Below are 71,222 nucleotides of genomic sequence, written 5' to 3'. Positions count from 1 at the left end.
TTTTCAGCCTAGGGAAGTTTCTAGTACCAAAACCAGGATCCCAATAGGAAAGAATAAGACCCTGAGACTTGGGATGGTGATATTAGGTAGATGCCCTTTGAGGTCCTTGGATCATCAGATTATTCTGGACCATTTGGACCTGCAGAAGTGACTCACACTTTTTACTGGAAGATAGAGGCCCACTCTTGCTTGAAAACCATACAAAAGTCTTACACTAGACAAATTCATTGTAAGAAAATGCTGGCTCCCCTCAGGATATGTTGCACCTCCCCCTTTGGCCACTAGACCCATAACAAAAATCAAATCGTAGCATGGCCCAATTGGGGAAGTACTTGACTTACTAAGGAGAGGGATGGATTAGATACTAAAGGAGCTGCAAGACTTGGACAACTGTGTCATCAGGAGCAAGGAAAGTAAATCAGAGAGAAGATTCTGAAGATCCTGGATCAAAGGGAAGGGACTAAAAATAGAAAGCTGGATGTAGAAGTTTGTCAATATAGGGCATTCTTATGGGACACAGGATTTAACACCCTAGCAAGTTTATTCTTAAGAGGTTGATATGAAATGATACCGGGGTGGTTTTTTGAAAGTTGGAAAAAAGTAAGAGCTTCTATTAATAAAATTGAGATGTCAGAACTCATATGGAAAATTGTGAGTAAAGAGTTCACAGTTCTCAGAGAAATGGATGTGGGAGAATCAATCTATAACAAAAGATTGGAAAATCCACCGCCAGACTCTATTCCTTGGGAAGTTCTGGATAATACTCATTTTCACCAAAGCAATAATGAATGTGCTGGTGATGAGGAATCTCAGTAGTGTTCATTCTCTGTAGATGGAGGCCGACAGCAGATGCTCTTATATACTGGATATACTGGTTCCCTAACAGCAATAGGAATGATAGGATCCTGAATCAGCAGAAGCTATTTGGCATCACTTAATAATCAGAAGCAAAGTAGTTATAATTATTATAATAATCAGGAAGGTTGAAATTATGGCCAAAGGGCCTTGACCTTCAGGGATCTGTGGAGATGGCTAATAGAAAATAATGTTTCCATGGAGAAGATATACAGTTGCAAATGCATCACATTTGCTAAAATGATTGGTCAATATATTTAAGGATATCAACAAACTCCAAGTAGGAGAAACTCAAAGACATCCACACTTAGGTACATGATGATCAAACTGTCAAAAGCTAAAGACCAGATAAAACAACAACAACAACAACAACAACAACAACTTAAGACAGAATCTTGAAAGTGGCAAGAGAAAAGCAACTCATTAAAGATAAAGGATCCTCAATAATTTTAACAGCTGATGTCTCCTCAAAACCATGGAGGCCAGAAGACAGTGGAATGATATACTCAAAATGCAGAAAGAAATGGGCTGTCAGTCAAAGATTCTACATCCAGCAAAAGTATCCTTCAAAAATGAAGGATGAATTGAGACAATTCTAGATAATAAAAACTGAGAGAATTTATTGTTAGCATAACTGTCCTACAGAAAATACTAAGAGAAGTCCTACAGACTGAAATGAAAGAATACTAGTAAGAGTTCATATGAAGAAATAAAGAATAGCGGTAAAGGTAATGACTTAGGTAAACATAAAAGACACATACAAAACTGAAAGCTTTCCTCCAAAAAAAAAACAAGAGAAGGATGTGTGATCTTATCATGCCTATTCAACAACACCTAGCTAGTACTTGTGGTTATATTTAGGGCAATTAGGCAAGAACAAAGACATCTAGATTAGAAAGGAAGAAATAAAACTTTGTTTGAAAATGATGTAATCTTGTGTAGAGAAAATCCTAAGGAACCCACAGTAACTTACCAAAATTAATAAATTAGTTCAGCCACATCACAAGATACAAGATGAATATACTAAAATCAATTCTATTTCCATACACTAGCAATAAACAATACAAAAAGATATTAAGAAAACGGTTGAGTTTACAATAGCATAAAGAAGAACAAAATACTTAGAAATAAATGTAATCAAGGAAGTGCCAGGCTTCTACACAGAAAACTTCAAGACATTGTTGAAAGAAATTAAAGAAAGCCTAAATAATAGATATTCCATGCTTATGGTTAGAAGATTTAATGTTGTTAACATGGTGGTGCTCTCAAATTGATAAAAGATTCATTGCAATCCTTACAAAAATTCCAGCTTCCTTTTTTGAAGAAATCGACAAACGGATCCTAAAATTCAAACAGAATTACCAAAGACCCAAAGTAGATGAAAAATATTGAAAAAGAAGAACAATATACATAAACATAAATTCAATCAGTGGAATAGAATTGAAAGCTGGGAAGCAAATTCTGAAATTTATGGCCAATTTATTTTTGATAAGAGTGTCAAGATAATTCAGTTGGGAAAGAACAGTCATTTCAACAGATTGTGCTGGGACAACTGGATATGCATATGCAAAAGAATGAGATTACCTCACAACATACACAGAAATTAACTCAAGGCTGGGCATGGTGGCTCACACTTGTAATCCTAGCACTTTGGGAGGTCAAGGTGGGTAGATCGCTTGAGGCCAGGAGTTCTAGACAAGCCTGAGTAATGTGGAGAAACCCTGTCTCTATGAAAACTACAATTGCTGGGCACGATGGTGCACGCCTGTAGTCTCAGTTATTTGGGGGAATGAGGTGGGAGGATCACTCGAGCCTGGGAAATCGAAGCTGCAGTGAGCCGTGTTCATACCACTGCTCTCCAGCTGGGTGACAAAGTGAGACCCTGTCTCAAAAAAAAAAAAAAAAAAAAAAAAAGAAAAAATCCATCATTTATTAAGCATTGAATAATATTAGTCAAACAGGATGTTAAACTGGAAATTTTGATTGGGATTTTGAGATGTAATATTTAGGAAATATAACCCATATCACATTCCAAAGTGATCTGCTGGTCTGAGATGCAACATTTCAAAGGAAAAGCAAATAAATAAATAAGTAATGGTTAAGCTACTCTTAAAACCTACACTCACATCAAAGTTGTATAAAATGGCAGAGTTGTTGGAAATTACAGGGAGAGAGAATTAACTTTGGAGAGAAGATATCTTTGTTGTTTTTTTTTAAATTTATTTTCTTTTTTTAGGCTTGTCGAGTGAAGCAGTGGGAGTAGAGAAGGAACAAAGAAATTTGTAACTGGTTGTGATAAATTGGTTGAAAACACCACTGCACTTTGACCAGCCAAGAGAGAAGATATTTTTGGAGAGAGGTGTGCTATGCGTTCTCCCCAAGAGCAAGGGCTGAGGGTGCTGCTCTTTGAATCTTAAGACCACCAGCAGACTAACAGAAGATGTTGGAATTGGCCTGCATGCCCAGGTTATAAAGTGTGATACAGCCAGGCGCGGTGGCTCAGCCTGTAATCCCAGCACTTTGGGAAGCTGAGGCAGGTAGGTTACTTGAGGCCAAGAGTTTGAGACCAGCCTGGCCAACATGGTGAAACCCCATCTTTACTAAAAATACAAGAATTAGCTGGGCATGGTGGCATGTGCCTATAGTCCCAGTTACTCATGAGGCTGAGACAGGAGAATCACTTGAACCTGGGAGGTGGAGGTCACAGTGAGCTGAGATTGTGCCACTGCACTCCAGCTTGGGCGACAGAGCGAGTTTCCGTCTCAAAAAAAAAAAAGTGTGATATGATCACTTTACACCAAACTAGTCTGTGACAAGTGGATAAAAACAGTATTTCTTTGCTATTTTACTATTTCTTTGATTCCTACCTGGACTAAACATTTACAGGCTTTGCATGACCTTTTCTATGAATGGTCTTTTCATGTCTTTGCTAAGTTTACATATCAGTGCACTTAGAATTATCTTATAATTTATATAAGCTTTCAATGTAATTTTAGTAAGATGATTTTTTGATATATGCTATTTTGTGCTGTTTTTTTCCTTTGCTTTAGAGAGAGGTGCCCAGAAGTTTTCTCTTTGGACCTTAGTTTCTCTTAGGATGCTCTGCAGGCTGCTCCATTCTGGGAATCATGAGAATCATAGGAAGGTTGCAAGGTTTCCCAGAGGCACTTAGGACAGCCCCCTTCAGTCAAGAAGCTTCACTGGCTGGAGAATGTTCTCAACACCCCCTCTTTGAATCCCTGGAGAGCACCAGATAATTAGGACATCTCAGTTGCTGCAGGGACCACAGTCCTGCAGAGCCAATTGCTGGCAGCAGATATTTTGGACAAGAAGGTACCAGAGTCCTGGAGAGGATCTGAGGAAAGGAAGGCCATCTGGGAATAGGATTTTGAGTGGTGGACATCTGTTTCAGTCCTAGGTTATGAGGATGTTTTGCACCCAGGAAGTGGTTGTTCTCATGAATGGCGAGGACTGTTGTGACTAAGCCTCATGCCTTAGTGAGGGGCAGTATCTGGAATCGAAGTAACATGATTTGGCTGTGTCCCCACCCAAATCTCATCATGAATTCCCACATGTTGTGGGAGGGACCTGGTGGGAAGTAATTGAATCATGGGGGCAGGTCTTTCCTGTGCTGTTCTCGTGATAGTGAGTAAGTCTCATGAGATCTGATGGTTTCATAAGGGGGGTTTTTCCAGCACAAGCTCTCTCTTTGCCTGCTGCCATCCATGTGAGACATGACTTGCTGCTCCTCCTTGCCTTCCCCATGATTGTGAGGCTTCCTCAGCCATGTGGAACTGTAAGTCTTCTTTTTTTTTTTTTTTTTTTGAGACAGAGTCTCGCTTTGTTGCCCAGGCTGGAGTGCAGTGACGCAATCTCTGCTCACTGCAAGCTCCGCCTCCCGGGTTCATGCCATTGTCCTTCCTCAGCCTCCGAGTAGCTGGGACTACAGGTGTGCACTACCACGCCCGGCTAATTTTTTGTATTTTTAGTAGATAGGGGGTTTCACCGTGTTAGCCAGGATGGTCTTGATCTCCTGACCTCGTGATCTGCCCGCCTTGGCCTCCCAAAGTGCTGGGATTACAGGCGTGAGCCACCGCGCCCGGCCTCACTGAACATCTTTCTTACTAAATTGCCCAGTCTCAGGTATGTCTTCATTAGCAGCATGAAAACGGACTAATACATGAGGTTACCTCTGACATCTCCTCTGTGAAGAGTCCAGCATTGACCCTGATGGTTGTCACCTTGAACACAGGAGACCAGTCCCTCCCTGCACACTCCCTCAGCCCTGTGAGTTACTCTCCTCACTGTGCTGCTTCTCCTTCTTGACGGTATCTCTGGAGAGAATCCTGGCTCTAGTGATGGCGCTAGGAATGACCATGGGGACAGGTGTATGGTTCTTCCTGGGCCTGATGGAGAGGGGTCTGGGTTCTCTGGATTCCTGAAGGGATGTGGAGTAGATTCTCATCATGCTGTGGCGGGGAGCCTGTGCTATTCTCCCAGCCAAGAGGAGAGGACATCCTGAGATCACCGCAAATTCTGGGATGGAGGCTGCCTGAGGAAATGAAGCAAACACACACAAATACACAAAGACATACAAACATACCCACACACTTACACATACGTGCACACGCACATCCTTCTGTGGGTAAACTTGTGCTTTGGGTACTTTGGGCAGGAGAGCAGGGGGGTTTTACTCTATCTGTCATTGCCTGCACACCCCAATGCTGGAAACACACTGAAGTCATTTCTCCCCCTTCAGATGATCTGAAAATCCCTGTTTCAGTTCATTTCGAAAATACCCCTCACCCTCAACAACAGAGGGTTATTCTGCAGAACTCATTCTTTAACGGCAGGCCCGCTGCTGCTCCAGCTGCAATTCTTTTCCCCTTCATGAAGGCTGCCAGGAATGAAAAGGGGAGGAAAAAGAAGTGGGTGGTGGCAGGAGGCTGGGCCAGGGAAGAGTGGGACCCCGCAGGCTCCAGCCTGAGGACTCCTCTCTCCGCCTCTCTCCCCTGTTGTGAATGCTTCTGCTGAAAGCCGCTGGGTGAGTGCAGGGACAGAGAGCCGCTGGGCTGGCTCAGCACCTGGTGGTGGTGGTGGTGGGCGGGAGCTGCTCTGGGTTCTTGAGAGGCATCTCCAACTCTGACGTGCACACGATCATACCCGGGAATATTATCAAAATCCAGATATGACTTAGGAGGCCTGGCATATGGCCCTAGATTCTGCATGCCTGGTGATGCCAGTGTTGCTGCTCTGTGGCCACACTGGATAAAAGCATCTAGAAGGGTTTCTAGGCCAGATGGGGTGGGCATTCCCTCCCTCATACCTTGGCTCTTCAACATGGATTCTGCCACCAACAGAATCCTGGACATTTTCTCCCAAGAGATGATAAGAAAAATTCATACCAAAATCATGATGGAATTTCAAAAATCTGTTCGGATATTAGAAAATTTCTCCAAACTCTGGCCTTTCCTTCCTCTCCCAACTCTTGAGCTCACAGGTGTTGCTTCGCTGACTAAAATCCTGACAGAGCTCCGATTCTGCTACCTCCCAGACAACTTTCTTTGCAAGCTGTTTCTCTACTCTTAGAAACAGGGGTGTCCCTTCAGCCGAGCTTTTCCAACAATGCTGAGCTGGGGAGCTTCGGTACATCTTCCCCTCCTTCTCAGCCTCAGCTCTCTAGGCCCTGAAGTTTGACCTGGGGGCCCTGTCCACTGTGGGGCAAAGCTGCAGACTTGTTGGTGAGAGGAGGATGTAGGTCTTAGAAAAAGAGAAAGGTGAGCTGGGGACACCTGGACCAGATCGGAGAGACCACAGAGTCCCAGAAAAGCAGGGGGTAAGGAGGTAGAAGGCTATCATATAGGGAGGTCCCTTTGATATGCAGACTTTGAACCCTCCAGGAGGCCCTGAAAGCATGGGACATAAGCATTGTTTTGGCGATAACAGCTGCAGGTGAAGGCAGGTGAATGACAAGGAAGGGTGCTTAGGGTTAGATATGAGAGCTCCAAACCTAGGGGCCCTAGGCAAGACCTTTTGTTCTACCCTTGCCCCCTCTCCTTTCCAAAACCCCAAAGCTCTGTGGTGAGCTCTGGAGACTTCAGCTTGTTTCTGAGAGACTCCGAGAGGATTTAGGTGTCTCTTCATGGGCCTGGGGTGGGCACAGGAGAGACAGAAAGAAAGGAGACACTAGATAGGGCCTCTGGAAATGATTTGAATCCCTGACCCTTGAAATATGTCAGAGTCACCCTGTGTTAAATTCCAGGTCTGCTGGAAATGTGCTAGAAATGTGTTTAGAGGGTACTGGACCTGCACTTCGAAATACAACAAGGCTGACAGCAAGACTTGAGAATTTACCTAATGATCATCTAGTCTGTTAACTCTCAAGAGAGGAAGGACAGAAACCCTCAGAGCCCTGAGGATGCTTTCCCTAAATCCAGGGACCCCCTAGACTTACAAGGCAGGGCAGGGCTGCAGGTATCCTCACAGATGGGGCCGACTGAGGGAGGACACGTGACCAACCTAGATGAACTCAAACTGTGACTCTTTTTGTTTTTTTTGAGACCGAGTCTTGCTCTGTCGCCCAGGCTGGAGTACAGTGGCTGGATCTCAGCTCACTACAAGCTCCGCCTCCTGGGTTCACGCCATTCTCCTGCCGCAGCCTCCCGAGTAGCTGGGACTATAGGCGCCTGCCATCACGCTCGGATTTTAATTTTAATAAAAAAATTAAAAATAATTTTTTTTGTATTTTTAGTAGAGACGGGGTTTCACCATGTTAGCCAGGACGTTCTCGATCTCCTGACCTTGTGATCCGCCCACCTCGGCCTCCCAAAGTGCTGGGATTACAGGCGTGAGCCACCACGCCCCGCCCAAACTGTGACTCTTAATGGCTCAAAATATAGTGTCTTGCAGTTGGTGGATGACGACATATTTCTCTGGTCAATTGAGACCCTTAGAATCATCCCTGGGATGCATCTCAACCCATCCTTCTTTCTGACTGAGACCACAGGGCAAGTCCAAATTACAGGGAAGATAATTTGGGGAACAAATCCTTGAAGAAGCAGGAAAGGTGAGACCCAAGGACACAAATTTGGAAGGGACGGTAGAGTTGGGTAACTGTAGGTCCACTTCTTTCTCTGCGATGTTAGACAAGGAAGTAAATATTAAGACAAGAGAAAGTAGTATCTGTGGAGTTTCACATCACTGTCTCTATTTTCTCTTTGGAGTAAGAGGTTTTCGTGGTGCCTTAGTCTGTTTGGGCGGCTATAACAAAATACTTTATAGAGTGGATAATTCATAAACAAGAGGTATTTATTTCTCAGAATTCTGGAGGCTGAGAAGTCCACGACCCAGGCACCAGCAGATTCAGTGTCTGGCAAGGGCTTGTTCCTCTTAGATAGCACCTCCTGTGTATCCTCACACAGTGGGAAGGGGTGGAGGAGCTCCCTGGAGCATCTTTTATAAGAGCACTAATCCCATTCATGAAGGTTCTTCCTTCAAGGCTTAATCACCTCTTGCTATGGTTTGATATGGTTTGTTTGTTCCCACCAAATCTCATGTTGAAATTTAATCCCTATAGTTTGATGGTGTTGGGAGGCAGGGCCTGTGGGGGGTGTTTGGGTCCTGGGGGCAGATTCCTCATGAATGACTTGGCGCCATTCTTGTGGCAGTGAGTGGGTTATTGCTCCTGTGAAACTGGATTCGTTCTCGAGGGAATGGATTAGTTCCCTCAAGAGTGGGTTGTTGTACAGCCAGGATGTCCCTTGGGTTTGGTCCCTCTTCCCCTTTGACCTTCCCTGCCATGTTTTGACACAGTATGGAAGCCCTCCACAGAAGCTAAGCAGATGTGCAGCCTGCAGAACTGTGAGCCAAATAAACCTCTTTATAAATCACCCAGCCTCAGGTACTCCTTTGTGGCAACACAAAATGGACTAAGACACCTGGTAAAGGCTCCATCTCTTAATACTGTTACACTGAGTACAGCACTTCCACCTTATCTGTGGGAGATATGTTCCAAGACATCCAGTGGATGCCCGAAATTGTGGATAGTACCACATATATATACTATGGTTTTTTCCCCATATGTATATCTCTATGATAAAGTTTAATTACAAATTAGCAGAGTAAGAGATTAACAACAATAACTACTAATAAAATAGAACAATTGTGGCCAGGCATGGTGGTTCACACCTGTAATCCCAGCACTTTGGGAGGCCGAGGCAGGTGGATCACAAGATCAGGAGATTGAGACCATCCTGGCCAACATGGTGAAACCCTGTTTCTACTAAAATACAAAAAGTTAGTCCAGCGTGGTGGTGTGCCCCTATAGTCTTAGCTAATCAGGAGGCTGAGGCAGCAGAATCACTTGAACCTGGGAGGCAGAGATTGCAGTGAGCCGAGATTGCACCACTGCACTCCAGCCTGGTGACAGAGCGAGACTTCTGTCTCAAAAAAAAAAAAAAAAAAAAAAAAAAAAACATTGTAACAAAATGCTGGCATCACTACTCTTGCTCTTTGGGTCTATTCTTAAGTAAAATAATGGTTACTTGAACAAAAGTACTAATAGTCGATCTGATAACCAAAATGGCGATTAACTCACAAACTGGCAAGGAGCGTCTACAGCGTGGATACCCTGGACAAAGGGATGATTTGTGAATCCTGGGTGGGATGGTGTGAGATTTCATCATGTTACTCAGAACAGCACACAATTTAAAACATTAATTTTGTATTTCTGGAATTTTCCATTTAATATTTTTGGACCTCGGTTGACTGTAGGTAACTGAAACTGTAGAAAGTGAAACCGCAGATAAGAGGGGGGACTACTGTACTAGGTTCTAACATATGAATCTTGATCATCATTCAGACCATACCACATGGTCTTCAGGGTGTGAGGGTAAGCAGATGAGTGAGAATTTAGGCTAAATGGGGACGGTTTGAAACAGCCACTGGGCATTGAGGAAGGCAGCTGATTAGGACAAATATAGAGATGGTGAATCTGGGCTTGTAGCCTTGTGGTATTCTGGCTGGGGAACAGAGGGATTTCTGAAACCTATCCTTGATCATGGTCACCTGTCACCATGAGGGAGCTATATGCCCAAGGAACAATGGCAAGTGGGGGTCAAAATCTGAATTTCTATCTTGTCAGTTCTGGCTCTGGCCCCAAATCCTATAGTATATACTTCTGGTAAATTCTGCTGGGTTACCTTCCAAATGTTCTCTTCTTCCTCAGCTTGTAAGGCCTAAGAGCCTCAGACTAAAGTAAGCCTCGATGCTTGGTCTGTTCATTTCATCCATCACATCTAGCCCCGTAACCTAACTACCTCTCAACTTTACCACTGTAATGGGAGGAGAGGACATCCAGACACACCTGTGATAATCCAAGGGCACGGAGACAGAGAAAAGAAGACAGCAAGAGAATGCACATTCCCTCTCAGCATCAGCACTGATTTGCTTAAGATGATGCTGTTAGTAGCACCAGGCCTGGCAGCCATCAGCTAGGGAATCAATAGCTTTCAAAGGAAAATTAACAAAACATCCCAGTCTACTCTCTTACGTTTAGCCTTTGGGAAAGTGAGAGTGGGAGGGAAGGAGGGAAAGAGAGAGATGAAGATGTATCCTGATCTCTCCAACCTGAGAGTTCCTCTCCACTCCAGCAGTACAGAAGGGGAGGGCAGAAGAGAGAGCCACACCACACACACTCACTATTATTATTTCATAGATGATTTCATTAAGTAGTAAAGAGGTGCGATCAGAGTCTTGGTATTTAATCAGTTAGATACTTGAAGAGGAATAAAAAAGCTTGCCTTCAGTGATCCTTGGATTAGAAGGATTAGAAGTGACAAGGTGGACTGGAGCTCCCCCTGCAGGACAGTGAGCAACACTGATCCCTTGTCCTCTGCTCCAAAACAGGATGGGTGGCAGGTTCCTGCGGCGGCTGCTGGCGGAGGAGAGCCGGCACTCCACCCCCGTGGGGCGCCTCCTGCTTCCCGTGCTCCTGGGATTCCGCCTTGTGCTGCTGGCTGCCAATGGGCCTGGAGTCTATGGCGATGAGCAGAGTGAATTCGTGTGTCACACCCAGCAACCGGGCTGCAAGGCTGCCTGCTTTGATGCCTTCCACCCTCTCTCCCCGCTGCGTTTCTGGGTCTTCCAGGTCATCTTGGTGGCTGTACCCAGCGCCCTCTACATGGGTTTCACTCTGTATCACGTGATCTGGCACTGGGAATTATCAGGAAAGGGGAAGGAGGAGGAGACCCTGATCCAGGGAGGGGAGGGCAACACAGATGTCCCAGGGGCTGGAAGCCTCAGGCTGCTCTGGGCTTATGTGGCTCAGCTCGGGGCTCGGCTTGTCCTGGAGGGGACAGCCCTGGGGTTGCAGTACCACCTGTATGGGTTCCAGATGCCCAGCTCCTTTGCATGTCGCCGAGAGCCTTGCCTTGGTAGTATAACCTGCAATCTGTCCCGCCCCTCTGAGAAGACCATTTTCCTGAAGACTATGTTTGGAGTCAGTGGGTTCTGTCTCTTGTTTACTTTCCTGGAACTTGTGCTTCTGGGTTTGGGGAGATGGTGGAGGACCTGGAAGCACAAATCTTCCTCTTCTAAATGCTTCCCAACTTCAGAGAGCACCAGAAGACACAAGGAAGCAACCGATAGCCTCCCAGTGGTGGAAACCAAAGAGCAGTTTCAAGAGGCAGGTGAGAAGGACACCCTCTCTTCCTGTCACTGATGTCTGTGTCCTGATGATCTCCTCCTGGGGCAGGTCCCTCACCTTTCTGGGAAGTACAACTTCTGCATGTTACAAAGTAGGTAACCAGGTTCTAGGCACATGTGTTCTGACCGCCACTCCCAAGACTTTTCTTTGTTTTCTCTTGCTCTCAAAACCTATCCCAATGTCCATCCCCATCAACTTGATGGTTCCTTCCAGTGAACAAGGACAAGAATGCTGTCCGTTGTCCCTCCTGAACTTCCATTCAGGTCTCTCCACTTAGGAAAAATCTCAGCTTCTTCTTGATTTTCTGCTTTGCGGAGTTATAAAGACACCTGGCTTGCCTGAAGGAAACCCTATGATTGAATCTTCTTCCCAACATCCAGTGAGTGGGGATTCATGTCTGTGACAAATTAGAGGCTGTTGAAGGATCTCTAAGGGCCCCATGGGCCATGCAGTCTAAAGCATTTCCTGACTGTGCCTTTTCACTGGAATTTTCTGGTGTCAGCATCACAATTTTTATGGGCTTGGTTCAAGAGTCAGCCAGCAGAAGCCTCCCTGAACTGTGTCTCTCCTCTGCCCTGCTCAATAAATATTGATGAGCATTCCTCATCAATATTTGATGTTGCTTCCTGTTGGCATTCCTGTTGCTGAAGATAATGCCCCTTCCTGTCTCGGTGGCTTCATTTACCTCTTTTCTGTTTTTCCACATTCTCTGCTCCCCTTATCATCAAAGTTTTGTAAATGAATGCCCCTCAGACCTGCAGCATATGTGATAAGCCAGAAACTCTGGGCTTCAAGCATATATAAGTCAGTGTCCTTTAATATCTAGAGATTTATTCAATTGCCCAGCCATATCCTTAAGGAAGATTACTGTGAATTCAGGGGCTTAGGCCCCCTTGATCACTGATAGCTCTGATTTCTGCTCAATTCTCATTCTTCATTTCTGCAGTTCTCGTTGCAGCTGTTAGAATTGTCTCCAGCACAGCAGCAACTCATATGCTGGACCAGGTTCCTACTTTTTAAGTTCATAACCCTCAATGCCACACAAAAAAGGCACTAGAGTTCTACTGCTGATTTGGGAGTAACAGCAAGGGAGGCTGATATCACAGTGTGATTTGGCAGATAATTGGAATCTGAATATCAGCCTTCTCGAGTCTCTTAAGTCGTTTCTGTTGGACAGTGTTCTATCCTTTTTTCTTCTTCTTCTTCTTTTTTTTTTTTTTAAACAGAATGCTGCCCCCTTTTCTTAGTTTTCTCTTGCCCTGAAATTCTCAACAAAAGCAGTTATCTTTTTTTTTTTTTTTCTCTTTCTGAATCCCAAGTTATTCCTAAGTAAGTTAGGGGTTCTCAAGGGACACTTTCGCAATAACTAGGAAAATTTTTTTTTCTTCCTGCTACACAAGCTCTTCAGAAGAATCCCTCATCCACTGTAGCCAGAGCCCAGCCAAAGTGACCAAGGAAAAGTGCAAATGGCATCATTTGGAATTCTTCCTTATACCACCCCTTTTAAAACAGCTTTATTGAGATATAATTCATACACCATATAATTTATCCACTTAAAGTGAGGCAGGAGAATAGGGTCTGGAGGCAAGGAACCTAAGGCTATTTCACACCAACTTCCTAGGACAAAAACGAAAGGAAAACCCTAACTTTCCATGCCTAAGTAACAAAAGGACCAGAGGCTACCCCCTTCCAAGGTTGTGGAAGGGTCCTTTTGCAACCCCCCTCCACAACCTTTTCTGGTGGAAGGAATCACAGCAGATGGGAAATTGCCTGTCCCCAACAAATCAGGCTGTTTGCAGATAAGTCTTCCTTTGCAACCTTGTAATTTCACCCTAGCCTCTGATTGGTTGCTTCCTGCAAAGCATGAACTGGCCCAATGGGAAACTTCTAGTGGGTATTTGGAGCCAAGAAGATCCTGTATCCGGGCCCTTGAGCCGCTGCTCGGGTTGTTCCCACAGTGTGGAGTGTACTTTGGTTTTCAATAAACCCCTGCTTCATTCTTTCTTTGCTTTGCTAGGCATTTTGTCCAATTCCTTGTTCAAAATGCCAAGAACCTGGACAACTTGCAGTTATGACCCTCTACCGGAGACAAAAGTATACAATTAAATAATCTTCAGTATATTCAGAGTTGTATATCCATCAACACTACCAATTTAATAACATTTTCATCAACTTAAAAAAACCCTACTCCCTCATGTTACTCTCAACCTCTGATTGTCACCCAAAATATGCAACCATCGTATGGTTTTGTCTCTATTGGTTTTCCTACTCTTTCATACAAATGGAATCATGCAATATGTGGTCTTTCACGTCTGGCTTCTTTCACTGAGCATAACTTGAGGTTCATTCATGTTGTGGCATGTTTCGGTATTACATTCCTTTATATGGTTGAATGTTATTCCATTGTTAGGATATACCACATTTTGTTTAAGGATAGGCCACATTTTGTTTATACACTCTTCAGTTTCTGGACATTTGGGTTGTTTCCATTTTTTGGCTCTTATGACCACCGCTGTGAACATATGTGTACCACTTTTTTTTTTTTTTTGGATGGAGTCTCACTGTGTCACCCAGACTGGAGTGCAGTGGTGTGATCTTAGCTCATTGCAACCTCCACTTCCTGGGTTCAAGCGATTCTCCTGCTTCAGCCTCTTGAGTAGCTGGGACTACAGGCGTGCACCACCACACCCAGCTGATTGTTGTATTTTTTGTAGAGACAGGGTTTTGCCATGTTGGCCAGGCTGGTCTCAAACTCCTGACCTCAGGTGATCTGCCTGCCTCAGCCTCCCAAAGTGCTGGGACAACAGTCCTGAGCCACCACACCTGGCCTCAGTTTTAGGGTTGTGTGAACATATGTTTTCAGTTCTCTTAAATACCCAGGAATAGAATGTTTGGGTCATAAGGAAACTCCACGTTTCAACTTTTGAGGAACGGACAAACTGTTTTCCACAGCAGCTGCACTATTTTTACATTCTTATCAGCAATGTGGGAACACTTTTTATTTATCTATTAAATTCTAGCCATCCTAGTGGGTGTGAAGTGGTATCTCATTGTAATTTTGATTTGCACTTGCCTAATGGCTAATGACATTGAACATTTTCCATGTGCTTAGTGGTTATTTGTATGTCTCCTTTGGAGAAATGTCTATTCAAATCCTTTCCCCATTTATAATTAGGGCTTTTTTTTTTTTTTGTATTTTTGTTGTTGCATTGTAAGAGCTCTTTATATATTGTGGGTATTAGATACTTATTGTATGTATGATTTACAAATATTTTCTCCCATTCTATGATTGTCTTTCACTTTCTTGATAGTGATGCACAAAAGCTTTAAATTTTGATGAAGTCTAACATCCATTTTTTCTTTTGTTGCTTATGATTTTTGTGTATTAAGAAACGATTGCCTAATTCATAGCCATAAAGATTTATGCCTATGTTTCCATAAGAGTTTTATAGTTTCAGCTTTTACATTTAGGTCTCTGGTTGGTTTTGAGTTACTTTTTGTGTATGGTGTAAGATAAATGTCAAACTTTATCTTTTGCATGTGGATATTCAGTTGTCTCAGCATTATTTCTTTTTTAAAAACCTTTTTATTTTAATGGGTACATAGTAGGTTATATATTTATGGGGTATACAAGGTATTTTGATACAGGTATGCAATGTGTAATAATCACATCAGGGTAAATGGGGTATCTATCACCTCAAGCCTTTTTAGCCTCTGTTATAAACAATCCAATTATACTAGCTATTTTATAATGTACAATTATTTTTGACTATAATCACCCTGTTGTGCTATCAACTACTAATTCTTATTCATTCTTTCTATTTTTTGTACCCATTAACCATCTCCACTTTTTCCCCCTACCCTTCCCACCCTTGGTAATCGTCAAAGAAGATATATAGATAATAAGAAAGCACATGAAAAGATGTTTAACATCATTTATCATTAGAAATGCGAATTATTGACGTTAGGTTTAGGGAAGAGAAATACAAGATAATACTGGAGGATTTTGTAGCAGTAGAAAGTAAGAAAGTGCTACTCCCTCTTCCCCACAAAATGACAGGAGTTTGTCAAAGGGACACAGATGTCAACTGAAAAAGCTCCCAGTGGCCAATACAGGAATAATCTCAGCAGTAAAATAAACAACGTAGTATTGGATTATAACCCAAAGTATAAAACAAGAATCAATGAGTTCATAATATAAATAATTGAATAATTAGGAGATAACTGACAAATTTCTCATGCAGAAGAATGTAGATACTCCACTGCAAGGAGGTGAAATATAACTACTCACTTTTTTTTCTTCTTTTGAGATATAGTTTTGCTCTTGTTGCCCAGGCTGGAGTGCAATGGCACGATCACTGCAATCTCTGCTTTCCAGGTTCAAGCAGTTTTCCTGCCTCAGCCTCCTGAGTAGCTGGGATTACAGGCGTGCGCCACCATGCCTGGCTAATTTTTGTGTTTTTAGTAGAGACGGGGTTTCATCACGTTGGCCAGGTTGGTCTCGAACTCCTGACCTCAGGTGATCCACCCATCTCAGCCTCCCAAAGTGCTGTGAGCCACCGTGCCCACCAGCTACTCCCTTTTTAGGCATGGGCTGCACACAGTGACTTCCCGCTAAACAGTAAAATAGGGGGAAAAGGGGAAGAATAGCTTTACAGGCGAGAAACCCGTCAAATACTACCTCAGCTGGGTGATTAAGGTTAACATCAACAGTGATAAGCAATATTGACAGCATGTATCCTGGATATGATGTGATGATGGTTTTTGTATTTTCCTGTTCTAAAATTTCCATGGGGCTATTCTTTATATTTTCTATTACTTCTCTGAGACTTTTTAACTTTCCATTTGAATAGCTGCTTTATAGTCTTGATAATTTCAACATGTGTGGCAACTTACATTCTGCATCTGTTACTTTTTTTTCCAACATGAGTTGAGATTTTCCTGGTTCTTCACATGTCAATTAATTTTGATTGTATCCCGGACATTTTGAACGTCATTAGGATGCTCTGGGTCTTGGTTAAGTTTGGTGGAGGATCTTGATATTTATGTTTTAAAAGGTAATTAACCCATTTGGGTTTAAGTCATAAGTTTTGACCAGCCTTCTGAGGTTGTGTTTCCAATGTCAGTTCAGTTTTCAAAGCCTTTGTAGTACTCTTCCGACAGGTCCCACATGGGTGCCACCTAAAGTGTAACCCAGGGTCCTTGGGTTTTTGGGTATGCATGGTGAAAAAGTTACCCACTTGTAACTGTTATATCTTGAATTTTTGTTTTAAAAAGTTCCAGGAAGAAGCTCAGCCCAGGAAAAACAAAGACCAGTTGGACCCAGAGATGCCTGAGTTGGAGATGAACTTTGGCCAACTTTCCTCATCACTATACTAAAAATCCTGCCCAAGGAGGAGCTTATTAACCATTTTCTATACATGTGACATATGTAGAAGCATGACCGACAACTGGGACTGCACTGTCTTGACTCCACCTGTACATACAGTGACTCAGCTAATCAGACTAATAAAAGCCATGTTTGCACCATTGCTCAGGGAGGCAATGCTTTGGGGAATTATTCCCAGTGTCCTCCTTACTTATTGCAAGTAATAAAATTCCCCTGGGAAATCCTCCTTGGTTGTGATCATCGGACTGTCACCTGCCAAGCAATTTAACCCATTAATTGTGTGGGTAATGAAAGGCCAGTCTGGGACATGAGAACTGGGCCCATAGTTCAGTTCTCAAAGTCTTTGGCATGCAATTTAGGACGAGATTCATCATACCAAAAAAGGGAGATAGTCTCAACAAAATTCTAAAATTACTTAAACATCAGAGGCAGTGTAGAGAAGGCGTACTTGGTGGTATGGTAGGTTTTCTGACAGGAAACAAAAGATGGAGGTAAAATGGAACCAGTCCTTTCTTTCTGAGAATACTGACTGCAGCACTGACCATAGCATGAAGCCAAGCCTATACGGTAAATAAGCTCTTCCTTGGGCAGGATTTTTAGTATAGTGATGAGGAAAGTTGACCAAAGTTCATCTCTCTGAAGTAAGAAATGTAATAAAGGAAACTTTCAGAAATAACAGATCATCTGGAGATGTTGGGCAGTGTATTTGATAAGTGATAACTACCAGGTATCAATACAATAAGCTTAGTTTGAATACAATAAGCTTAGTTTCTTTTTAAATAATTTTTCCTGCTCAGTGTTCTCTGAGATCCTTGGATTGGTTTGCTGTCTCACAAATTTTGGAAATTCTCAGCCATTATTTCTTGATTTGATATTGATGTTTTCCCATCAGTCTTGGATGCTGTGTTCTATTTCTGTCACTCTTTTTTTGTGTGTGTGTGTTTCAGGAATTTCTGTTTACCTACCTTCAAGTTTCATGTTTTCCTCAACTGTGTTGAGTCTCCTAATGGGCCTATGGAAGGCATTCTTCAACTCTATATAATTCTTTTTTTTTTTTTTTTTTTTTTTTTGAGATGGAGTCTTGCTCTGTAGCCCAGGCTGGAGTGCAGTGGTGCAATCTTGGCTCACTGCAAGCTCCACCTCTTGGGTTCATGCCATTCTCCTGCCTCAGCCTCCGGAGTAGCTGGGACTACAGGCGCCCACCACCATGGCTGGCTAATGTTTTTGTATTTTTATTTTATTTTATTTTTTATTTTTATTTTTTTTTGAGACGGAGTCTCGCTCTGTCACCCAAGCTGGAGTGCACTGGCCAGATCTCAGCTCACTGAAAACTCCGCCTCCTGGGTTCACGCCATTCTCCTGCCTCAGCCTCCCGAGTAGCTGGGACTACAGGCGCCCGCCACCTCGCCCGGCTAGTTTTTTGTATTTTTTTTTTAGTAGAGACGGGGTTTCACCATGTTAGCCAGGATGGTCTCGATCTCCTGACCTTGTGATCTGCCCGCCTCGGCCTCCCAAAGTGCTGGGATTACAGGCTTGAGCCACCGCGCCCGGCCTTTTTTGTATTTTTAGTAAAGACGGGATTTCACCGTGTTAACCAGGATGGTCTTGATCTCCTGACCTCGTGATCCGCCTGTCTCAGCCTCCCAAAGTGCTAGGATTACAGGCATGAACCACCATGCCCGGCCTTATATTTTTTTATTTTTATAGTTTCCATTTTATTTTTCCTTATAATCACCCATCTGAGCTTGCATTTTGTTTACCTTTCCCCTTAGGGCCTTCATCACATTAATCACAGTTATTTAAAATTATCTGACAGTTCTAATGTCTATGTCTTATGAGTCTTGTTTTAATGATTGTTTTATCTCTTTGAACTGTGTTTTTTTCTTGCCTTTCCGTTATGTGTCTTTTTTCTTTCTGTTAAAAGTTGGACATGTTATATATTTTTTTGCTTAAATTATTTTTTCAATTCCCTCTTCATAGTATGAAGTAAAATTTATTTTTTATGCTTGGAGATGAGTGTGTCTTTCCTTCTGCTAGGACTTTAGTGCTCTTGAGTGCATAGCGGTGGTTTGGTGGTATCAATCTAGTCAGAAATTGGGCTAGGTTTACAGTTTGTTGTTGTGGTTATCCTCAGTGCACAACAGACTTCAAATTTCTCCAGAGACAGCTTATGTGTAGGGTGTGGGCTTTGTTTTGAAAGTATGTTTTAAGGAGGGCTGCATTTATGTCAACTCGACACAGAGTGGACAGTGGTAATTTTGTAATATATCAACTTTGCTAAGTTAAACCATGTTTCCCAGAATTTCCTTTCCTTTTGTTTCTGGTTAGAATAGCCCAGAAAAGACATGGTTGTGTAAGTCTTGAAGGGCAGAACCGAAGCATCCCTCCAGTTTTATACTTGAAACGGTGGTGCAGGGACACTAGGTGCTACTGCAGCTCATGCACTTTGTAACCAATCAGCTGGTTCTCCTTGTTGGGATGGGGCAGAAGCTTTCCCCTGAGTTATCTCCAGCTTTTTTGATTCCTGAGCCGTGTGTGTGTCTAGTCCTGTGGCAAAGAGTGTCAGCTCCTCTAGCAAGGATACTCATATCTTTAAAGTTGGAGACAGTGAACAAATGACCAACTCGTGTCTTAGGTTACAATTCATTCTTGCTCTTCCCTACTTTATGTTCATCTTCCCTTCTTAACTGCTTGCCCTGCGAACATAAAGACATATAGTGATTCCACTTCTCTGATTGAACCTTGGCTGGTACACAGACTTATATTCATTTTGTGATGGAGAAAAATTGTGAATTAGGGAGACTCACTTACTAAAGAAGGAAGGTCATCTCTGGTATGGCAGGAATGAAGACATAAGGATTTTAAGGGATTTACCTGAAAATATTTAAATGACTACAGTAAGGGGAATAAATACTTTGCAGGAATGCTGAAACTTCTCATCCAATACTTAGGTAGACATACAGATACACAGATGCCATAAACACTCATGGTAAACATCAGTAACTGTTAAGAGCATTCCTTCCTGCTTGGTCCCTATTAAAGAACCAGATTCCTTCTCCATAGAGTATTCCAATTTACAAAGAAAATCATTCATTAGTTGTCTAATTTAAATGTTTTAGAAATATTCAGTGGAACTTTTAGCAATAACCCCAGAACAGATATCTCAAGAACCCCTTTTTCTAATCATTTAATCATACTACTGAGAAAAATTATTATGGAAAAGGCAGTATTTGATATTGGGACATAAGAATAATGAAAAATCTGTTAAATAAGCAAAAGCCCATTAGCCTGAGGCTGTTTTGGTACTTGAGTTCTTATATAACAAAATACAACCTGACTTAGTATGTAAACGGACTGAAGTCTAACTTACTATATTTTTTATAGCAAATAGCTGTGTTTCAGCCAATCACGGCTGACCTTCAGCCAATAACAGACAGCCAACTGATCAGACCATGCCCCAATAAGGCAAATGCCTCATCGTATCATTGCCAAATAAGGCAGACACCTAAATGTTAGCTAATCAGGTGATTTCTCTACTTTGCTTCCTACAAAAGCTAGCAGCTCATACTGCTGGGCAGAGCACTCTGAACCTCTTTTGGTTCTGAGAGCTGCCCAATTCATGAATTGTTCTTTGTGTAAATAACTTCTATTAAATTTGTCAGTGCAGAGTTGTTTTTTTTTTTTTTAAACAAATATCATTCACAATAAAAGGAAAAAAGTGGGAAGAATAAAAAGCAAGGCACCTCAGAAACACAAGATCAAAAATCCACTTAAGGAATATAGATAATTCCCTGAAACAGGCAAGCATACTATTTGTTGAAAGCCTCCATGGATGTTCTTTAGGATAGCAAAATGGTTGCTACTTTTCAAATAGGATACCAAAAAGGCAATATATCTGCATCTCTGAATCCAAATCATCCCCACGTTAGCCAAACTGCAGGCTTACCAACACAGATCCTTCAAGTCTTCCTGGCATTCCAGGCCCCTAGGCTGCAGCTCGCCCAGAACTCCTGGGACTCTAGAAGTTAAATCGGTCTAACTAGCAGACAAACACAGACCTGAACGCTCAAACTTGGAAAGAAAGGCCAAGATTAGAGGCACCTCCCCGGTTGGCTCCACCAGGGGTCACAACGTCCAGCCCTAACGCCTTGCCAAGTCCTCTCTAGCCTTCCACGGGCATTTCTGGGTCTCTATAGCTGTTTGGAGGAGCAGCTCAACGGTTCCGTCCCGCCCCGCGCCTAGGCCTGGGCCAACCCTCGCGCGCTTCCGGCGCGGATACCCAGCAGCTTCCGGTCTTGCGCGCTCAGGCCGGGCAATGTGCGAGGGTTTCTTTTGGGTCCTGAAGCCCGGAAGAGACACTGCGTAATCCCCTTTTACGTGAGGTGGTGGCGGCGGTTCGGAAGTCGTCTGGTCTTCCCGCGGCCGCTCGCAGCTTTCTGGCCTCTCCCGCGCCTCACGTCGGACTCCGGCTCCGCGGCAGGGAAGCAGCATGGAAGCTGAGGACCTCCAGGAGGAGTTGACCTGCCCCATCTGCCTGGAGTATTTCCAGGATCCGGTGTCCATCGAGTGCGGCCACAACTTTTGCCGCGGGTGCCTGCACCGCAGCTGGGCGCCGGGCGGCGGCCCGTTCCCCTGCCCCGAATGCCGGCACCCATCGGCGCCCGCCGCGCTGCGACCCAACTGGGCCCTGGCCAGGCTGACGGAGAAGACGCGGCGCCGGCGCCTGGGCCCCGTGCCCCCGGGCCTTTGCAGCCGCCACTGGGAGCCGCTGCGGCTCTTCTGCGAGGAAGACCAGCGGCCCGTGTGCCTGGTATGCAGGGAGTCCCAGGAGCACCAGACCCACGCCATGGCACCCATCGACGAGGCCTTCGAGAGCTACCGGGTGAGCTGGCTGTCTCTATGACTATGACGGGACTGCCAGTATTGCCCGATAAAGTTTACTAAATTCTCCTAAAAGAGCCACGAAGTGGCCGTCATTCCTACTGGAAGCATGAAAAGCCCCTGAAACTCAAAGAAGTTAAGCAACACGAATTTCAGAGCTGAGGTTAAAACTGGAATGAGAGGAGGGGAGGTACAAGCCTCAGCAATTATTGTGCAGAATTTTCAAGAAACTAGCCCTTGGGGAGCTCCTAATAAAGAAAAACGTACTGAGAGGGTGTGTGCCGCTGCTGTCCATTAGAAACCACATAAGTAATTTAAGATCTTTCTAGTAAGATGAAACGAGGTGACGTTAAATTTAATAATGTATTTTATTTAATCTGATTACCCCAGATATTCAAAGTTGAGATGAAAATTATCAATGAGTTTTTTTTTTTTCCCCCCGAGACGGAGTCTCGCTTTGTTGCCCACGCTGGAGCACAGTGGCCTGATCTTGGCTCATTGCCACATCTGCCTCCAAGGTTCAAGCAATTCTCCTGTCTCAGCCTCCCGAGTAGCTGGGATTACAGGCACACGCCACCTCACCCGGTTAATTTTTGTTTTTTAGTAGAGAGGGGTTTCACCATGTTGGCCAGGCTAGTCTCGAACTCCTGACCTCAAGTGACCCGCCCGGCTTGGCCTCCCATAGTGCTGGGATTATAGGTGTAAGCCACTGCGCCCGGCCTCAATGAGGTATTTTATACTCCTTTTTCATAATAGGCCTGAAATTGGTGTGTATTTTACGTTTACAACACGTCGCAGTTTGGAATATCCACGTTTCAGGTGCTTGTATGGCTAAATGGATACTGCATTGGACAGTGCCTGTCTCTGTCTGTAAATGTCATAGACAACTGATGATTTGGGAAACGCCTGGCTTGTAATGATGAGGCTGGGTTTTGTTACTAGCTTCCTTCATCAGTTGGGAAAATCATGTAACATTTGAATTTGGGGATTATCTGTCCTATCTATCTCATGGGTTAAGAAGCTTCAGTTGAAAAGCTTCACTTTACCTTACTCTGCTTCAGCCATACTGGCTTTCTTGCTTTTGTTTCAAGTCTGTTCTCTTTCTCTACCCACATCTATCCTTTAGATCCTTTTAGCTTTTAGCTCGAAGACCTTCCCTGATCATCCTTTCCAGAGTAGCCCCACCCCCTCCCATTACTGATGGTGTAGCTCCAGTGGTCTCCAGCAGAATTGATATGCAGTAAGTACATGAACACACGAATTTATTTATTTATTTTATTATTATTGTTTTTGAGACGGAGTTTCGCTCTTGTTACCCAGGCTGGAGTGCAGTGGTGCGATCTCAGCTCACTGCAGCCTCCGCCTCCCAGGTTCAAGTGATTCTCCTGCCTCAGCCTCCCGAGTAGCTGGGATTACAGGCACCCGCCACCATGCCCGGCTAATTTTGTATTTTTAGTAAAGATGGGGTTTCACTGCGTTGGTCAGGCTGGTCTCAAACTCCTGACCTCAGGTGATCCACCCACCTTGGCCTCCCGAAGTGCTGGGATTATAGGCGTGAGCCACCTTGCCTGGCCAAACACATGAATTGAATGACACAGTGAAAATGTTTGGAAACTGTAAAATACTGTACAGTTGTACCAGCTGATTATGAACAGGAAACATGCAAAGCTGGACTAGAAAGTGTACTTTCATTCCTTTACTCAGTGACCTTTATTGATGCTTACTGTTTGCCAAACATTGTTTTAGAATCTGGACATAAATGGATGAGAAAGACATGGGCCTTATAAGGAACTTAAGTGTGTAGAACGTTAATTTCAGTGTGTGAGAGTTGCTGAAGTATTTACCAAGTGTACAGAAGGTCTGAGGTCAGAGTGATCATGAGGAGTGAGGAAAGGCTCCATTGAGGAGTTAAATGTGTTAGCTCTTGAAGGATGAGCAGAGGTAGGAGAGAGGGTATTTCAGGCCAAAGAAACAGCATATTCCAAATGTGGTGGAGTGGAATAGCATGTGATGTGTGAGAGGACTGGAGGTTGCTCAGTACTTTGGAGCATGGAGCATGGGAGGGAAGATGGTGGGCCACGAGCTTGAAGAAAAAGGCAGGGCCTTATCACGAAGGATCTTGTTTGCCATAGTAAAAAGATTGAACTTTCTCTTTCAGGCAATGGGGAGTTATTAAAGGGTTTTAAGGCAGGGAATGATATGGTCAGTTTTTTGTTTTAGTCAGATAACTTTGACATCCATGAAGACTAATTAGGCTGCTGTTGTACCACTTTAAGCAGGAGGTAATAAGGACCTGAATTAGTTCAGGGCAGGGATGATGGAGAGGGAGGGATGGGGTAATTATGAGCTGGAATTGAATGACTTGGTGATCAGTTAGACTTGGTAGGTGAGAGAGAGAGAGAGAGGAGTCTTGGATGGTAGTCCAGATTTCTGCTTCAGATGGCAGGTAGATGACTGTCAGGTTAACCGAGGTAAGGTACACAGGAGGAAGCATAGTCTTAGGACAGAAGATCCCATGCTCGTTGTGGAATGTACTGAGTGTGAAATAACTGTGACAGGAAGTCCAAGGAAGAGGGACAGGAGGTGGGGTGCCTTGAAGGCTAGAGATAATATTTTAGAATCCTCAGCCTATTCTTGAAGTCATGGAAGGAGTAAGAAGATGAGATTCTCCTAGGGGGACCACATAGAGGGTAAAAAAAAAGGCACAAAGAGAAGCTTGGGAAACACCAATGGTTAGTAGCCAGCAAAAGACGTGGAGAGGACCCATCAGATAAATGGAAGGAAAAATACACTTGTGGGTGGGGGCCGAGGGAAATATAAGTGTATGGGTATGAAAGGGGAACATAACCCTTAAATCTTCCGTCTTCAGCAATAATAGCTATCAGTTGTTCGTTACTTCTTATGTACCACCCACAGTTCTAAGCATTTTTCATATTGTAATTCTTTAATCCTCATAGACATCCTATTAGGTGGATTCTGTTATCCCCTTTTTGAAGATGAGGCAACTATGCCACAGAGATGTGAGGTTACATGCCCCTAAGGTCACAGAGCTAGGAAGTGGCTACGCTTGAACTGAGGTCCTCTAACCCCTAATCCTTTACACTTTTCACTCTGCCACAACTAATCTGAGAAGACTTCTTAGAAGAGATGGGATTTCAGGATTAAATACAAGGCCCAGCAGGACAGGAGTGGATGGTTAAGGGTTACACTGGGATGGGCTGAATGTCACAAGATTGACTGGGTAGGTGTTCAGGAGCCAGGTCACTGGGCAGAATTCCCTGATACCCGCCCATCTCTCTATCGTCCTCTGCTTAGTCACTGCCCTATTCAACCACCTTTCATTCCATCCCCACCCCAAGTTAGTTAGAAAAACATACACTGCCCCTGGGTGAAGCTGCCCTATTTCCAAGCATCCCATTCTCAACATATACTCAGATGGATGGACTATTTTTTAAAAGTTGGACAGCTGGAAGTTCCCTAAATCCATGGAAAATATCCCCATCCTGTACCCGTTTTGGTGAGGGGAGAAAAAGAGAAAGAGAAATGGCTTCATAAATCTCTGGATGCAAATGGTTTGCATGGAAAAGGCCTCTAAGTGCAGCTCTTTTTTCCTTCATGCCTGACTCTAGGAGCTAATCCCTCCATTCTGTTAATTAATTTAAGATGTTTCTTGAGCACTGGTTTTGTGTCAGATGCTGTGGCACTGCACCAGAGGCAGCGCTGGGAATCCAGTGGTGAACAAGACAGGTAAAGGCTTTCCATGGAGCTCACAGTCCAGTTGGGCTGAGGGTGGGAGGTAGACGACAGGCAGACAAATAAATGAAATAATCACAGATGGTGATGGCCTGCTGGGAAAGAAAAAGAGTGCTATCCCAGGCCAGTCGCGGTGGCTCACGCCTGTAATCCCAGCACTTTGGGAGGCTGAGGTGCGAGGATCACTTGAGGTCAGGAGTTTGAGAGCAGCCGGGCCAACATGGTGAAGCCCTGTCTTTACTAAAAATACAAAAATCAGCTAGGTGCGGTGGTGGTTGCCTGTAATCCCAGCTAGTCGGGAGGCTGAGGCAGGAGAATTGCTTGAATCCAGGAGGCGGAGGTTGCAGTGAGCCGAGATCATGTCACTGCACTTCAGCCTGGGTAACAGAGCAAGACTTCGTCTCAAAAAAAACCAAAAACCAAAACAAAACAAAAAACAGAAAGGAAGTGCTATGCCAGAGGGTTTCAATCAGGTGAGCAGTCTTCTCTTAGGAGGTGACATTGCAGCTGAAACTTGCTGGATGCCATCTGAGGAACTGTGGGAAGAGGCCCTGAGGCTAGGGAGAGCTGGATATGTTTATGGGACAGGAAGAAGGTCTTTGCACCTGGAGGACCAGGAGCAAGGGAAAAGGTGGCATGAGATGTGACACGAGATGTAGGCAGTGGTCAGCTTATGTTGGGCCACAATGAAGTGTTCAAATTTTCTTGGTGAAGAGGAAAGCCAGTGAAGAATCTTGAGCAGGAGAGTGACAATATCTGATTAGTTTTTAGAAAAGTTATTCCAAGGCCAGGTGTAGTGGCTCATGCCTGTAATCCCAGCACTTTGGGAGGCAGAGGCAGGAGAGTCTGGGAGTTCAAGACCAGCCTAGGCAACTGTGAGATCCCATCTCTACAAAAAATACAAAAATTAGCTGGATGTGGTGATGCACATCTGTTAGTCCCAGCTACTCGGGAGGCCGAGGCTAGAGGATCGCTTGCACTCAGGAGTTTGAGGCTGCAGTGAGCTATAATGGTGTCACTGCGGCTGCCTTGTGCATATTGTATGAGAGAAGGACATGACTGTAAGTAGGGAGAGCAGTCGGGAGGTTATTATAGTTCAGACAAAAGATGATGGTGACTTAAGCTAGTGGTGGCAGTGGGGTTGGCACGTAGGTAGAGTTGAGGTGTATTTCCGAGGTAGACCTACCAGCTTGGATCGATTGCAAAAGTTACAGTGACTGAAATTCATAGAACTCAGGAGCTGGGATGGTATTTAAGAGACATTTAGTCCAGTTGTCTTCATTTCATAGGTAAGGAAGCTTTGATCCAGGAAATAGGTGAGGCTGACTTGCTCACAGACATACAGCTGGTTTGAAGGTCTAGAGTGAAAGTAAGATCCTTGGAAGTTTAATGTTGTTTGAGCTACATGATCACAAGTCAGTAAATGTCTTCATTCTATAAAAGTATGCTCTTTTATTATACTTGTGTTTTCATATAGGTACAATTTTCTGGTGCTAAATGAAGAGAAAATGGTTTTTAAAAAATTATTATATTTATTTACTTATTTATTTATTTATTTATTTGAGATGGAGTCTCACTCTGTTGCCCAGGCTGGAGTGCAGTGGCGCAATCTCGGCTCATTGCAACCTCCACCTCCTGGATTCAAGCGATTTTCCTGCCTCAGCTTCCTGAGTAGCTGAGATTACAGGTGTGCGCCACCATGCCCGGCTAATTTTTTTTTTGTATTTTTAATAGAGATGGGGTTTCACCATGTTGGTCAGGCTGCTCTGGAACTCCTGACCTCGTGATCTGCCCACCTTGGCCTCCCAAAGTGCTGGGATTCCAGGCGTGAGCCACCGCGCCTGGCTGAGAAAGTGATTTTTAAAATTTCTGGTATTTCTAACCCAGATTGAAATGCTTGGTGGTGCACTCCTGCCACCTCCTGGCAGTTTCTGTTGTTGCAGGGAAGGTGTTTTGTAATTTCCCGGAAGGTTGTCAAGTTAACTCTCTCGTATGAGAGAATTCATGCATACTGACTTGTTAAGTCTTTTTAAGACATAGAAAATCTCTATTTAGTAGATTATTATTTTTTCATTATCAAGCAAAAGTGAAAACTTTCAAAAAAGCTTGGTCCTATTTGAAGGAGCTAATATATATCTCATTATAAACCTCATAATCATCAAATTTGACAGTGACCACAAAGTGGCAGTTATAATTGAATAAAGAAGTGAAATTATATGAGAGAGTAGCAGGGTTATATGCCTATTAAAGCTAACCACTAGAGATAGTAAATGGATTATATAATGTTAAGAAACAACATGGTAGAAACAAAATAGCACAGATGGTATTGTGCCATTTAGCAGAACTGTGTAAATCCCTTTTATAATTTAATTTTATGTTTTCCTATTTCATTTTACCATGAAAATTTCAAGCATACATCAAAGTTGGAAGAATTTTGTAATAACACCAGTGTACCCACATCTATATTCTACCATTAACATTTGACTCTTTTATCACACTGCTGTCCTTTTTTCTGTATCTCTCTGCATACATCAATTCTTATCTCATTTTGATGCTTTTAAAATTCAATTGCAAACAAAATACTTTAGCATGTATATCATTAATCAGATTTAACATTTGTTTATTTTATTTTATTTTATTTTAATATGTAGAATCTCATTCTGTTATCCAGGCTGGAGTGCAGTGGTATGATCTCGGCTCACTGCAACCTTTGCCTCTGGGTTCAAGTGATTCTCATGCCTCAGCCTCCCAAGTAGCTGGATTACAGGCTTGTGCCACCATACCTGGCTATTTCTTTTGTATTTTAGTAGAGACAGGGTTTCACCATGTTGGCCAGGCTGATCTCAAACTCTTGGCCTCAAGCGATGCACCTGCCTCGGCCTCCCAAAATGCTGGGGTGAGCCACTGTGCCTGGTCTATGGTATTTTTTGAGGTAAAATTTAATACAGTGAAAAACACAAATCTTAGTTGTACATTTGCTGAGTTTTGACAAATGCCCTTCTCAAGATAAAGGATATTACCATCCAGAGAATTCCTTCATGCCCTTTCCCAGTTATTCTCTTCCCCTTTCCCCTACCAGGGCAACCACCGTTCTGATTTTTTTTTCAAACACAAATTAGGTTTTGCCTGTTCCAGAACTTCATATAAATGGAATTCCATTGTCTGTATTCTTGTGTAGGATCCTTTTGCTCAGCATGTTAATTTTGAGATTCATCCATTTTGTATAGGTTGGTGCAAATGCAATTGCGATTTTTGCTATTATTTATCCACCTTCCTATCAGTGAATACCTGGGCTGTTTCCAGCTTCTAGCTATTGTGAATAAAGCTGCAATGAATATTTGCAATGAATATTCTTGTACAGGTCTATTTATGGGTACATGTTTTCCTTTTTCCTGGGTCTAGGAGTAGAATTGCTGTACCCTAGGATTAATGTAGGTTTAGTTTTACGCCAAACCGTTTTCCAAAATGGTGGTAGCATTTCATTCGCCTACTGATGTTGTGTAAGAGTTCCAGTTGCTCCATATCCTTGCCAACTTTGATGTTATCAGCCTTGTCAGTTATTTAACTTGATTTTAACCATTGTCCCTTGTAAATGATTGGATGAAAAGTTATACCTATTAGTAATAGTTTTCAAGGGAACAATTTAAAAAGTTGTGCAGGTTATTTTTTAGTTCTTGTCATTTCTTGTTTTTTCTTTTAGTTTTATTTACATTTTTAAAATTTTATTTTAACATATATTCAGACTTACAGAAAGTTGTCCCAGGCCACCCTCCAGCATTTGACACTATTCCCTAGTTTTGTAGTTTAAATGATTTCTTCCTTCGGCATAGGAGAAACCATTCTCTCTTGGTTTTTCACCAACTGCTCACCTTAGCTTCTTTGCAGGATTTTTATTCTCTGCATACTGCTTAAATGTAGTTGTTGCCAGTTCTAGCCTTGATCCTCTTACTCTGTAGAATCTTACTGGCTGATTTTGCGCTCACTCGAGGCTCTGACTGCCACCTGGGCTTTAATCCCGAAATCTGCTTCTGCAGCATACATCTCCTTCCCAACTCTAATTGCTAACATACCACTTGGATGTCCCATAGGCATCTCAGACTCGATTTATTTAGGTGAAATTTATTTTCCTTCCTCCCATTTACACACTGCTGATCTTCCTATATTTTCTAATTTGATAAATAACGTACAGTCCATCCAGTTACTTAAACCAGAACCGAGGGGCTATATCTGGACCTTTTCCTCCAGCAGCCATTTGGTCATCAGTTCCTGTGGGTTTTTCTCTTGTGTATTTCTCTAACCTTTCTGCTTCCATCTCTGCACTCGCAGCTGGCATTCTATTATTGGATGCTGCCCCTCAGCCCAATTTGTCAGTGTTGATTGACTTGCTTTATTTTTTAATAACTTACTTGGGTTTTTGAATTACAAAAATGGCATATGCCACTTGTAGAAATTAAAGCAAAAATGTATGAAATTTCTAGTACCCCACCTCCAAATTTGTAAGCGATTCTTTTTCCTCGGAAATCACCAATGTTAATACTTGGGTATAAATCCTTGCAGATTTCCCTTGCCTTCACATACAAATACACACACATAGATAAACACGTATGCGCATACACACATTTATTCTTTTCAAAACAGAATTATACGATACATATTGTCTTATGGCTTGCTTTCAACTTATTGTGTATTTCATGTCAATATATAGACAGCTACCTGAAATTGATGCAAAGTATCAATATAGCATAATTTAATAATTCCTAATTAGTGGATAATGAATAATGCTATAGCGACCATTTCTTTACATATTGGTTATTTTTGCTAGTGTTGTGTTGCATAGATTATTAGAAGTAGCATTATACACATTTAAAATTTTGTTAAATCCTGCCAGTTGTCTATCAAAAAATGGTACCTTTTTGATCTCCTGTGGTACCAGAGGCCTTCTCCCTGCCAGTAGTATATATTTGCTAATCTAACAGTTTTTAGTTTTTGCCAGCTTACCAACTTACTAGGAAAACTCAATATAGTGTTGTGATGATTTCAGACCGGAGTAATTCTTATCATAGGCCTGTGACCGTCTTCAGTATTTTCTCAATCTCATTCTCTGTTTTGATTAGGTGACTTTTAGCTCTTAAAAAATGAAGTTGCCAGGCATGGTGGCTCATGCCTGTAATCCCAGCACTTTGGGAGGCTGAGGTGGGAGGATCTGTTGAGCCCAGGAGTTCGAGACCAGCCTGGGCAACATAGGGAGACTTTGTCTCTACATAACATAAAAAAATTAGTTGGACCTGATGGAGCATGCCTGTAGTCCCAGCTACTTGGGAGGCTGAGGTGGGTGGATCACTTGAGCTCGGGAGGCTGAGGCTGCAGTAAGCCATGATCAGGCCACTGCAGTCCAACTTGGGTGACAAAGTGAGACTTTGTCTCAAAAAACAAAAAAGAAAAAAGAAAAAAGAAGAAGATGGTGGTTGAAGAGATGTTTTCTTACCCGTGTGTGTTTCTGCTGGCAGGAGAAGCTTCTTAAGTCTCAGCGTAATCTCGTGTCCAAAATGAAGAAAGTCATGCATTTACAGGATGTAGAAGTGAAGAACGCTACACAGTGGAAGGTAATAGCAGAAGTGGTTGGATATTTCTTGCTCCTGAGGTCCTTTTGGTCTGGGACAGTTTTTGCTCCTGAGGTCCTTTTGGTCATGGGGTTATGCAGTTCACATAGGTCTTGGATGCCTCAGAAGCCCTGTTTCCTCCATATTGTGACTGAAAGAAGAACTTTCTGGGTGTCAGTTCAGTTGTCAGGCCCCTTATAGATACAGGGATAGGAGAGGAAGTACCTGTCCCTGCTGCTAGTGGCTTTTGGTGATATGAGTTCCACATACTTCATCCCCATCTCTCTACTTTAAGGTAGCACCCCTCTCCTTCCTACTTTTTCCTAAATATACTCTCTAGGTTGGAGTTGGTTTGGGCCCATGGCATTGTGGAAGGAAGCAGATGAATGGACTTTGCTTTCGGGGAGGCTAATTGTAGTTGGGAGGTACGCATGTGCACACACACACACACACACTCATACTCCTAAAGATTTAACAAAACTCAATGAGTGTTCTGAGGGCTAAACTAAGTAGTAGATGTGCAAGTTTGTTTTAGTTTAAAACTTGTCAGTAGTAGAGACTGAAATGTTAGGAAGAATGAATGAATACTATAATGACTAGTATAGAGCTATCAAGTAGGTATAAATAAAGGAGTAATGGAAATTTTAGGGGAGTGGGCAGGAGCTTTTCAAGAGGGGTTGCTTAGGATTGACTGTGGATTACTGGGGAATTGTGTAAGGAATTTAGTAGCTGGGGTCAGGCAGGAAAAAAGAGTGAACAAATCTCATGTGGCCTTAGGATAAGATAAAGAGTCAGCGAATGAGAATCAGCACAGAGTTTTCAAAGCTGCACAACTTCCTGGTTGAAGAAGAGGACCTGTTTCTTCAGAGACTGAACAAAGAAGAAGAAGAGTCAAAGAAGAAGCTGAATGAGAACACATTAAAACTCAATCAAATGATCGCTTCATTGAAGAAGCTCATCTTAGAGGTGGGGGAGAAGAGCCAGGCCCCCACCCTGGAGCTGCTTCAGGTGAGACGGTTACGGGCGGGGATGATCTCGTCTTCACTAACTAAACTCCCTCTTGTCTTTAGAGCTGAATATCCTTCCTGGTGAGTGGGTTTCATAGACATGTCTTATCTCTTGCTAGTTCTGTGCTGTCACACAACTAAAAAGCCAAAGATTCACCATTCAAAGGAAATTAATGTGAAATTCAGGTAGGCTGAGCTCAGGTCATACGAGATAAGTTGATTCACATGGTCTCACAGTTCATCTAGGATCTGAGACTTAGTACGTGTAAGACTTTTTCATTCATCTTATGTGTACATTTATAATTATTTAAACAATAAAACAAAGCAAGCATAAAACTCCCAAGGACATAATCGTATCAACAATGAAGAGACACTTACGTTTCTCGCTTGTTTTTAATCATTACAATCACAGCTTGATAAAACTTTGTTCTTATCCCCATATTTTGAGTGGTACTTTCATTTAAACAATTTCCAATGTCTAGCAACCTTTAAAAGATTATAGTTCTAACTCAGCACTTAAGTCTGGGTCTTTAGGCCAGTTTGTTATCAAAAGCCTCTCCTCTGAGTTAATCTTTACCTTTATATCCTCTGTAGGTAAAGTGTCCTTATAGCTTCTTTCAGTTTTTGGCTAGGCTCCTACATTTGTGACTGTCTTTGTTTTTTCTTTTTGCTGAAATAATTCATGCTCGGTCTTGGATGCCTCAGAACCTCTCTCTCCTCCATTTCATGTGAATGAAGATGAAAGGATCTCTAAAAGGTGTTCTCAAGAACATTTTCTGTCTACCATTACTATTTTTTTTTTCATAAGGAAGAGACAACATTCTCTTCTACTCTTAAGGAATTCAGAAACCTGGACCCACCCTCTAGTTATTATCAATAAGAAATTGCTAGCTAGGTTTTATATGATAGATATAACCTAACATTTAATATTAAGTGTAATGACTTCCAAGAATTATGTAAAAGTTTTACAACATGCTTAAGCAATGAAGTTCCAAGTACATATCCGAATGTGTGTCATAAAAGAATATCTGAAATAACACATTTAAAATACAGGCTTAACGTCTAATTAGAATCTGAAACTTCTAAGACACATGTGAGCCAGCAGAATGCTTACAAAAAGTTGTATCAGCAAACGGAAATGCAAAGTTAGGGAAACGATTGAAAAAGATGAAACTGGGGCTGGGTGCAGTGGCTCACGCCCGGAATCCCAACACTTTGGGAGGTTAAGGTGGGCGGATCACCTGAGGTCAGGAGTTTGAGACCAGACTGGCCAACATGGCGAAACCCCTCTCTACTGAAAATTAGCTGGGTGGGGGGTGGCACATGCCTGTAATCTCAGCGACTTGGGAGGCTGAGGTAGGAAAATCGCTTGAACCTGGGAGACAGAGATTGCAGTGAGCTGACATCGTGCCTCTGCACTCCAGCTTGGGCGACAGAGCGAGACTCCATACCAAAAGAACAAAACAAACAGATGAAACTGGAACATAGAATCTCAGAGCCTGAGAGAACTTACTGTACTTATCTCTCTATCCATCCATCCATTTTAAAAATCGATTTCCTTCACTTTTACCCCATGACCCACTTCTTTTTTTATTTTTTTTTTGAGACGGAGTCTGGCTCTGTCGCCTAGGCTGGAGTGCAGTGGCCGGATCTCAGCTCGCTGCAAGCTCCGCCTCCCGGGTTCACGCCATTCTCCTGCCTCAGCCTCCCGAGTAGCTGGGACTACGGGCGCTCGCCACCTTGCCTGGCTGGTTTTTTGTATTTTTTAGTAGAAACGGGGTTTCACGGTGTTAGCCAGGATGGTCTCGATCTCCTGACCTCGTGATCCGCCCGTCTCGGCCTCCCAAAGTGCTGGGATTACAGGCTTGAGCCACTGCGCCCGGCCCCCCATGACCCACTTCTAATGTACATCTTCCACATTTTACCTGTTTCTTTCTCCAGTAATGGCTACCCGGGTTTCCTCCAACACCATCACCACTACAAATAATGCTGCAGTGAAACCATTAATATCTGCTCTTTATTGTTTATTTTTATTTATTTTATTTAGGTTTTGAGACAGGGTCTTGCTTTGTTGCTCAGACTGGAGTGCAGTGGTGTGCTTATAGCTCACTGCACCCTCGGGCTGCTGGGCTCAAGTAATTTTTCCGCCTTGATCTCCCAAAGTGTTGGAGGGTTACAGGTATGTGATCCACCGCCCCCGGATGTTTTTTTTAAATTGGTCCTTGGGTTTCTTCTCTAGCTGTTTTCTCAACTTCTTGAGTTGGAATGCTTGGCTCATTTATATTTACCTTTTTGTTTGCTGGTAAATTTATTTAAGTTATACTCCTACCTTTAAGTATTGCTCTGTATTCCACAGATTTTGACAAGTTATTATATTTATTGTCATAATAAAATAAACATTAAAACACATTTTAAGGCCAGGTGCAGTGGCTCACACCTGTAATCCCAGCACTTTGGGAAGCTGAGGTGGGAGGATATCTTGAGCTCAGGAGTTTGCACTAGCCCGGGCACCTTAGCAAGACCTTGCCTCTATTTAAAAAAAAAAAAAAAAAAAAGTATGACACCGTGGAGAAAAATGTATACATCATAAACTTGACAGATTATCACAAAGTGACCACTCATGTAACTACTATCCAAGTCAAAAAAATAGAACATACATAGCATTCTAGAAGCTTCCTCATGTCCCCAGTCGGTACTTCTTCTCTTCTCCTCAAAGGGTAGCCTCCGTCTGGACTTCTCACACTCTTGTTTTTTTTTACCTTTTTTTTTTGAGATGGAGTGTTGCTGTGTTGCCGAGGCTAGAGTGCAGTGGAGCAATCTCAGCTCACTGCAACCTCTGCCTCCCGGGTTCAAGTGATTCTGCTGGGATTTGCAGGCATGTGCCACCACACCTGGCTAATTTTTGTATTTTTGGTAGAGACGGGGTTTTGCCATGTTGGCCAGACTGGTCTCGAACTCCTGACCTCGAGTGATCTGCCCTCCTTGGCTTCGCAAAGTGCTGGAATTGCATGCGTGAGCCACCACGCCTGGCACTTGTTGTGCTTATTTTTGAGTGAGTATGTTTCAGGATGCTCTATTTTGTACTGGCTTCTTTTGCTCACATTACATTTGTGAGATTAATCCATGCAGTAGGTATTTGTCTTCATTGCTCTACACCAGTGTTTTGAATCAGGGTGATTTTGCTCCCTCCGAGGGCAAAATCTGATATTATATAGAGACATTTTTGGTTGTCACTACCCAAGGGTGGTTACTACCAGCATCTCTTGTGTATAGGATGCTGCCAAACATTCTATAATGCACAGGACGTGCCTGCCTTCAACTCCCAGCAAAGACTTATCAAGCCCAAAATGTGAGTAGTGCCTGCTGTATAGTACTGTTGTATTCCATTTTATTAATATACCAAAGCATATTATTCATTTTTCTTTTGAGGAAAATTTGGATGATTTATGTTTCTGTTGTTATTAAAACACAGGAATATGTGAGAACATATCTTTTTGGGTGCACATTTGTATACATTTCTGTTAGTTGTATACCTGTGAGAACAATTCCTGGTCATAGGACATACATGTGTGTTCAGCTTTAGTAGATGATTCCAAACCATTTTCAAACTGGTACAAAGTGATTGTTCCGGTTTACATTATTGTTACCAGTGTGTAAAGTTAGAGTTCCAGTTGCTCTGTATCCTCACCAATACTTAGATTTGTCAGTTCTTTAATTTTAGCCATCCTGAAAGGTGCAAAATGTCATCTTCTGCCCTCAGTCAGCACCCCTTCCCTCTTCCTAAAGGTATATGGATATATATATGTGTGTGTGTGTGTGTGTGTGTGTGTGTATATATATATATATAAATCTATTTTCTTTCTTTTTTCTTTTTTTCTTTTTTCTTTTTTTAGACAGGGTCTTGCTCGCTCTGTAACCCAGACTGGAGTGCAGTGGTACCATCTTGGCTTACTGCAACTTCCTCCCCCCCAGGTTCAAGCATTTCTTGTGCCTCAGCCTCCCGAGTAGCTGGGATTACAGACACCCGCCATCAGGCCTGTCTAATTTTTGTATTTTTAGTAGAGATGGGGTTTCATCTTGTTGGCCAGACTGGTCTTGAACTCCTGACCTCAAGTGATCCCCCAACCTCAGCCTCCCAAAGTGCTGGGATTACAGGCGTGAGCCACTGTACCCATCTAGATAAAGCTATTTTCCTGATAACTAGTGAGATTGAGCACTTTTCATGTGGTAATTAACCATTTTCTTTTTTTTAAATGAACAATTTAGGTTTACAAAAAAGTTAAGAAGATGGGACAGAGTTCCTACATACCCCTTCCCCCAGTTTCCCCTATCATCAACATCTAGTGTTAATATGGTTCATTTGTTACAATTAATGAACCAGTGATACAGTTTACTAACTAGAGTTCATGGGTTATTTCCAGTTCCTCAGTTTTTACCTAGTGTTCATTTTATTTTCCAGAACCGTGCCTAGGATACCAGATGACATTTGGTTGCCATTGTCTCTCCTTAGGTGCCTCTTGGCTGTGACATTTGCTGAGACTTTTCTGGTTTTTGATGATCTTGACAGTTTTGAGGAGTGCTGGTCAGGTATTTTGTAGGATGCTCCCCTGTTGGAATTGGTCTGTTTTTCTCTTGATTAGGCTGAGTTACAAGTTTTTGGAGGAGCTCTATTTTTTAAGTACATGTTGCCATTGGTTACCTGATATGTTACTTAGAATTTTTGCATCTGTGTCTTTAAGCAAAATGGGTCTATATATATTTTTTTCTACTATTTCATTTCATGGCTTAAGGAACAAGGTTATAATAGTCTCTGAAAAATCAGTTGGGAACATTTCTATTTTTCTCTTTTCTGCTACAACTTGGGATATTTTCAGTTCCATAAAGTTTAGTAAAATTCACCTGTAGAAAACATTCTTTGGACTTGGACATGATAAAATATCCCTTGCGATTATAATTTAAAAGCCATCTTGTAAACAATGGGAAGGAGAAGAGCAGAAGCTCAAAGCTGGAGCTGCTGAGGACCTACCAAAAGGCAGGCAAAGGAGCAGGCTCTGTGATTGAGACTAGTTGGGGAGGCCGGCGGGAAGCCAGGAGCCAGTTCATGTCGTGGTGCCAAAGGAGAAAGAGTAGGGGCACGGGCAGCATTGTCGAATAGTGCAGAGGGGCCACATGAAAGAAAGGACCAGATTCTGTCAATCCGTTGGCTTTGGCAGCAGGAGATCATATGTGACATGAGCAAAAGCAGCTGTTAGAAAATACCTGCTCCCACAGTTGTGTCCCAGGTCTCCAGGAGAAGGTTCGTAACTTGCTTATGTCTTCCTTCTTTTCACAGAATCCAAAAGAAGTGTTGACCAGGTATGTGCTCCTGTTCTCTTATGGGGACCTGGGTGGCATGGTAAAGATACAGGCTGAGCAGAAGGGAAACAAGGCCTAGGCTCCATAGGTCAGTCTGGGCACACCCTAAGAGAGGGGGTCTGAGGAAAAATTCTCCCGATTGCTTCTGCGAGGAGGAATGGGAACAAAAGCCATCTGAACTTTGGGCTAAGAACGTTTGACTGGGAGTGGGGGTCTTGGCTACCCTAGTTGTCCCCTAAGAGCAGTCTTCTCTACCTTCTTAGGAGTGAGATCCAGGATATGAATTATTCCCTTGAAGCTGTAAAGGTGAAGACAGTGTGCCAGATACCATTGATGAAGGAAATGCTAAAGCAGTTCCAAGGTGAGCAGAATTTCTAGGAGGACTTGGGGCTCCTTAGAAATCTTTCAAGTAAGAGAATAAAGAGAGAAGTCTGAAGAGGAAAGAGGAAACGGCATGCAGCTAATAGAGTGTCAGGAAAGGTGGTTAATAAGTGGGTATACACTTCATTCAAGAAACATTTATTTAACACACCGTAATGAGGTGCTAGTGATACAAAAAGAAAGAGACCTGTTCAGTTCTTCATGAGTTCATAAGCACATTGGAGAGACAGACACATGGCACTCACTGTGATATAGTAGGAGCCAGTGTTTGCTGGCAGGAGGAATAAAATGTTAACAGAAGTCCAGAGGAAGGGCTCTGTTGGGGGTGAGATGGGAAAGTTTTCACAGCAGAGGTGACAGTTTTGAGATTTGAGGGATTAGTAGGAGTTTGGCAGGTGGAAAATGGGGATGACCGTTTCACGCAGAGGCAGCAGCATGAGCTAAGGTATGGAGAAAACGGAGGGGTGGGTATCCAGTGAGGCTAAAGAACAAGGTGTATTCTGAGGAAAGATAGAGGTTGAGGTTGAGAAGAAGAGTGTAAGACAGACTGAAAATAAACCCATTGGCTCTCCAGGGACGCACCAAGGCATGTACATGCTCTAGAAGCTGTGCTGGCGATTCTCATGTGCACATGTTAGATTAAGAACCATGTTGTAGGCCAGGCATGGTGGTACATGCCTGTAATCCCAGCACTTTGGGAGGTCAAGGCAGGTGGATCATTTGAGATCAGGAGTTGGAGACCAGCCTGGCCAACATGGTGAAACCCTGTCTCTACTAAAATACAAAAATTAGCTGGGCATGGTGGTGTGTACCTGTAATCCCAGCTACTCGGGAGGCTGAGCCAGGAGAATCGCTTGAACCCGGGAGGTGGAGGTTGCAGTGAGCTGAGATTGTATTCACTGCACTCCAGCCTGGGCGATAGAGTGAGACTCTGTCTCAAAAAAAAAAAAAGAACCATGTTGTAGATGTTCACTTCTAGCCAAAATGGAGTAAATAAACAGGAATTGTTTTCTTGTCTGCAGCAACTAAAATAAAAATAAAACAGGCACAATATGTGAAACAACAGTTTTCAAAGCACCAGACATCAGGCAGTGAAGGACGGTGATTCCTGAGAAACGTGAAACACAACCTATGATTGCCCTACCCTCTGCCTGAGGGAGTTTCCAGACCATGTAAGGCTGGGGTAACTGAGGTAGAGCCAGGGAGACTTGCTGAGTTGAGGAATAGAGCTGGGAGTTCACGGAGAGCAAAGTAGTGAGAGTTTGCAAAGTACTGGGCAGTGTCCTGGAGAGGAGAGAGCCGGACAGAGAGAGAACCCTTGCCATCTGTGGAGGAACTTCCTAGGTGTTCAGCAGAGTTCTGATCAGCACATGCCTGTGAAAATCTACTCAAGGCTGGAAATAGAAGCTTCTAAAACGATGAGAGGGAATGGTTCCTGGTGCTCACACAGGGCCAGGAACAGTGCTGGTTCCTATCAGCCAGACCAGAAAACTCGTAGTTCATGGGCACTGAGTAGCATACTCAGGAAAATCTTGCCTCATTAGCAGAGAATGTTTAGCCCTTGACTGGGTACTGCTCCACACCCATCTTACAAATCATGAAAGCAAGACCCAAAGGGGTCAGACTCTTTCCAAGTAACTTAATTGCATCCCAGGATAAAGCCCTAGAAAATTGGTAGAAATAAACAAAAAAAGAGCACCTAACAATATAAATTCACAATGTCTGGCATCCAGTCAAATATTATCATGCATGCAAAAAGAAAAGTAGTGACCCATAATGGAGGAAAATAATCAACTGAAACAGACCTAGAATTGACACATGTTAGAATAAGCATGGAAGGACATTAAAACATTTATTATAAGTGTATTCTGTAAAGAGGTATATAGAGACCAGATCAAAGTTTTAAAGATGAAAATTGTGGTGATTAAGGTGAAGAATGCACTGGATGGGATTAATAGTTGATTAAATATTACAAAAGAAAAAATTGGTGAACTTGAAGACAGCAATGGAAACTACAAAAAATGAAACATACACGGAATAAAAAAATTTACAAAAACACAAAGAGCATCAGTGACCTGTGGGACAACTTTATGCAGCCTTATTATCTATGGTGATTGGAGTCCCTGAAAGAGAGGAGTGGGGATGGGGATGGAGTAGGAAAAATACTTTAAAAAATAATGACCAAAGATTTTCTGAATATAATAAAAACTAAGTCCACAGATCCAGGATGCTCAACAAACCCTAAGTATAAGAAATATGAAGAAAAATACGCCAAGGCTCATCATAACTTGCTTGAAACCAGTAATAAAAAGAAAACCTTAAATGCGACCAGGAGAAAGGACAGTTACTTGCAGTGGAACAAAGGCAAAGTTGACATTACACTTCTCATTGGAAACAATGCAAATGAGCAAAGTCTTTAAAGTCCTGAAAGAAAAAACTGTTAACCTAGAGTTCTAGAACTGGCAAAAAATATCCTTTAGAAACAAAGGTGCAATAAATAAGTTTTTTTTTTTTTTTTTTTTTTGAGGCGGAGTCTCGCTCTGTTGCCCGGACTGGAGTGCAGTGGCCGGATCTCAGCTCACTGCAAGCTCCGCCTCCCGGGTTTACGCCATTCTCCTGCCTCAGCCTCCCGAGTAGCTGGGACTACAGGCGCCTGCCATCTCGCCCAGCTAGTTTTTGTATTTTTAGTAGAGACGGGGTTTCACCGTGTTAGCCAGATGGTCTCGATCTCCTGACCTCGCGATCCGCCCGTCTCGGCCTCCCAAAGTGCTGGATTACAGGCTTGAGCCACCGCGCCCGGCCAAGTTTTGAGATAAACTAAAGCTTAAAAGGAAGAGTTTACAGCAGACTGACACTTCAAGAAATATTAAAGGAAGTCCTTCAGACAGAAGGAAAATGCCAGATGAAAATCACTCTACACAAAGGAATAAAAGAGCACCAGAGATGGTAATGATGTGAATAAATATATATTATTGTCATTATTTATTCCTTTAAAAAGGAATTGCGATGGTAAGTTTATACGTCAACTTGACTGGGCCACAGAGTGCCCAGATATTGGTCAAAAATTATTTTGGGTGTTTTTGTGAGGGTGATTTTGGATAAGATGAGCATTTAAGTCAGTAGGCCTGTGTAGATTGCCCTTCGTAATGTGGGTGAGCCTCATCTAATCAGTTGAAGGCTTGAATAGAAAAAAAAGACTGACCTTTCCCTGAGCAAGATGGAGTTCTGCAGCATACTGCCTTGGACTTCACCTGGAGCATTGGCTCTTCCTGCCTAATGGCCTTCAAACTGGAACACTGGCTCTATCTGGGTCTTGAGCCTGCCAACTCACACAGCAGATTTGGACTTGTCAGTAGCAATGATCGCATAAGCCAGTTCCTTATATTAAATCTCATACACTGACTGGGTGTGGTGGCTCACATCTGTAATCCCAGTGCTTTGGGAGGCTGAGTTAGGAGGATTGCTTGAGGCCAGGAGTTCGAGGCCAGCCTGGGCAACATAGACCGTGTCTCTACAAAAAATAAAATAATTAGCTGAGTGTGTGCATGTAGTCCCAGTTACTTGGGAGGCCACAGCAGGAAGATGGCTTAAGCCCAGGAGGTTGAGGCCGCAGTGAGCTGTGATTGCACCGCTGCACTCCTGGGCGACAGCGTGACCCCATCTGAAAAGAAAACCCAGAAAACTGATAGGTGCACACATGCACCCACCCACCACACACAGACACACACAGACATATATATCCTTTTGGTTCTGTTTCTTTGGAGAACCCTGACTAATATTAATTGACTATTTCAACAGACAAAAAATGATGTATTTTGGAGTTTATAACATATTTAAAAGTAAAATGCATTGACGGTGGTGTGAAGATTGGGAGAGGAGAGATGAAAGTGTACTATGATACAGTTCTAATATGTGAAGTGGTGTAATATCACTTGAAGGGTGTGTACTTGTGCCAGTCCCCTACTGACTTCATTAAGGATGGCACCATGTCTGAAAGGCCGAAGGAGATCTGGAATAGTGAATGAGACATGGGGTTTATTGAAGACCTACATGCAGGGCAGTCCAGGAATGGCTGGCTGGACAGGAAAACAAACCACTACTATTTGTAAAAAGCATGCAGGTGATACATAGCGTTTTCATTTAGCAATCTCCACCTGGGACCCTCCATTTTACCGAAAAGAAAGGGCCTCGATTCCCTATATAGCCTCTGCTTGCAAGGAGTGGACCAGGAGTTCACATGGCCTTTATAGATAAGGAGTGTATGTCTGGATTGGTCACTCCTGGATTCCTTACCTCAGAACCCTGAACACAGTCTTCTTAGACCATGGGATTATTCTCAGGGTATGCTGGAGGTACTGCTGTCAGGTGTGTCTGCCATGCACTGCAGTCCAGCATACCCTCGAATGGCTCCCACATTCTTATCACGTCATTCTCTGCAACTTCCCCGGGGCAAGGTATGTGCAGGAGCATTGCTGCCAGATGCTGCAGCAGCTTTAGAAACTACAGCAACAAAAGACAATGACAAGCATAGTCCAGTCATACTCTACAGAAAGCTTTTTCCAAGCACTTGGAAGTTGATAAGATAGATATTCTATAGCTGAAATATGGGTTTCTAGGGTTCACATAGCCCCGGTTATAATGTGAGAGTAATAGGGATATATACACAACATTTGATTTTAATTAATGCACCTTCCAGCTGGAGCAGCAGTTAAGATATCCAGGACCATGCGATTTTACACAGTTGCCCAGTGAGAAGAGTAATGGCATGGCCCAGGTATCCTTGAAAGCTGCAGCCATATGTTTAGCGAGGTCTCCAACTTGCAGCTCTGTGCCTATTGTTGCCACTTCGGGGCAAAAATGACCAAGGGGTAGAACCACCAGAATGCACACTTCTCGAAGCGCCTGGCTTTTACACTCTCCCAGTTCGTAGGAATGGTGTCTCAATGGGACACAATGTGTCCGGCAGGTGAGGACGACCCCAGGTGCACCTACCAGCCCAATTATAGGGTAAGTAAGGCCAGCTGTGGTTGCCATCTACCCGTAGCCATCCCCAAGGGGAGAGCATGGGCCCCCACATGGAGACAGTCACTGTGCCACCCTAGCCACATATTACTGGCTATTTGAAGGGACTGGTTGCATTGCTGTGGGGGTAGCCATCCATATTATGGGTTTAGCTTGTGACATGTTATCATTTCTTTCGGTACGTAAGGGTGCGTGATGTACTACTTGTGTCTGCACTCTTGTCACTCGCCCTTGTCCATCGTGTTCAGCATACCCCACAGCTGGGGTAGCATTAACCTTCTCCCATACCAGGTGGAAAATATGTCATCTTGTCTCATTGATGGTGGGAAACTCACTGCACAACGTGGTGGTGGTGCTGAAGGGAAGTGGGTGAGGCTCATCATGCCGACTATAGACATGGCTCCAGGTGCTCAAGTTAGCAGCGTGGATGTGCCATGGCAGGTCCATTGTGGAGGAGAGGGTCAGCTCTCTGCAGACCCAATAGTCTGTTGTGTTCTGGAAAAAGGTCACCATGTGCACCCAGCTGGTGAAGCGGTTTGCTGCACCCTATCTATGGGCAGCAGGTGAGATGTTTAGTGGGTACAAGAAAGGGGAAGCCATTTAGTAAGACACAGGAAGTTGTGTCATTCTGAGAGCACCACCCCTGGCAATGGCCTGGCGCCTGGTTTATAATACCAAGTGAATTGGGCCCTCTGTGATGTTTTGCAAGCGGCCACAGTAAGACAGTGGGGGGTTATTATAATCTATAAGAGGATGATTGTCTCCTTGCACAAGGAAGACTGGGATTCGTTATTTTAGAAGTACAGGGGGTTGAGGAGTAGGATATAAAATAGGTGTGTATATCCTATTCTCGGCCCTTCCCCCATGGAGTGCAAGAACCGACCTGAGAAATCTTTTCTTCTTTTTTTTAGTTGCCACATAATAATTGTACATATTTATGAGGTACAGTGTGATGTTTCAATACTTGTATATAATGCGTAATGGTCGAATCAGGGTAATTAGCATATTCATCACCTCAAACATTTACCATTATCTGCGTCGGGAACATTCAAAATCCATTTCTACTAACTGGGAGAGTGTAAAATCCCAGGGAGGGTGGATTGACTCTCTCCCACTCTGTCTGAGCTTATTTCCTAGCTTCGGTAATTTCACAGCAGTATAATCCTGCATTGTGGTGGTCTGCCTTCTTTTTTTTTTTTTTTTTTTTTTTTTTTTTTTTGAGACGGAGTCTCGCTCTGTCGCCCGGGTTGGAGTGCGGTGGGTGGCCGGATCTCAGCTCACTGCAAGCTCCGCCTCCCGGGTTCACGCCATTCTCCTGCCTCAGCCTCCCGAGTAGCTGGGACTACAGGCGCCCGCCACCTCGTCCGGCTAGTTTTTTGTATTTTTTAGTAGAGACGGGGTTTCACCGTGTTAGCCAGGATGGTCTTGATCTCCTGACCTCATGATCCGCCCGTCTCTGCCTCCCAAAGTGCTGGGATTACAGGCTTGAGCCACCGCGCCCGGCCTGTTCTGCCTTCTTTCAGGTGCAGGCAAGTCTTCTAGGGCTACCCGCTGTGGGTGTGGTTGGTCTTCTTTTATCTTGGTGGTGACCATCAAACGTGCTGAGAGGATGGGAACCTCTATGGACTCATCCCAGTCCTCATCCTCTTTGCCACTAGATCTCTCCACGGGGTCCCAGGACTCAGGGTCCCAGGACAACTTAGTCATGATAGTTCTAAGTCCATGTGGCAGTCAGTGACCCTTCAAACAGGCTACTCAACAAACCAGTGTCTCCATTTTGTCATCCTGTTCCCACAGGTGGGACAATAAGTTCTCCAGCACTTCAGCCTGAGCTAGTATCTCTCTAGTTGCAGCTCATCTTGTAACTGGTGAACCCTTGCCTGTGCCACAAGGTCAGCCTTGGGGGCTGCTCTAAGCAGTCAGGAGTGGCCAGCCAACTGCAGCTGCCACAGCTTGGGCATTTGACTTTCCCTTAGTTGGATCTACCCCCTGCAGCAGTTCTTCCAGATCTTTTGGCATTTCGGGGATATCCCCATACTCACCTGGTGGGCCCCACCCATCAAGGATAGTGGCTATCGGGCCCCCCATACACATAGACAGCCAGCCCAGGATTTCCCTCGTGGATTTCCCCTCCCCTGATCCCATGGATTTCCCCTCCCCTGATCCTATTGTCTTGGCACTCAAGTGGAATTTTCTCCGACCTCCTGCTGGGCTAATTGTTGTGCTAGACCCCTGTTGATTTCAGTAGGGATGGCACTGTGTCTGAGAGGTGGAAGAAACCTGGAGCCAGTGAATGAGACACAGGGTTTATTGAGGACTTATATGCTGGGTGGTCCAGGAGCAGTGGGCTGGACATGAAAATTAATTACTACTGTTTGTAAAAAGCATGCAGATTATATAGCATTTTCACTTAGCAGCCTCCTACTAACAATCTCCATTTAACCTGGAACAAAGGCCTTGATCCTCTGTACAGCCTGCATTCCAAGAATGGGCCAGAGGTTCAGATGTTCAGATGTCCTTCCTAGATAAGGAGCAGATCTCTGGGTTGGCCACTCCCACTTTCCTTAGCTTGGAAGTCTGAACACACATTCTACTTAGACCATAGGGTCATTCTCAGGGTATGCTTGAGTTACTGCTGTCAGGCACATCTGCCATATGATACTATAAACCTTAAACCACTAAAATAAGAGAATTGTAGCTAATCAATAAAGGAAATAAAGTGGAATTATAAAAAACGATTAATAAAAAATAAGGCAGAAAAATGAAAAGAGCATATAGGGCAAATAGAAAACAGCAAAATAGAAGTCTTATACTAATAATCACATTAACTATAAATGGTCTGAATGCTCTAATCAAAAGGCAGAAGTTGGTTGGATTGGCTAAAAAAAAAAGCAAGACCCAACTGTATACTGGAAAAGAAACACATTAAATATGAAGAACCATATATGTTTAAAGCAAAAGAATGGAAAAAGATATGTTGATAGATCTGGAATGGGTATATTAGTGTAAAAGATTTCTGAGCAAAGGATATTACCAGAGATAAAGAATGTTATATCCTAATGATAAAGGGGTCAGTTTGTCAAGAGGATGTAAGTTCTAAACATTTATGAACTTCACAGTGCTTCAACTATATTAAGCAAAAACTAATAGAGTTGCAAGGAGAAATAGACAAATTCACAATTACTTTTGGAGTTTTCAATAACTTCTTTTAGTAATTTTTAGAGTAGGCAGTAAATCAGCAGGGATATAGTAGACTTGAATAACATTATGAATCAACTTGATCCCATTATTTATAGAACAGTCTATCCAACAGATATGTACTACATATTTTTTTCAGTGTACGTGAAACATTTTCCAAGATAGACTAAGCTGGCTGTAAAGCAAGTGTCAAATTCAAAGGATTCAATTCATACAGAGTATCTTCTCTGATCACAATGGAACTGATAGAAATCACTATCAAAATATCCTTGGAACTCCCCCCCCAAATGTCAGGAATCTAGATAATAGACTTTTTAGTAACCCTTGAATTAAAGAAGAAATCAAAAGGCAAATTAGGAAGTAGTTTGAATGGAATGAAAAGGAAAAGACCACATACCAGAATTTGTGGGATGCAGCTAAAGCAGTACTTAAAAAAAAGTGTATAGTGCTATATTGGAAAGAAGAAACTTCTCAAATCAGTGACCTCAGCTTCCACCTTAAGACGCTTCCACCTTAAGACACTAGAGAAGGAGGAACGAGTAAAGCCCAAAGTAAACAGAAGAATGGAAATAATAAAAAATCAGAACAGAAGTCATTGCAGTAAAATACAGAAAGCCAACAGAAACCAATGAAACCAAAAGCTGGTCCTTTGAGAATTTCAGTAAAATTGATATACCTTTAATCAAAATGATCAGAAAAAAAGAAAACACACTCATGTCAGAAACGAGAAATGTGACATCATTACAGATTCTACAGATATTAAAAAGATAATAGAATATTAGGAGCAACTTTTGCCAATAAACTTGACAACACAGATGAAATGGACGAAGTCCTTAAAAGACACAAATTACAAAAGCTGACTCATGAAGATAGAGATAACTGGAATAATCTTGTTTCTATGAAATAAATTGCTATTAGAAACCTTCCAAATGGCGTTCGTTTTTTCTTTTCTTTCTCTCTCTCGCCTTCTTTCTTTCTTTTTTCTTTATTTTTGACAGTCTTGCTCTGTCACCCAGGCTGGGGTGCAGTGATACAATCTCAGCTTACTGCAACCTCCACCTCCCAGGTTCAAGTGATTCTCCTGCCTCAGCCTCCTGAGTAGCTGGGACTACAGGTGCATGCCATCATGCCTGGCTAATTTTTTTTTTTTTCTTTTTTTAGTAGAGATGGGGCTTCACCATGTTGGTCAGGCTGGTCTTGAACTCCTGACCTCATAATCTGCTGCCTTGGCCTCCCAAAGTGTTGGGATTATAGGCGTGAGCCACTGTGCCTGGTCCCCAGATGGCTTTCTTGGTGAAACATTTCACCAAATATTTAAGAAATGAATGCCAATTCTTCAAGAACTCTTACTGAAAATTGATGAAGAGGGAATACTTCCCAATTATTTCTGTGAGGCCTGTATTACCGTGATACCAAAATCTGACAAAGATGTTACAAGAGAAAATAATTATAGATCAATGTCTCTCATGAACATAGATACCTAAATTCTAAGAAAACTTTAGCAAATTGAATCCAACAATATATTAAAAGGATAATATGTATTAATTACAATGAATTTATATATCCTTTGGTATACAAAAAGGATAATGTATAATAATCACAATATATGAGATTTATCCCAGAAAGCGTGGTTGGTTTAATATTTGAAAATCGATGTAATTTATATCATTAAAGTTAAAAAAAAAAAAAAGGAAAACCATGTGATTGTCTCAGTTGAAGCAGGAAAAGCATTTGTCAAACTCTAGCATACATTCCTGATTTTTAAAAAAAGTCAAGAGACATGGAGAGTCGGAGGGAAGGGAATTTGGAGGCAGGGAGGCCAGGGAGGACGTTGTTAACACATTGAGTGATGCTGGAGATTGGAGTAAAAGCAGTGGCAATGGGAGTGGAGGGGAGGAAAAGAACCTGAGTGACAAATTTCAGAGGTAGAATTGATAGGACTTGGTGACTGACTAGCTATTGAGGGTTAGAGGAAAAAGTCGCAAATAAAGATTTCACAGTATGATGTTCAGGTGGAGGTGACTCTGACACCTTAGAGTGTAGAAGGCAAGATGTCTGCATGTGAAGTGGATTAGTCCCGAGAGTGTAGAAGGGAGAGTAAGAAAGATAATTAGCTCAGTTTTGAATGATTGGGGAGATTTGTAGAGATGTCCCATAAACAACTAGAACCCCTGAAGAGACCTCGTTTTTCTGTCCTATGTGACACCTGTGTGTATCTGGCCAAAGAACCAGCTAGTCAGCAGCTTTGATTCTAGTTTGGTTCAGCATGTGAGAATTTGTTAATATCTCTCCAAATTTTAGGCTGATTGTGAAAACTTGGATCATGAAATAATTAGATCCCCAGTTTCTAGAGGTTAGTCTTTTTTTTTTTTTTAGATAGAATCTTGCTCTGTCACCCAGGCTGGAGTGCAGTGGCATGATTTCAGTTCACTGCAACCTCCGCCTCCTGGGTTCAAGTGAGTCTTCTGCCTCAACCTCCCGAGTAGCTGGGATTACAGGTGCCCACCATCACACTGGGTCAGTTTTTTGTTGTTGTTATTTTTTTATTTTTTATTTTTGGTATTTTCAAGAGACAGGGTTTCACCATGTTGGCCAGGCTGATCTCAAACTTGTGACCTCAAGGAATCTCCCCGCCTCAGCCTTCCAAAGTGCTGGGATTACAGGCATGAGTCACTGTGCCCGGCCTAGGGCTTAGTCGTTTAGAGCAGAAGGGAAATGAGGACTTCAGGTTGCTAAAGGCCATGCTGTGGCCTGCTAGGCCTGGCTGAGGATCAGTTGGGCAGCAGTGAGGAGTCATGAGTGCTTGTTAGGAGGAGCAAGATGAAACTGATGCTGGAAGAGATGGGCATTTCTGGGGAAGGGTTGATGATAAGCTGCTGCGCTACTTATCTCAGCTCTCATTTTCCCCACAGTGGCTGTAAACCTAGCTGAAGACACAGCTCATCCCAAACTCGTCTTCTCCCAGGAAGGGAGATATGTGAAAAATGCAGCATCAGCCAGTTCTTGGCCAGTGTTTTCTACAGCATGGAACTACGTCGCTGGGTGGAGAAATCCTCAGAAGACTGCTTATGTAGAGAGATTTCAGCACTTACCCTGTGTTCTGGGAAAAAACGTTTTCACCTCAGGGAAACATTACTGGGAAGTTGAGAGAAGAGATAGTCTGGAGGTTGCCGTTGGGGTGTGTCGGGAGGATGTCATGGGAATTACTGATCGTTCAACAATGTCCCCAGATGTGGGCATCTGGGCGATTTATTGGAGTGCTGCTGGCTATTGGCCCTTGACAGGCTTCCCTGGAACTCCCACCCAGCAAGAGCCAGCTCTCCACCGAGTGGGGGTTTACCTGGATCGTGGGACTGGGAATGTGTCCTTCTACAGCGCTGTGGACGGAGTGCACCTGCACACCTTTTCTTGTTCTTCTGTCTCACGCCTCCGGCCATTTTTTTGGTTGAGTCCATTAGCATCTTTAGTCATTCCACCAGTGGCTGACAAGAAATGAGGCTTTTCTTCCCCTGACCAAAACTCCTTCCCTGTAGTCCAGCTCAGGGACACACATCCCCGGGCCCTCTTCTGCCCTTCATGTCTCTATCCTGGATCGTCTATCTTCTGGGTCTCCCTAATGGAACCATTTGGTATCTGCCCTTTGTGTGCTTCACAAGAGGCAGTCCCATGAGAGGTGGTTCTGGCCAATGGAGATGGGACAGGAAATTTTCCAAGGTGCTTTTGGGAAATCTTTTTGTAGGTTTTAAAGAGATGTGCAGGGAAGACATATGGATGTTAGCAGCCATATTGGAACTCAGAACACAGGAATGGTGGAAAGGTAGAAGAAACATAGTTTTTGTTGCCATTGTGAAATTGTTGAAATTTCCTTAATCCTGAGCTTCTTGTTATATGAGATAATTACGCCCTTATTGTGTAAGACAATTTTGGTTGTATTTGGTTACTTGCAGCCTGAAGTACCCTAACTGGCACTAAAGGGACATAGTGTGAACATCCCACAGTATAGGCTTATGTCATGTTTGTGAAATTTGACAAAGGCATAGAATCTTTTTCTATCCAGTCAGGCATTGCCTGTTCTTTCCAGTAACTACTGATTCCCTCACTTTTCTGTCTTAGAAAATTGTGGGAATCCCCCCTCACTCTGCCCATGTTGCATTCTGTCTCTTCCCAACCATGTCTCTGCCCTCAGCTATTAACTGTACTGTGTATTTATCAAGTTCCTATTGTATGTACAGGGTTATTCATGTCATCATGAGAATGTTGGAACGCTTGTTAAGTACTTAATTTTTGCTAGCCTCTTCATATGCTGTTGCATATGATTCTCATCACAACTCAGTGAGATGGAAAGTAAAATCCTATTTGTACAAATGAGAAAATCGAACTCTTCAGAGTAACTAGCTCAGTATTGGCTAACTGGTAAATGGCAGTGTTGGGATTAAAATCCAGATTTGTCTGAGATGAAAGCCCATGCTCTTATCTACTCTCCATTTATTCGGAAGCATTTATTGGATGTTGATCTTTGTTTCAGGTTTTGATTTTGTTACATGTTTTTTATACTGTGTGTGTTTTCCTTACTCTACCCTTCTGCTCTAGATTGTCTGGACCTAGGAGATTGTAGCAGTTACTGGATAGTTATTTTTAAGATAATGATTGCTTTTCTCTGTTTATATAAGTCATGTGTACTCATTGTAGAAAATTTGTAAGATACAAAAAGTATAAAAATTAAAGTTATGCACTACTAACATTTTATTTTCTCCCAGATTTTCAATAAAGACATTCAGGCAGAGATTTAACAAGGATTTTATTTTAACTTATATTTTAGTTTAAGGGGAACATGTGCAGGTTTGTTCTGTAGATCAATTGCATGTCACAGGGGTTTGGTGTACATATTATTTCCTTACCCAGCTAATAAGCATAGTACCCAATAGGTACTTTTTTGATATCCCACCCTTCTCCACCCTTTACCCTCAAGCAGTCCCTGGTGTCTGTTGTTCCCTTTTTTGTGTCCATGGGTACTCAATGTTTAGCTCCTCTTATAAGTGAGAACATGTGATGTTTGGTTTTCTGTTCATGTGTTGGTTTGCTTAGGATAATGGCCTCCAACACCATCCGTGTTGCTGCAAAGACATGATCTCATTCTTTTTTTATGGCTGCATAGTATTCCGTGGTATAGATGTACTACATTTTCTTTATCCAGTCTATTGTTGATGGGCATTTAGGTTGATTCCATGTCTTTGCTATTGTGAATAGTCATTCAGTGAATATATACATGCATATGTCTCTGTGGTTGAATGATGTCTTCAGGTATTGGGCATATACAGAATAATGGGATTGCTGGGTTGAATGGCAGTAGTGAGGATTCTTACACAACTTTCAGCATCTTCCCTAACTCTTCCTCCCCTCTTCCTCTTCTTACACATCAGCCATCTTGGCTTGTCTTCCTGTTCAGCCTGAGCAGCCCCCTCATTCAACGATTTTCTACTGAGTTCTCAACTTCCCAGAATATTTGCTGTTACAGGTTGAATTATGTTCCCCCAAAAGATATGTTGAAGAGCTACCTGTGAATATGACCTTATTTGGAAATAGGATATTTGCAGATGTAAACAAGATAGGGTCATTTGGGTGGACTGTAATCCAATATGACTGGTGTCCTTATAAAAAGAAGGAAATGTATGCATATGTTCACACACTCATGCCCACACACACACAGAAAAATGCCAGATGGAAACAACGTGAAAGAGGCTCTGGAAGATGGAGGCAGAGATTGGACTGGAGTTATGCTGTCACAAGCCAAGGAACCTGGCGCTACCAGAAGCTGGGGGAGGCCAGGAAGAACCTTCCCCTAGAAACTTTGAAGGGAGCGTGGCCCCATCAACACCTTGATTTCTGATTTCTAGCTGCCAAAACTGAGGTTAGCCAATAAATTTACATTGTTTTAAGCCACCAAGTTTGTTATGGCCACCTTAGAAAATGGTGACTACACTTGCCCATAGGACGTCCTTCAGTGCTTGCCTTACTAATAGCTAATCCTTTGGGAACTCATCAGTACCTTCCCTCCTCTCTTCCTTCTGGCTATTGAAAGGTTGATTGATTCTACTACAAATCCTTGCTCTCTGCCTTCAGGTGGGCCCTTTGAGCTGCATGGTAAACTTTTTTATTACTTGACTTGTTTTTACGTCTGTTGGCAATGATTCCAAACTTTTCCTTTTAAGCCTTCATGAGTCCCCCTTCATACGATTGCAAAGAACTTGCATCTTCAACAGAGAAAAAAAAATTCTTTTCCTCTGCCCTTCTTATTCTTCACAGTTCTTTGTCTCTGTGCTTGAGTCTTGATATTGACCCCCCTAGTCTCATCAGGTATGGGATGGGACCTAGGTGTTCATTTTTATTTAAAAAGCCGACCAAAAGAAAAACAAAACAAAACCCCACCCATAAACTTCTTTCCATGCTTCTTGATATACAAACAGGATTGAAAATAAACTGCCAGTTGTAAACTAAAAATCCTAAGCCTCCTGTCTAACTGAATGAACCCCCTCCTGGCTAAGGGGACTCCAGAGAAACCTGCAAAACAAATTTCTGGCCATGATTGACTGAGAAGTTAGACATTCATCAGGTGCATTTCCTCCCTTTTGGAGTTTAGACACAACTGCCCAGCATTAAGAGTAAAATAGAGACAACAGGATTAACAAAATGGGCTCTGTGACGATAAGATACCAAATTATAAGTAAGACCTAAGGCCATGACAGAACTTAAGTCACACACCCTTACAGGTCAGTCTGATGCAGTGAATTAGCTAACAGACCTCCTGTCCTTCACGGATGTCCTAGAAAGATGCTGTAGTGCTGCAGTTGTCCACTTTGCGGTGGTGCCTGCATATCATGAAGATCTGTCTGCAAGCTGAGGAGCGAGGAAGTCAGTCCAAGTCCCGAAGCTGAAGAACTTGTAGTCTGATGTTTGAGGGAAGGAAGCATTCAGCACAGGAGAAGGATGTAGACTGGGAAGCTAAGCCAATTTAGCCTTTTCACATTTTTCTGCCTGCTTTATGTCTTGGCTGCACTGGAAGCTGATTAGATGGTGCCCACCTACATTAAGGGTGGGTCTGCCTTTCCCAGCCCACTGGCTCAAATGTTAATCTCCTTTCGCAACACTCTCACAGACACACCCAAGATCAATACTTTGCATCCTTCAATCAAGTTGCCACTCAGTATTAACCGTCACAATACCCATATATACAAAGACTTCTAGAATTATTTCTGTGTCTACCCATCTATATTTATATTCAGCGAAGCATGAATTAATACTGATGTCTCCAACTCTAATCCAGCTCCATGAGATTCATTCTAGCCTTTCCTCCTTTCTTATCTGTAATTTTCTTCTCTCATAGAAACCTGGCTCTCATCATCCACCATCTGTTTATTTATAACCCCTCATACACGCAAAGCAGATTCAGAATTGTTAACTTGTATCCCAGTGAGAAATTTATCAACTGGAGTATAGTGTTTGTGTACAGTTCCTTTTGTTTTTCACCTTATGTTTTCCCATCAAAACAGCATTTTCCAGTTATTCAACTCCTTCCCCTACCACTCCATTCTTCAGTGAGATTGTGTAATAGATTTGTAATATAGTTAGATTCTTCCTCACAGTCTGCATTTCATCCTGGAATTCTTCCAACATCCTGTTTAATTTTTAAAATTTTGTGTATATCGAAGTTCACTCCTTGTTGATGTATGGTTCTATGGGTTTTGGCAAATGCATGAGTTATGTATTTATCACTCCAGTACCAAATAGAATACCAACTATCATTACCCTGTGTATCCCCTTTGTAGTCATCCACCTGCCCTCCCAACTCCCAGGTGGGAGGGCAGGTGGATGACTCCCAATATATTCTGCATGTATTGATATAATCTTGTGGTTTTTGTTTTTGGTTCTGTTTATGTGATGAATTACACTTAACTGATTTGCGTATGTTGAACTAGCCTTGCATCCCAGGGGTAAAGCCTACTTGATAGTGGTGGATTACCTTTTTGATATGCTGCTGGATTAGGTTTGCTAGCATTTTGTTTGTTTGTTTGTTTTTTGAGACAGAGTTTCGCTCTTGTTGCCCAGGCTGGAGTGCAATGGTGTGATCTCACCTCACTGCAACCTCTGCCTCTCGGGTTCGAGTGATTCTCCTGTCTCAGGCTCCCGAGTAGCTGGGATTACAGGCGCCTACCATCACACCCGGCTAATTTTTGTATTTTTAGTAGAGACGGGGTGTCATCATATTGGTCAGGCTAGTCTAAAACTCCTGACCTCATGTGATCCACCTGCCTCGGCCTCCCAAAGTATTGGGATTACAGGTGTGAGCCACCACGCCCAGCCAAGCATTTTGTTGAGAATTTTTCCATCTATTTTTTTTTTAAGGATATTGACCTGAAGTTTTCTTTTTTTGTTGTGTCTCTGCCATGTTTTTGTGTCAGGATGATCCTGACCTCATAGAATGAGGTAGGGAGGAGTCCCTCCCCTTCAGTTTTTTGGATAGTTTCAGCAGGAATGACACTAGCTCTTCTTTATACATCTGGTAGAATTCAGCTGTGAATCCTTCTGATCCTGGGCTTTATCTGGTTGATAGGCTTTTTATTACTAATTCAATTTTGGAACTTGTTATTGGTATGTTCAGATTTTAAATTTCTTCCTGGTTCAGTTGTGGGAGATTGTATGTTTCCAGGAATTTAGCTACTTTTAGTAGGTTTTCTAGCTTGTGTGCATGGAGGTGTTTGTTATACTCTGAGGTTTTTTTTTTTTTTTTTTTTTAATAATTCTATTGGGTCAGTAGTAATGTCCCCTTGTCATTTCTGATTGTGTTTATTTGGATCTTCTCTCTTTTTCTTTATTAGTCTATCTAGTGGTCTATCAATCTTACTTATTCTTTCAAATATCAACTTCTGGTTTCATTGATATTTTGTATATTTTGCACCTGAATTTCATTTAGTTCAGCTCTGATTTTGGTTATTTCTTGTCTCTTGCTGACTTTGGGTTTGGTTTGCTCTTGTTTTTCTAGTTCCTCAAGTGTGATATTAGGTTGTTAACTTGAGATTCGAGCTTTCTGATGTGGGCATTTAGTGCTATGAACTTTCCACTTAATACAGCTTTGGCCATGTCCCAGAGATTTTGGTATATTATATCTTTGCTCTCACTAGTTTCAAAGAATTTCTTGATTTCTGCCTTAATTTCATTGTTTACCTAGAAGTCATTCCATAGCAGGTTGTTTAATTTCCATGTACTTGTTTAGTTTTGAGTGCTATTCTTATTATTGTTTTCTATTTTTATTGTTTTGTGGTCTGAGAGTGTTGTTGGTATGGTTTTGATTTTTTTTATTTTTTATTTTTTTTTATTTTTTTTTTATTATACTTTAAGTTCTAGGGTACATGTGCATGACGTTTATATCATGTATAACTCCCCAATGCAATCCCTCCCTCCTCCCCCCTCCCCATGATAGGCCCCAGTGTGTGATGTTCCCCTTCCCGAGTCCAAGTGATCTCATTGTTCAGTTCCCACCTATGAGTGAGAACATGTGGTGTTTGGTTTTCTCTTCTTGTGATAGTTTGCTAAGAATGATGGTTTCCAGCTGCATCCATGTCCCTACAAAGGACGCAAACTCATCCTTTTTGATGGCTGCATAGTATTCCATGGTGTATATGTGCCACATTTTCTTAATCCAGTCTGTCACAGATGGACATTTGGGTTGATTCCAAGTCTTTGCTATTGTGAATAGTGCCGCAATAAACAAACGTGTGCATGTGTCTTTGTAGTAGAGTAATTTATAATCCTTTGGGTATATACCCAGTAGTGGGATGGCTGGGTCATATGGTACATCTAGTTCTAGATCCTTGAGGAATCGCCATACTGTTTTCCATAATGGTTGAACTAGTTTACAATCCCACCAACAGTGTAAAAGTGTTCCTATTTCTCCACATCCTCTCCAACACCTGTTGTTTCCTGACTTCTTAATGATTGCCATTCTAACTGGTGTGAGATGGTATCTCATTGTGGTTTTGATTTGCATTTCTCTGATGGCCAGTGATGATGAGCATTTTTTCATGTGTCTGTTGGCTGTATGGATGTCTTCTTTTGAGAAATGTCTGTTCATATCCTTTCCCCACTTTTTGATGGGGTTGTTTGCTTTTTTCTTGTATATTTGTTTGAGTTCTTGGTAGATTCTGGATATTAGCCCTTTGTCAGATGAGTAGGTTGCAAAAATTTTTTCCCATTCTGTAGGTTGCCTGTTCACTCTGATGGTAGTTTCTTTGGCTGTGCAAAAGCTCTTTAGTTTAATTAGATCCCATGTGTCAATTTTTGCTTTTGCTGCCATTGCTTTTGGTGTTTTAGACATGAAGTCCTTGCCCATGCCTATGTCCTGAATGGTACTACCTAGATTTTCTTCTAGGGTTTTTATGGTATTAGGTCTAACATTTAAGTCTCTAATCCATCTTGAATTAATTTTCGTATAAGGGGTAAGGAAAGGATCCAGTTTCAGCTTTCTACTTATGGCTAGCCAATTTTCCCAGCACCATTTATTAAATAGGGAATCCTTTCCCCATTTCTTGTTTCTCTCAGGTTGTCAAAGATCAGATGGCTGTAGATGTGTGGTATTATTTCTGAGGACTCTGTTCTGTTCCATTGGTCTATATCTCTGTTGTGGTACCAGTACCATGCTGTTTTGGTTACTGTAGCCTTGTAGTATAGTTTGAAGTCAGGTAGCGTGACGCCTCCAGCTTTGTCCTTTTGACTTAGGATTGTCTTGGCAATGCGGGCTCTTTTTTGGTTCCATATGAACTTTAAAGCCGTTTTTTCCAATTCTGTGAAGAAAGTCATTGGTAGCTTGATGGGGATGGCATTGAATCTATAAATCACCTTGGGCAGTATGGCCATTTTCACGATATTGATTCTTCCTATCCATGAGGATGGTATGTTCTTCCATTTGTTTGTGTCCTCTTTGATTTCACTGAGCAGTGGTTTGTAGTTCTCCTTGAAGAGGTCCTTTACATCCCTTGTAAGCTGGATTCCTAGGTATTTGATTCTCTTTGAAGCAATTGTGAATGGAAGTTCATTCCTGATTTGGCTCTCTGCTTGTCTGTTACTGGTGTATAAGAATGCTTGTGATTTTTGCACATTAATTTTGTATCCTGAGACTTTGCTGAAGTTGCTTATCAGCTTAAGCAGATTTTGGGCTGAGACAATGGGGTTTTCTAAATATACAATCATGTCATCTGCAAACAGGGACAATTTGACTTCTTCTTTTCCTAACTGGATACCCTTGATTTCTTTCTCTTGCCTGATTGCCCTAGCCAGAACTTCCAACACTATGTTGAATAGGAGTGGTGAGAGAGGGCATCCCTGTCTTGTGCCAGTTTTCAAAGGGAATTTTTCCAGTTTTTGCCCATTCAGTATGATATTAGCTGTGGGTTTGTCATAAATAGCTCTTATTATTTTGAGGTACGTTCCATCAATACCAAATTTATTGAGCGTTTTTAGCATAAAGGGCTGTTGAATTTTGTCAAAAGCCTTTTCTGCATCTATTGAGATAATCATGTGGTTCTTGTCTTTGGTTCTGTTTATATGCTGGATTACGTTTATTGATTAGCGAATGTTGAACCAGCCTTGCATCCCAGGGATGAAGCCCACTTGATCATGGTGGATAAGCTTTTTGATGTGCTGCTGAATCCGGTTTGCCAGTATTTTATTGAGGATTTTTGCATCGATGTTCATCAGGGATATTGGTCTAAAATTCTCTCTTTTTGTTGTGTCTCTGCCAGGCTTTGGTATCAGGATGATGTTGGCCTCATAAAAAGAGTTAGGGAGGATTCCCTCTTTTTCTATTGATTGAAATAGTTTCAGAAGGAATGGTACCAGCTCCACCTTGTACCTCTGGTAGAATTCAGCTGTGAATCCATCTGGTCCTGGACTTTTTTTGGTGGGTAGGCTATTAATTGTTGCCTCAATTTCAGAGCCTGCTATTGGTCTATTCAGGGATTCAACTTCTTCCTGGTTTAGTCTTGGGAGAGTGTAAGTGTCCAGGAAATTATCCATTTCTTCTAGATTTTCTAGTTGATTTGCGTAGAGGTGTTTATAGTATTCTCTGATGGTAGCTTGTATTTCTGTGGGGTCGGTGGTGATATCCCCTTTATCATTTTTTATTGCGTCTATTTGATTCCTCTCTCTTTTCTTCTTTATTAGTCTAGCTAGCGGTCTGTCAATTTTGTTGATCTTTTCAAAAAACCAACTCCTGGATTCATTGATTTTTTGGAGGGTTTTTTGTGTCTCTATCTCCTTCAGTTCTGCTCTGATCTTAGTTATTTCTTGCCTTCTGCTAGCTTTTGAATGTGTTTGCTCTTGCCTCTCTAGTTCTTTTAATTGTGATGTTAGAGTGTCCATTTTAGATCTCTCCTGCTTTCTCTTGTGGGCATTTAGTGCTATAAATTTCCCTCTACACACTGCTTTAAATGTGTCCCAGAGATTCTGGTATGTTGTATCTTTGTTCTCATTGGTTTCAAAGAACATCTTTATTTCTGCTTTCATTTCGTTATGTACCCAGTAGTCATTCAGGAGCAGGTTGTTCAGTTTCCATGTAGTTGAGCGGTTTGGATTGAGTTTCTTAGTCCTGAGTTCTAGTTTGATTGCACTGTGGTCTGAGAGACAGTTTGTTATAATTTCTGTTCTTGTACATTTGCTGAGGAGTGCTTTACTTCCAATTATGTGGTCAATTTTGGAATAAGTGCAATGTGGTGCTGAGAAGAATGTATATTCTGTTGATTGGGGTGGAGAGTTCTATAGATGTCTATTAGGTCCGCTTGGTGTAGAGATGAGTTCAATTCCTGGATATCCTTGTTAACTTTCTGTCTCGTTGATCTGTCTAATGTTGACAGTGGAGTGTTGAAGTCTCCCATTATTATTGTATGGGAGTCTAAGTCTCTTTGTAGGTCTCTAAGGACTTGCTTTATGAATCTGGGTGCTCCTGTATTGGGTGCATATATATTTAGGAGAGTTAGCTCTTCCTGTTGAATTGATCCCTTTACCATGATGTAATGGCCTTCTTTGTCTCTTTTGATCTTTGATGGTTTAAAGTCTGTTTTATCAGAGACTAGGATTGCAACCCCTGCTTTTTTTTGTTCTCCATTTGCTTGGTAGATCTTCCTCCATCCCTTTATTTTGAGCCTATGTATGTCTCTGCATGTGAGATGGGTCTCCTGAATACAGCAGACTGATGGGTCTTGACTCTTGATCCAGTTTGCCAGTCTGTGTCTTTTAATTGGAGCATTTAGTCCATTTACATTTAAGGTTAATATTGTTATGTGTGAACTTGATCCTGTCATTATGATATTAACTGGTTATTTTGCTCGTTAGTTGATGCAGTTTCTTCCTAGCCTCGATGGTCTTTACATTTTGGCATGTTTTTGCAATGGCTGGTACCGCTTGTTCCTTTCCATGTTTAGGGCTTCCTTCAGGGTCTCTTGTAAGGCAGGCCTGGTGGTGACAAAATCTCTAAGCATTTGCTTATCTGTAAAGGATTTTATTTCTCCTTCACTGATGAAGCTTAGTTTGGCTGGATATGAAATTCTGGGTTGAAAATTCTTTTCTTTAAGAACGTTGAATATTGGCCCCCACTCTCTTCTGGCTTGTAGAGTTTCTGCCGAGAGGTCTGCTGTTATTCTGATGGGCTTCCCTTTGTGGGTAACCCGACCTTTCTCTCTGGCTGCCCTTAAGATTTTTTCCTTCATTTCAACTTTGGTGAATCTGGCAATTATGTGTCTTGGAGTTGCTCTTCTGGAGGAGTATCTTTGTGGCGTTCTCTGTATTTCCTGAATTTGAATGTTGGCCTGCCCTACTAGGTTGGGGAAGTTCTCCTGGATGATATCCTGAAGAGTGTTTTCCAACTTGGTTCCATTTTCCCCCTCACTTTCAGGCACCCCAATCGGACGTAGATTTGGTCTTTTTACATAATCCCATACTTCTTGCAGGCTTTGTTCATTTCTTTTTCTTCTTTTTTCTTTTGGTTTCTCTTCTCGCTTCATTTCATTCATTTGATCCTCCATCGCTGATACTCTTTCTTCCAGTTGATTGAGTCGGTTACTGAAGCTTGTGCATTTGTCACGTATTTCTCGTGTCATGGTTTTCATCTCTGTCATTTCGTTTATGATCTTCTCTGCATTAATTAATCTAGCTGTCAATTCTTCCACTTTTTTTTCAAGATTTTTAGTTTCTTTGCGCTGGGTACGTAATTCCTCCTTTAGCTCTGAGAGGTTTGATGGAGTGAAGCCTTCTTCTCTCATCTCGTCAAAGTCATTCTCTGACCAGCTTTGATCCGTTGCTGGCGACGGGCTGCGCTCCTTTGCAGGGGGAAATGCGCTCTTATTTTTTGAATTTCCAGCTTTTCTGCCCTGCTTCTTCCCCATCTTTGTGGTTTTATCTGTCTCTGGACTTTGATGATGGTGACGTACGGATGGGGTTTTGGTATAGGTGTCCTTCCTGTTTGATAGTTTTCCGTCTGACAGTCAGAAGGACTGTCTGTTGGTCTGTTGGAGATTGCTTGAGGTCCACTCCAGACCCTGTTTGCCTGGGTATCAGCAGCAGAGGTTGCCGAAGATAGAATATTGCTGAACAGCGAGTGTACCTGTCTGATTCTTTCTTTGGAAGTTTCCTCTCAGGGGTGACGCCACCCTGTGAGGTGTGGGGTGTCAGACTGCCCCTAGTGGGGGATGTCTCCCAGCTAGGCTACTCAGGGGTCAGGGACCCACCTGAGCAGGCAGTCTGTCCGTTCTCGGATCTCAACCTCCGTGTTAGGAGATCCAGGGCTCTCCCCAAAGCTGTCAGACAGAGTCTTCGCGTCTGCACCGCCCCCGCTCTTTCCCCTAATGGGCTGCAGCTGTGCGCTGTCCGCAGAGGTAGAGTCTACAGAGACAGGCAGGCTTCCTTGAGCTGCTGTGAGCTCCACCCAGTTCGAGCTTCCCAGCGGCTTTGTTTACCTACTTAAGCCTCAGCAATGGCGGGCGCCCCTCCCCCAGCCTCGCTGCTGCCTTGCGGATAGATCGCCGCAGACGGCTGTGTTAGCAGTGAGGGAGGCTCCGTGGGCGTGGGACCCTCCCGGCCAGGTGTGGGATATATTCTCCTGGTGTGCCTGTTTCCTTAAAGCGCAGTATTGGGGTGGGAGTTACCCGATTTTCCAGGTGTTATGTGTCTCAGTTCCCCTGGCTAGGAAAAAGGGATTCCTTTCCCCCTTGCGCTTCCAGGTGAGGCGATGCCTCGCCCTGCTTCAGCTCACGCTGGTCAGGCTGCAGCAGCTGACCAGCACCGATTGTCCGGCACTCCCTAGCGAGATGACCCCAGTACCTCAGTTGAAAACGCAGAAATCACCGGTCTTCTGTGTCACTCGCGCTGGGAGTTGGAGACTGGAGCTGCTCCTATTCGGCCATCTTGGTTTTGATTTTTTTGAATTTGTGGAGAATTGTTTTATGGCTGATTGGTTGATTTTAGAGTATGTGCCACTGCAGATGATAAGAATGTGTATTATTTTGTTTTTGGAGTGGAAAAAACACAAATAAATGAAAAGACATTCCATGTTAGTGAATTAGAAGAATAATATTGTTAAAATGTTCATATTACCCAAAGCAACCTACAGATTAAATGCACTATCTACCAAAATCCTGATAGTATTTATTATAGAAATAGAAAAAAATCCTAGAATGCATATGGAACCGCAAAAGGCCTCAAATAGCCAAAGCAATTTTGAGCAAGAAAAACACAGCTGGGGCCATTACAAGTCCTGATTTAATACTATATTTCATAGCTACAATAATCAAAACAGCATGATACCAATATAGGAGTTAAAAAGGAATTATTTAGGCAGTTAGTAAGGTAAAAGAATTCTCAGTGGAATTTCCTTTTCATAAAAAGCAGCCCCACATCATTTCTTTTCTAACAAAAAGCAACCTGAAAAATCAAGCTGCAAGCATAGATACACAAGCTGGAAGCTTGCATAGGTGAATACTGGCAGCTGTGCCAATACAAAAGAGATACTTGGAAGCCAGGTACATCCAACATGGAGGTTTTCTCCTCCCTTCTCTTTGTTGCCACGTGCAAATGTCATGGTGCTGGCCAGGTGGAGACCCCACCTGCATAATAAAAGATTAGGGTGGGATGGCCAACCTAATCACAGCTATGTAAATGGGACACCTGGTCCAAACAATCCCCTGGGCCCTGTGAAAATCAGACACTGCCTTTCTAAGCCCCTCTATAAAGTCAACTGCATCTCACCCCAAACCTGGAAACCCACTTTGGTTCCCTTCCTCTGCATGAGGAAGTTCTCTCTTCTTTCTTTCGCTATTAAACTTCTGCTGTTAAACCCACTCCTTGTATGTGTCCTCATATTTGATTTCCTTAGCACAAGACAACGAACCTTGGGTATTTCCCCAGACAAATGACGTTGCTTCAATATTGGCATAAAAACATACATATAGACCAAACAGAACAGAATAGGCAGTGCAGAAATAAACCTGTGCATATACAGTCAGCTTATCTTCAACAAGGGTGCCAAGAATGTACAATAAAGACAGGATAGTCTCTTTTCCATTGTGGCCAACATGGTGAAACCCCGTTTCTACTAAAAATACAAAAATTAGCTGGGCTTGGCGGCATGTGCCTGTAATCCCACCTATTCGGGAGGCTGAGGCAGGAGAATAGCTTGAACCTGGGATGCGGAGGTTGCAGTGAGCTGAGATCATGCCATTGCATTCCAGCCTGGCGAAAGAGTGAGATTCTATCTCAAAACAAAACAACAACAACAACAAAAAAAAAAAAAAAAAAAAGGAAAAAAGGGATAGTCTCTTTAATAACTGGTTTTGGGAAAACTGGATATCCACATGTAAACAAAGAAATTAAACCCTTATCTTACACCATACACAAAAATCAACATAAAATGAATTAAAGACCTAAATGTAGGACCTGAAACCATGAAACTCGAGGAAAACCATAAGAGAAAAGCTTTCTGACATTAGCCTTTATAATGATTTCTTGAGTATGACAACAAAGGAAGGCAACAAAAGCAAAAACGGGCAAGTGGGATGACATCAAACTCAAAAGCTTCTGCACAGTAAAGAAGCAATAAAAAATAAATAAAAAGCCCAACTATTGAATGAGAGAAATTATTTGCAATCTGTATTAGGTTATTCCTCCATTGCTATAAGAAATACCCAAGGCTGGGTAATTTATAAAGAAAAGAGGTTTAATTGGCTCATGGTTCTGCAGGCTGTACCGGAAGCATGGTGCTTGTATCCGATGATCTTCTTGGGAGGCCTCAGGGAGCTTTTACTCACGGTAGAACGCAAAGTGAGAGCAGGAGAAAGTAGGAGTGTGAGAGAGAGAGTGGGGGAGAGTGCTACACAATTTTAAACAACCAGCGAATATCAGTGAAGCAAAGCATTTTAGGATTTGAGTTGAGATGGAGAAACAAAGAAGAGGTCAACATATCCCTATAATGGAAAGGAAGAGCAGGGTATGAGAATGATATGGGAGTGCATAAGAAGGGGAGTTAGGGATATGCCATTTTTTTCTATTCCCTCTGTATCTGAAATCTTTTTTTTTTTTTTTTTTTTTGGAAATGAAGTTTTACTCTGTCACCCAGGCTGGAGTGCCATGGTGTGATCTAAGCTCACTGCAACCTCCACCTCTTGGGTTCAAGTGATTCTCCTACCTCAGTCTCCTGAGTAGTTTGGACTGCAGATGTGTGCCACCATGCCTGGCTAATTTTTGTATTTTTAGTAGAGTCAGGGTTCTGCCATGTTGGCCAGGCTGGTCTCAAACTTCTGACCTCAAGTAATCCACCCACCTTGGTCTCCCAAAGTGCTGGGATTAAAGGTGTGAGTCACCCCACTCGACCTGAAATCTCTTGACATGTTATATTCATGTAGTCTATGAAATTGGAGTACAACCAACAGCTAGGATGGGAATTGCCTGTCTCTATTCCTTGACTTGTTTCCTATGATATGGCACATGGAAAATCCTCAAAAGGGTGCTGTGGGCAAAAGAGACTAGATATTATTACTCAGACTGTCTTCTCAAAAGGGTTGCGTGGAAAGGGGTTACAGAAATCTGGGTTCCCAAATGAAAAACAATCAATGGACTTTAAGAATTGTTTATCTCCACAGTTAATTGGCCCCTGAGGAGAATATTCTGTTATCTTCAGGCTCACTCCGCAAAATATCTCATTCTCCTCATCACTTGGAACAAACTCCAAGTAAAGCCCTTTGGGGATGCTTATCTCAGCGTATAGCACAGTCTAATTGACATCTTGAGTAATGGTCTCCAGAAGTGATGCAAGATGTGTCTTCTGGGATGGAATCCCCGACGCCATTCTATTTAGTGTCTTCAATTTGCCTCAGCTGACATAGGTCCTCTGGGTTAGGGGGATGTTTTATTTCTCCCAGATGATGTCCGTTTTTTCTTATGATTGGCTCACCTCAGACCAAGAATGTTCTTACTCTAACCCCCATGATTACTATTGAGAAGACATTTATGCAGTCAGAAAGCCAAATTTATATTTTATTAAGTAGGGGAGGAGGTGTAAAGCTTAGAAGAGAGTGCCTTGAGAGATCCAAAACAATGGAAAACCATAACAGATTTTATTTTGACTCTGGGCACATTCACGATTAAACTGGTGTTCAGTTTACCTTCTTAATAAACTGATATTAATGGAAATTCCTATTGCCCAAACTCTGATATTCGAAGGGAGGGTTGTCTCAAATATATGTATAGAACCAGAGGAAGCATATGTGTGATTCAAAGGCCTGACTAGTAGAGGCTAAAGAAGTTCGGTTACTTAATCTGTCCTGATGTGTGTTGATGGAGCTCATGATATGAACACACATGTGTCCTATTGGTCCTGGTAATGTTCTGTCATTAGGGTAATTAGTGCAAACAACGACTGCATTGGGGCAATTTCTTCTATGCCGTTCCACCAAAATGTAACATAAATGGAAATTTCCAGGCTTAGGGAAGGAAGTCTGGTGAGCACCTCAGAAAAGACTTGTTTTGTCACCAGTAGCCAACACGTGGGTCAGCGTGGACCTCTCTTGCCCTCTGCATTTCACTTCTATGCTTGTCTTCCTACGAGTCTCTGCAGAGGAAATTCCAGGTAAGATAATATTAAGGCTTGAGGTATCTAGGAAACTTTATTAGAAACTAGGGCATTGTCAGCTTATCCCTTAAGTTAGAGGATGACATTTGACCAACCTATGAGGAAAGCTTCCTCAGAAGGCAGAGAAAAAAAAATCACTTGAAGGCCACAAATCAGAATGAGAAATTATTAGCAAAGTTGCTGAAGGGAGGAAGAGAGACATGGGTCAGATGGTGAAAAACTTACACCATGGAGATTTGTACAGAAAGATGGACACTAATGTGGAAAGCGATGGAGAAGTATATGGATACTTAAATAAAAGGGAAGTGTGTGGAGATCTCTAATGGGTTGAAGTGATCAGGAGGAACATGGGAGAAGTTGAGCTTTTAGTCCACCAGAAGCTGAGTATGAAACAACAGTGTGAAGTGACAGCCAGAAAGATGATACTGTAGGTTGCATTAGAAGAGACAGAGTAATAAATGTGACTTTTTTTTTTTTCCCCAGATGGAGTTTTGCTCTTGTTGCTCAGGCTGGAGTGCAATGGTGTGATCGTGGCTCACCGCAACCTCTGCCTCCCGGGTTCAAGTGATTCTCCTGCCTCAGCCTCCCAAGTAGCTGGGATTACAGGCATGCACCACCACGCCCAGCTGATTTTGTATTTTTAGTAGAGATGGGGTTTCTCCATGTTGGTCAGGCTGGTCTCGAACTCTTGACCTCAGGTGATCCACTTGCCTCAGCCTCCCAAAATGCCAGGATTATAGGTGTGAGCCACCGTGCCTGGCCAGATGTGACTCTTTCTGAGTTCTTCACTTTAAAAAGTAAATAGATAATCTGCACTGCATGAAAGTCTAGAAAGACATTTAGGAGAAAAAACACAAAAAGAATAGGGTGGTGGATATTTGAGGGATCAATTAAGGTTACTTTTTTTTTAAAAAAATTATACCTTAAGTTCTAGGGTTCATGTGCACAATGTGCAGGTTTGTTATATATGTATACATGTGCCATGTTGATGTGCTGCACCCATTAACTCGTCATTTACATTAGGTATATTTCCTAATGCTATCCCTCCCCCCTCCCCCCACCCCATGACAGGCCCCAGTGTGTAATGTTCCCCACTCTGTGTCCAAGTGTTCTCGTTGTTCAGTTCTCACCTATGAGTGAGAACATGCGGTGTTTGGTTTTCTGTCCTTGCAATAGTTTGCTCAGAATGATGGTTTCCAGCTTCATCCATGTCCCTACAAAGGACATGAACTCATCCTTTTTTATGGCTGCATAGTATTCCATGGTGTATATGTGCCACATTTTCTTAATCCAGTCTATCATTGATGGACATTTGGGTTGGTTTCAAGTCTTTGCTATTGTGAATAGTGCTGCAATAAACATACGTGTGCCTGTGTCTTTATAGCAGCATGATTTATAATCCTTTTTGTATATACCCAGTAATGGGATGACTGGGTCAAATGATATTTCTAGTTCTAGATCCTTGAGGAATTGCCACACTGCCTTCTACAATGGTTGAACTAGTTTACAGTCCCACCAACAGGGTGAAAGTGTTCCTATTTCTCTGCATCCTCTCCAGCATCTTTTTTGTTTTTGTTTTTTTTTGAGACAGAGTCTCGCCCTGTCACCCACGCTGGAGTACGGTGACATAATCTTGGCTCACTGCAACCTCCGCCTCCTGGGTTCAAGAAATTCTAATGCCTCAGCCCCCTGAGTAGCTGCAATTACAGGTATGTGCCACCACGCCTGGCTAATTTTTGTATTTTTAGTAGGGACGGGTTTCACTATGTTGGCCAGGCTGGTCTCGAACTCCTGACCTCGGGTGATCTGCCTGCCTCGGCCTTCCAAAGTGCTGGGATTACAGATGTAAGCCACTGTGCCTAGCCTGAAATTAACAATTATTAATACATCTTATGTTAGATATAGGGGATGACAGAGGAGAAGAAAAATATTCAGTACACACACACACACACACACACACACACACAAATAAATGCCCATAACTATTACAGTTTTTGTTTCTGCAGCTGCTTACATGGTTTTGGCTGGTGTTTATAATGACTTGCTTTCACTACCCATTCCGATTCTCTTTGTCTACAGTTATTCATGATTCTTTGCTTGGTGGGGTAACCCAAACCTTTATTCCTGAAGCATCTGGGCCACTAGCAGTCTTGTCTGAATTGGGTTGTGGTTTTCTATTGGCTTACATCATGGGACATGAGAGTGCACCCTAGAAAATCTGATTGTAGACATAATTCTCCTTATCCTCACCATATAATAGTAACTGAGTTTCCCGTTACTAGTCAGAATCAGTCTCATTAGCCAATAGAGTAACCTTAATTGCCTATCCATTCAGTTCTATGAGAAGCCCCAAGTGGCACGGTGGCAGTCTTAACTATCAGAAAATGGGATTATTGTTGTGACACCTGGTGGAAGAATTTCTCCCTTTGGAACTAAGATGTCTAAAACAGTAGAACCTAAAAGTGAAGGGATAGAAAGCTAAAATTTTGCTGGTGGGTCACAGTTACAGAGAATATAGTGAGAGGACTCGTTCTCGCTTCTACCTGGTGATTTCTGGTTCCATGAATCTTGCTATGGGAGGAACAGCAGGATAAGTTGAATGCAGATTTAGAGTATATTTCGCATCCTGGAGGACATTGCCCCAGCACCAAAAAGTGTTGCCAACCAGACGGTCTTCAAAAGGCCTTCCCTTGGATTCTCCTTTAGTTTTTCTGACTTCTGGGTCAGGTGTGTGCATTCTTTTTTTTTTTTTGAGACGGAGTCTCGCTCTCGCCCAGGCTGGAGTGCAGTGATGCGATTTCCGCTCACTGCAAGCTCCGCCTCCTGGGTTCACAGCATTCTCCTGCTTCAGCCTCCCGAGTAGCTGGGACTACAGGCGCCCGCCACCATGCCCGGCTAATTTTTTTGTATTTTTAGTAGAGACGGGGTTTCACCGTGTTAGCCAGGATGGTCTTGATCGCCTGACCTCGTGATCTGCCCGCCTCGGCCTCCCAAAATGCTGGATTACAGGCGTGAGCCGCAGCGCCCGGCCAGGTGTGTGCATTCTTAATCGGACCATTAACAAGCGCCCCAGCTTCTGCAGGATATCCACACCACCAATTTCAGAGGCAACAAGAACTGACATGGGTTTGAGTCTGCCTTTGTGGGGTTACAGCTCATGCTTGTGGGTTCCAGCATGCCTTTGATCTGCCACTTTTTATGTCCATTTTTTTCCTGACTACTTGCCCTCTGGACTTAAAGTTCCAGCATCAGACACAAAGGTAACAGCCATGCATAGATGGCCTAACCAGCTTCCACAATTGTATGAGAGAAATCTCTTAGTGTTTTAGCTTTTCTAGTAAAATCCTCACTGATAAAATAAACAACCCCCTCAAGCTTTGCCCCAAACTCTTTGTGTGTGTGTGTGTGTGTGTGTATAGAGAGAGAGAGCTTAAAAATCTGCCTTCACAAACATGATCACTCTGAAATCTCAGAATATCTAGACTCTATTAAGTATCAAACTTCAAGTCTCTTCTCATTAAGAAAGACATGTGTGTGTGTGTGTGTGTGTGTGTGTGTCTGTGTGTACGTATGTGTGTTTTGGAAGCACAGGAAGTAAATGGTGAATAAATACATACACACACATACATATACATACACACATACACACATAAATATCTTTCTTAATGAGAAGAGACTTGAAGTTTGATAATAGAGTCTAGATATTCTGAAATTTCAGAGTGATTATGTTTGTGAAGGCAGATTTTTAAGCTCTCTTTTAAATAAAGGTTATTTCAAATAATTAGAGAGGTTGAATAACTAGAAATGGAAACATTTTTTTTTCTTTCACAGGTTCTGTCTTCTATCAAAAGATGCTTTTCGTCGGGTATGCTGGACCCCATTATTTCTAGTCACAGCCTTTATCTCCACTCTCTGTTACCCCAGGGACTGAGAAAGGGAATAACGTGGCAGAGGAATCAGACCTCTCTGGCAGACTTCATCCTTGAGGGGCTCTTTGATGACTCTCTTACCCACCTTTTCCTTTTCTCCTTGACCATGGTGGTCTTCCTTATTGCCGTGAGTGGCAACACCCTCACCATTCTCCTCATCTGCATTGATCCCCAGCTTCATACACCAATGTATTTCCTGCTCAGCCAGCTCTCCCTCATGGATCTGATTCATGTCTCCACAATCATCCCTAAGATGGCTACCAACTACCTATCTGGCAAGAAGTCTATCTCCTTTGTGGGCTGTGCAACCCAGCACTTCCTCTATTTGTCTCTGGGTGGTGCTGAGTGTTTTCTCTTAGTTGTCATGTCCTATGACCGCTATGTTGCCATCTGTCACCCACTGCGCTATGCTGTGCTCATGAGCAAGAAGGTGGGACTGATGATGGTTATCATGTCATGGTTGGGGGCATCCGTGCGCTGTGTTGCCATCTGTCACCCACTGCGCTATGCTGTGCTCATGAGCAAGAAGGTGGGACTGATGATGGTTGTCATGTCATGGTTGGGGGCATCCGTGCACTATGTTGCCATCTGTCACCCACTGCGCTATGCTGTGCTCATGAGCAAGAAGGTGGGACTGATGATGGTTGTCACGTCATGGTTGGGGGCATACGTGAACTCCCTAATTCACACAGCGATCTTGATGCACTTCGCTTTCTGTGGGTCTCGGAAAGTCTACCACTTCTACTGTGAGTTCCCAGCTGTTGTGAAGCTGGTGTGTGGCGACATCACTGTATATGAGACCACAGTGTACATCAGCAGCATCCTCCTTCTTCTCCTCCCCATCTTGCTGATTTCTACATCCTATGTCTTCATCCTTCAAAGTGTCATTCAGATGCGTTCATCTGGGAGCAAGAGAAATGCCTTTGTCACTTGTAGCTCCCACCTCACGGTGGTTTCTCTTTGGTTTGGTGCCTGCATCTTCTCCTACATGAGACCCAGGTCCCAGCGTACTCCGTTGCAGGACAAAGTTGGTTCTGTGTTCTACAGCATCGTTACCCCCACATTGAATCCTCTGATTTATACTCTCCGGAATAAAGATGTAGCTAAGGCTCTGAGAAGAGTGCTGAGGAGAGACGTTATCACCCCATGCATTCAACGACTGCAACTGTGGTTGCCCCGAGTGTAGAGTGGAGTAGGATAAATTCCTTAAATTAATTCATGTAAACCTGTAAGGTTTTTCAGGGAGCTAGCTCCCTTATGCTGTTTTACTACTGGAAGAAAAACACGTTTAACACACAATTCCAATATTCCACCTTGGTGTCAGGTATACAAGCACTGTGGAGAACATTTCAGTAGATCTTTAGAGAATTAGGGAAAACTTTTAAAAAATTCCTTTTGAAAGAAGACATATAAAGGTCAGTGACACCCTGAAAAAAAGAAGGCAAGATAAAGATATAAGGGCCCTTATCTATTATTATTTTTATTAACAACAAATATATAAAACATGCCACCAGAGAATATTTATGGAGCATAAAATGGGAGTGTGTTGCTTACTTTTGGAAACATGGGAAGTAAATGGTGAATCATGGCTGTTTGAAAGGGAGGATGCATGATATAAAAGTTATATATATATATATATATATATTTGAGATGGAGTCTCTGTCTGTCACCTAGGCTGGAGTGCAGTGACACGATCTCCGCTCACTGCAACCTCTGCTTCCCAGATTCAAGTGATTCTCCTGCCTCAGCCTCCAGAATAGCTGGGATTACAGGCACGCATCACCACGCCTGGCTAATTTTTGTATTTTTAGTAGAGACAGGGTTTCACCATGTTGGTCAGGCTGGTCTTCAACTCCTGACCTCAGGTTATCCACCTGCCTCGGCCTCCCAAAGTGCTGAGATTACAGGCATGAGCTACTGCACTCAGCCCTAAAAGTTATATTCTTAGACCCTTAGAGTTCCTTGAATCACAGTGTGTAAGA

General features: G+C 42.7%; 3 protein-coding genes across 4 annotated transcripts; all 3 read left to right on the top strand.

Moving 5' to 3' along the window:
* The first annotated feature begins 10,762 nt into the window (after positions 1 to 10,762).
* GJC3 (gap junction protein gamma 3) lies at positions 10,763 to 16,896 on the top strand. The gene is made up of 2 exons (XM_033193455.1): positions 10,763 to 11,543; positions 16,838 to 16,896. The coding sequence occupies exons 1-2, from the start codon at positions 10,763 to 10,765 to the stop codon at positions 16,894 to 16,896; spliced, it is 840 nt and encodes a 279-aa protein (XP_033049346.1).
* A 4,348-nt stretch (positions 16,897 to 21,244) lies between these two features.
* On the top strand, positions 21,245 to 50,929 carry TRIM4 (tripartite motif containing 4). Of its 2 annotated transcripts, none has more exons than XM_033191892.1 (6): positions 21,245 to 21,831; positions 31,091 to 31,186; positions 31,961 to 32,191; positions 37,523 to 37,545; positions 37,809 to 37,906; positions 49,059 to 50,929. In XM_033191892.1, exons 1-6 carry the CDS (start codon positions 21,439 to 21,441, stop codon positions 49,640 to 49,642), a joined length of 1,425 nt encoding a protein of 474 aa, XP_033047783.1. In that variant the 5' UTR covers positions 21,245 to 21,438; the 3' UTR covers positions 49,643 to 50,929. The 2 variants fall into 2 exon arrangements, with proteins under 2 accessions (XP_033047783.1, XP_033047784.1); XM_033191893.1 differs by lacking the exon at positions 49,059 to 50,929 and adding an exon at positions 46,286 to 47,072.
* Positions 50,930 to 69,160: 18,231 nt separating this feature from the next.
* LOC117072044 (olfactory receptor 2AE1) lies at positions 69,161 to 70,720 on the top strand. The gene is made up of 2 exons (XM_033191894.1): positions 69,161 to 69,670; positions 69,869 to 70,720. Exons 1-2 carry the CDS (start codon positions 69,179 to 69,181, stop codon positions 70,424 to 70,426), a joined length of 1,050 nt encoding a protein of 349 aa, XP_033047785.1. The 5' UTR covers positions 69,161 to 69,178; the 3' UTR covers positions 70,427 to 70,720.
* The last annotated feature ends 502 nt before the right edge of the window (positions 70,721 to 71,222 follow it).

Source organism: Trachypithecus francoisi, unplaced genomic scaffold, assembly GCF_009764315.1.
Source record: "Trachypithecus francoisi isolate TF-2019V2 unplaced genomic scaffold, Tfra_2.0 Lachesis_group4, whole genome shotgun sequence".
Classification (NCBI taxonomy): Eukaryota; Metazoa; Chordata; class Mammalia; order Primates; family Cercopithecidae; genus Trachypithecus; species Trachypithecus francoisi.
This window is presented reverse-complemented; position numbering and strand designations above follow the sequence as displayed.

Excerpts from the sequence above, each read along its gene's own strand:
- GJC3 (XM_033193455.1), top strand. The coding sequence starts at position 10,763 with ATGGGTGGCAGGTTCCTGCGGCGGCTGCTGGCGGAGGAGAGCCGGCAC. Across the intron at positions 11,544-16,837 it reads AGAGCAGTTTCAAGAGGCAG|TTCCAGGAAGAAGCTCAGCC; the intron begins GTGAGAAGGACA and ends TGTTTTAAAAAG.
- TRIM4 (XM_033191892.1), top strand. The coding sequence starts at position 21,439 with ATGGAAGCTGAGGACCTCCAGGAGGAGTTGACCTGCCCCATCTGCCTG. Across the intron at positions 37,546-37,808 it reads CCAAAAGAAGTGTTGACCAG|GAGTGAGATCCAGGATATGA; the intron begins GTATGTGCTCCT and ends CTACCTTCTTAG. Across the intron at positions 37,907-49,058 it reads AATGCTAAAGCAGTTCCAAG|TGGCTGTAAACCTAGCTGAA; the intron begins GTGAGCAGAATT and ends TTTTCCCCACAG.
- LOC117072044 (XM_033191894.1), top strand. The coding sequence starts at position 69,179 with ATGCTGGACCCCATTATTTCTAGTCACAGCCTTTATCTCCACTCTCTG. Across the intron at positions 69,671-69,868 it reads CTGTGCTCATGAGCAAGAAG|GTGGGACTGATGATGGTTGT; the intron begins GTGGGACTGATG and ends ATGAGCAAGAAG.